Source organism: Macadamia integrifolia, unplaced genomic scaffold (assembly GCF_013358625.1).
Source record: "Macadamia integrifolia cultivar HAES 741 unplaced genomic scaffold, SCU_Mint_v3 scaffold816, whole genome shotgun sequence".
Lineage (NCBI taxonomy): Eukaryota > Viridiplantae > Streptophyta > Magnoliopsida > Proteales > Proteaceae > Macadamia > Macadamia integrifolia.
Window position 1 is genome coordinate 173,178 of NW_024870547.1, and position 72,089 is coordinate 245,266.

The 72,089-nt window shown below is 39.5% G+C and overlaps 2 protein-coding genes and 2 non-coding genes across 23 annotated transcripts; 2 read left to right on the plus strand and 2 right to left on the minus strand.

The window, feature by feature from the left end:
• Window positions 1-473: 473 nt before the first annotated feature.
• LOC122070074 lies at window positions 474-22,668 on the minus strand. Its single transcript, XM_042634168.1, has 4 exons — window positions 22,609-22,668; window positions 4,315-4,470; window positions 1,303-1,407; window positions 474-759 (listed from the first exon to the last, which is right to left on the minus strand). Exons 1-4 carry the CDS (start codon window positions 22,666-22,668, stop codon window positions 724-726), a joined length of 357 nt encoding a protein of 118 aa, XP_042490102.1. The 3' UTR covers window positions 474-723.
• Window positions 22,669-46,401: 23,733 nt separating this feature from the next.
• LOC122070075 (LRR receptor kinase BAK1-like) lies at window positions 46,402-57,113 on the plus strand. 20 transcript variants are annotated; one of them, XR_006137652.1, is made up of 6 exons: window positions 46,417-46,672; window positions 48,331-49,915; window positions 50,046-50,218; window positions 50,364-50,406; window positions 50,483-50,560; window positions 53,079-53,505. XR_006137652.1 is itself a non-coding variant. In XM_042634172.1 (5 exons), exons 1-4 carry the CDS (start codon window positions 46,413-46,415, stop codon window positions 50,543-50,545), a joined length of 510 nt encoding a protein of 169 aa, XP_042490106.1. In that variant the 5' UTR covers window positions 46,402-46,412; the 3' UTR covers window positions 50,546-50,560; window positions 56,827-57,113. The 20 variants fall into 20 exon arrangements, 8 of the variants coding, with proteins under 8 accessions (XP_042490106.1, XP_042490105.1, XP_042490111.1 ...); XR_006137653.1 differs by lacking the exon at window positions 50,483-50,560 and having other exon boundaries at window positions 46,418-46,672; window positions 48,331-48,474; window positions 48,624-49,915; XM_042634172.1 differs by lacking the exons at window positions 50,046-50,218; window positions 53,079-53,505 and adding an exon at window positions 56,827-57,113 and having other exon boundaries at window positions 46,402-46,672; window positions 48,331-48,474.
• Window positions 53,726-53,875, minus strand: LOC122070079. Its single transcript, XR_006137665.1, has one exon. It is a non-coding gene; the product is annotated as a small nucleolar RNA snoR2/U65 (small nucleolar RNA).
• A 10,771-nt stretch (window positions 57,114-67,884) lies between the features above and the next one.
• LOC122070077 lies at window positions 67,885-67,991 on the plus strand. Its single transcript, XR_006137663.1, has one exon. It is a non-coding gene; the product is annotated as a small nucleolar RNA R71 (small nucleolar RNA).
• Window positions 67,992-72,089: the final 4,098 nt, after the last annotated feature.

Sequence of the window (72,089 nt, forward strand, 5' to 3'; positions counted from 1 at the left end):
GTTTTAAGAAATACGTTTTTACCGTTTCTGTTTCCAGAAACAGCAAAAACGGAGTAAAAAACGTTTGATAAAACTGTTTCGTTTCACCTATTTTCAGAAATAGAAATAGAAATTTTTACTTATTTATTGTTCAAGAAACGACCTAGGCGAAACAAGTTGAACTTGTTTCGCCGTTTCTGGAAACGACTTGTGACCATTCTTTCATTGGTTACTATCGACTTCTAAAAACATGACTTATCAAACACCTTCAATTTCGTTTCTGTTTCTAGAAACGAAAATTTATGTTTCTGCCGTTTCTTGAAACAGAAACGGCAGAAACGCTATCAAACGGGCCCTTATTTTCTCATTTCCTGGAGTACTATGGGAGGGGTGAAGGAGAAAAGTAAATCATATTTTTTTTTTCTATTTCATATCATAATGAGAAATAGGCATACCAAACCTATTTTTCATTATATAATATATATGGATTAACAGTAACCAAACAATTATTATTTATGGCTAATAATTTTTTTTCTTATAAATGATTTCACATAACTAGACTATAAATACAAATAAAAATTATACCTAAGAGAACCAACATATCATTTTGGGAAGAGGAAAGCTTGAAATGCAGTAAGCCAGTACAATGGTGTCCTTTCAGGGAAAAGTAATAATAGACAACGGTACAATCAAGAGATAAAACTTTTGCAAAAAGCAAGTTTCGCACCAGGACTTCTTATTTTATCAAAATAACCACCACCGGCGCTGCCGCCTCCTTTTCTGCAATGTACCAAAAGAGAACACATTGAAAGTCACAAAACAAGCTTCACGGTATAATGCATCTCATATATTTATGCATGTATAAACATTCTTCCCAACTTTTTGGCAGACCTGCTCCACATCAAACCTCAAATTTAGGAAATTATTGTCAGGCAAGAGAAATCCAGGAGCTCTGTTCTGACATCTTTCAGTTCAATTTTTCAAACAAGCTAAATAACAATTTCAAGTAAAATGAGTCACAAGTAAATTTAAATGAAAATTTTAAGCCCAAAGTAATCATTTTCCACGTAAAGTGATGGGGAAAACACTACCGGCCCCTTTTGTTTTCTCAAAAGAATCAGAATCATGTGGCTGTCAACAAGTCAAAAGCTTAGCCAATGACAGGCACCCCTTACAATTTCTAATGATCAGCAGCCTTTGAGAAACAAGTTTTACACCATCGACTCCATCTTGTATTCTTTACAAATTTAACGTAAACATAATCATTAACTAAAAAAAGAAAATACCAAGTGAGGAATGCCAAACGGGGAGTGAGAAAGAAACCTTCTGTTCTTGATTTGGGGATTTTATGACAATCGGTTGTCGAAGAACACTAGTGTCAATGCTCTGGATGTATTGCTGCACCTTCTCTTCCAATAGCTCATTCAACTGAAATTCAGAATGGAGCACCAAATTTTAGAGAAAATGTTGAAGCAAGAAAACCCTATCAAAATATTTTGTTTCAACAAATGTAATCGTCTACAGAGGTGAGACGAGGAAGTGATACAAAGACATGATATCTGGATGCATCATTTATTTGCACATTCTACCCCAACGAGCAAATATCATTATGTTTAATACCATGATTATGAGAATAGGTTACAAAGTAGAGTCATACTTTTCTTTATGATAAGTTCCATGAACCACTGAATCTCAAGTAGTTTTACATTTTACGGTTACACAACAGTTCCATCCGTAGAGCATTAAAAAAAAAAAACAAGGGAAATTTACAGTGTGACCCCCTAGAGAATGCCACTATTATAAGAACACCACCTTGTAATACCAAATTAGACTCAGACCCTCTGCCTCAGTCACTTAATAGTGAGGAGTTAAAATGACTTATATACACCCTATTCACTAAAAGTCATGTTCTTACCCAAGTCCTCCTCACCCCTACCTCACCTTCATCGTGCACTTGAGGAAGCCATCGAGCGCAGAGAGACGGGAAAAGAGAGGGAGAGAGATGTACTTTGCCGAACAACGCCACCGTCGGCGGTGTTCTTCATCACTGCACAGAGGCTAATATGCTGCTGGACTATTTCATTACCAAATAAAATGCAAAACCACTACCAGTTCACCGCTATTTAATTGGACTCCCACAATCCAAACTGGGCTTGATCACTAAGAGAGAAACCAACGCTAAGGAAACTATTTCCTTCCGGTCACCATTTTCACAGCCATTAACAAATCAATAAACAACAGTGAGTAAACATGATATTTAACATGCAAAATTGAACATGAATCTGAACTCAACCACTGTGCACTGTATCTGCTCTAATCGATTGCGTGATTACCTCTTTCGCTATCTCCAGTTCCTTAAAAAAAGAAAAAAAGAAAAAATATATATATATATTCCAACACGATCGCCGTGAGTCCCTCCACGTCACCGCTGCCGCCGTGATCTCTGGTGCTCCGATCATGAAGGTATCGATTTGGGAGAAAGGTATATTAGGTCTCGATTTGGGTTCAAGGTATAGTAGCTATCGATTAGGGGATGGGGACTTTTTAGATAGGTAGTTTAGGTACTTCACATTTAGTAAGGGCATTTTGGTATTTAAAAAAAAAATATAGTAGCTGACATCAGCATATAAGGTATATTCCGTAACAGTGACTAACAACAGGGGGTCTGAGTCTAATTTGATATTATAGAGGGGGTGTTCTTATAATAGTGGCATTCTCTAGGGGGGCAGCGCTGTAAATTTAACAACAGGCAAAAGTTTCCTTCATGGTCACGGTAACCTGTTTTGCCATGTGTGGCATTGTTAGATTGAGCTCAAATTTTGTAGACATGCAGACCACTAGGTCCCCTTCCCGTATGTCAAGTTCCACAACAAAGTTTACCAAGTGGAAGAATTGGGCTTCAAAAAATCCTGGAAATGGGAAAGTTCACTTACTGTGGTTGGAGTACGGTACACATGCATAGACAAATATGAGGATGCATTGCAATATGGCTGTCAATGGCTGAATCAATTTGACATGTAACCTATCCAGACTGTCCACTGTCTATGCAACGGTTTGAAATTGCAACATGATCCTGCCATGTGCCAGAATTAGGGGTCTAGTGGAGAGATACCTCTCTACACAGGACCGTGTAAATGAAAAATTTCCTAATAATAAATCTCATGGTTCAGAAAATGAGTGACACCTCACTCCAAAAGATTATGCCTCCAAATCCATTTTTTTATTAGTTGTGAATTCAGCCTAGCATCTCTAGAGAAAACTACCATGGGTTAGGGCACACGGGAAACTATAATGGGTTTGGGAGTGGGTATAGGCCAAAGAGTCACATATGTCTGATTAAATCTTTCAGGATATCGTACCTGAGCTAATATGGTTCAGCAAACTAGGTAAGAGCGTATGGATAATCTTGTATAACAACTAAAGTTAAAACTCATATACAATTGCATGCAAGCAAGATAATCTAGATGCAGTCAGTATTTATATCCCAAAAAATGAAAACATTAAGCAACAAACTGTGCAATTATAAACTTGCAAGATGACATGAATAACTCCATACACAAAATTGCACTAAAATATATGTGAAGTTAAGGCCATGGACTTAAAAAAGGAAGTTCCATTGTTTATTGCATAAACAAGCAAGTAATAGAGCAAGTAATAGGTAAGATGATGCATAAACCATGCCACCCCAACACCACCCCCCCCCGCCGGTGCCCCAAAAATATGAAAAAAAAAATATCCTGCACACATACCCATGTGTGTGTTGATCTAAAGATGTGCTTGGATAAAATGAAGGGTATAAGTATCAACTCAGCTCCTGATACATACTAGAGGGAAACTGGATTTCACAGGCCAGTTTGACTACTATTCCAATTCCTAATTCTCCAGCTCGATTCGCACAACTAATGAAAAAAACATCAGCTAAACCTATAAAAGAGACAGGAGACCCCTTTCTGGGTCAGTTTAGAAAACCCTGATTGAAGCTCAGTCTGGCAGAGAAACACTGCAAGTATTCCACATTTTCACATTAACAAATCAACCAAATTCATTGGCATAAGAAAAGAACAATTAAATGTTATGGCACACAAACTAGAGCCAGCAAGTCTTTTTACTTTTGATAAGAACATTTGATCGACTATATAAAATAAAATTTGCATTTCTATTATTCATAATATACAGCTCAACTAAAACCTTATCATAACTAAATGGGGTCATTTACAGATCCCTGTTTCACTAGTCAACTGTCATAAAAGTAACAAAATTCCATGAACTCGAGGGGGGAAAAATTTCTTCATTAATAATATGGTCTGACCATAGGGAACTGCAAATGTCACCTACCTTATCTTGACGCCATTTTGTTTCCCATTGTGCATCCAAAAATTTTTCCGCCATTTCTCTCTGGGCATTGAGAAGGACTGTCATCTCATACAATTTCTTCGGATCTTTGAGCTCCTCTTCACTCCAAGAAGACGCATTTAATGGAAGATTAAGCTCCTGCAAAAGTCCTATAATAAGTCAGATAATTAAGAGTAAAAATAATAAAACCTTTCAGTTTTGCACATGTTCATCTGTAAGACAAACAAAGATATTTTCGAGCACTGTTTTCTCCTTAATCAGCCAAATTAGTCAATACTCGTCTAAATAGATAATTTCGATCAACTTAAGCATCCAGTTTTTGGGATCTAACACAGTAGTCTGGGTGGATCTTCAGCCATGTGTTGCCCCTTGTTTTGGAATTTTCTTATTTGAGAAATTGGATGAAAAATGTGGAGACTTTCACTCTGTAGCTTCACATGAGAGAAGTTCAGATGAGGGGTGAATACTCACCAATGTGAATAAGCCTTGTCCACAAGGGTCAGAGAAGAATTGTTGGTAGCAGTGATACAATCAGTATACAAAGATGGTTGGTGGACATTGGAGCAGAGTTAATGCTGTCTCAAACACCAATGAGAAGAAAGTGGGAGCCAATTTTCCGCAACAAGAGGAATGAAGGAGTTCGTAGACAACACTAAAAGATTGACACATGACAGTGCAATTGATGGATGTATTTTTTGCACTTTTCTGGATCAGGGCCCGAGTTCTAAAAACTGCAATCTACGCCATCTCCCAAAGCCACTGCTTTCACCCTACTTTAATAATTTGAGATATGGTTCACTTCCATGTGCTGACTGATGCATCACAGGAAAATTTCCTGGCCACATTGCGAAAGGAAATAACAAAAAGAAAATGCCTTGCCACTGCTTTCACCCTACTTTAATAATTTGAGATATGGATGGTTCACTTCCATGTGCTGACTGATGCATCTCAGGAAAATTTCCTGGCCACATTGAGAAAGGAAATAACAAAAAGAAAACCCCTTGGAGACAGTCACTTTAGAAGCAAGGATCCCAGATTCTACAGAGCTTTCTACTGCAGATAGAGGAATCGATGGAAAAATTCACAGGTTTCAATATTTAATAGGTTTTGTATATAAAAAAGTAAGAGGAAAAGAAACTAAACTAAAAAAAGGAAACACACAAGTTTCAAAGTCTGCGAGGTATAACATCTAAAACAGAGGAGAAGAATACAAACATAATATACAATGGAAAAACACTTTTATAGTACTTGTGAAAGAGTAACTCGGGAGAATCATGAGACCCTTGAATGGCGAAAAGATATGCATGGAATAGGGTTGAAAACATGGATTTCAATAGAGTTTAATGGCGAAACAAGATCATCATAGCCAACCCCATTTAATTGGGATAAGGATTAGTCGTGTCTAAGTTTAATTTGAGAGGCGCAAGAGGAGTTCCGCTCCCAGATTGAACCCTGTTGGTTTTTGGGGTTCACATCTCCAGTTCTCATACATGCAAAGTTAAAATTCTGGAATAGAAACTGCAAAACAAAGCTTTGAAAACCAGCCCAGCCCTCAATCAGTTTTAGTTGCCAAGTCACTGATTCACCACCGGTCTGCAAACTAACCAAAACCATCCTGATGCAGATAAGTCACTTAATGGGCTTATTTTATTACAAATAAGCCTTGTGTTGGGTTATGTATGTGTTGGGCCTTTGATCTCATGGGTTTTCTTTGTAATGAGCCACTTTAATGGGCCTAAAATATGGTTAAAAGTAGGAAAACGGGATTTAATTCATTAGTTTAGTTAAAGTCCTATTTTGAGTCTATTTCCTTTGTTATTTCAGTTTCCTAGTCAATTTAGATTTCTCAATTAGTTAAGGATTGGGTTAGGCCTTTCCTTTTTAGTGTTTGAGATAGTTTTGAGTCTTCTATATAAGTTTGTAAGGGGCTATAACATTGAAAACGAATTTGATTGAATGATAAAAAAAGAAAGCTTTGTGTAGGAGAACTGTGAGATGCAATGCTGTGAGAGACAGCTTGGGTGAGATGCCTAGGGGAGAGTGAGATGCTCGACCCAACCTATTTCCCTACCCTCATTCTTCCCTTCACTCTCTATTTTCTGTTTTATTCATTCTATCGGCTCCTGAATTTGATTTTTATTGAATTTACTAAAGATTCTTCCTGGGATTGGATCACTTGTGACCCAATTTTACATTATTTGGTATCAGAGCCAAATTAACCGATGGAGCCACGTGATTTTCAGAGAAAAATTAATTTAAGGGGGTCCCTTTATTGGGTAAAGGAATTGAACGTCTACTTTGATTCCTACAACCTGACAGAGACACAACGACTTCGATATGTTTGCTCCCAAATGAGTGACTATGCTCAAATCAAACGGAGAATCCGTGAAAGGAAACTTCAAACTCAAGGACGAAAGCCTAGAACTTAGGAGGAGATGAAGTATGAGTTCGTAGGTATGTACCTATCTAAGCATGAACGAAGAATGTATTTCCCTCCACCAAATTTCCAAAAGCCACCCACAATTTACAAAAGCATGAAGGAATCATCAAATAAGCCTACCATGGCTAGCATAGACGATCTCTACAAGGAAGTTATAAGATTATCAGACCGTATGACTGCTCTTGAGAAAAAGTTTGACGCCAAGTTTGGTCTCTTCCACCTTCCACCTCGAAAGGATGCTACCAAGACCAAAGAAATTTTGAAGAAGGTACAACAAGAAATAAATAATCCTCCCAAAGAGGTCTATGTTGAGGGATTCAAAGCAGAGACAATCGAGTTGACTGTAAACGACCACCAAGAATTACCCGACGAGATCAACGGTGCACCAAAGTTTGAAGAGGTTGAAGGTACATATGTAGATGACCCTGTGGATACATCATACATCCGACGATGTTGAGGTTGAGCATGTGAAGTTCGTCATCCCATTAAAATATCTTGCAAAGCGAGCTCCTCACGTTCTAGACTACATCCTTATTATCAAAGGGCTACCTGAATTTTTCTACAGCTTGAAGAGGGATGTGCACCATGTTATAATCACCCTCACACTCTATAAAATTCAAGGACAATTTTTTTAAGAGAGGGCGAGTTGATGCAGATAAGTAACTTAATGGGCTTATTTTATTGCAAAATAAGCCTTAGTTTAGGTTGTGAATGTGTTGGGCCTTTGATCCCATGGACTTTCTTTGTAATGGGCCTAAAATATGGGAAGAAAATAGGAAAACGGGATTTAATTCATTAGTTTAGTTAGAGTTCTGTTTTGAGTCTATTTCCATTATTATTTCAATTTCCTAGTCAATTTAGGTTTCCCAATTAGTTAAGAATTGGGTTAGGCCTTTCATTTTTAATGTTTGAGTCAGTTTTGAGTCTTCTATATAAGTTTGTAAGGGGCTACAACAATGAAAACGAATTTCATTGAATGAAAAAAAAGAAAGCTGTGCTGGAGAACTATGAGATGCAGTGCTGTGAGAGACAGCTTGGGTGAGATGCTCGATCCAACCTATTCCCTTCTCCCATTCTTCCCCTTGCTCACTATTTTCTGTTTTATTCATTCTATTGGTCCTTGAGTTTGATTTTTATTGAATTTACTAAAGATTCAGTTTGTAGACCTCAAGATACCCTCACTAAGATTCTTGTCATTATGCAAAGGTTTGACACGCAAATCGATAAAAGACCATCTACACCACCTCTTTAGTTTAATACCCTACGGATTGAAGATACACCTCACAGAGTGCAACGTGATCCTGTTATACCCCAGGATGTTACCCGAAAATTTTTTGACAGAGATTATGGCATCAAAATTGAGGTTCTAGAGTTCAGTGGTGAAAAAGGGACCTGAGAAATTTCTTGACTAGCTTACCAAAGTTGAGAGGATTTTTACATATAAGTCTCTTCCAGAAGAGAAAAAGTGTGAAGTCATCCTCACCAAGTTTATTGGGTATGTATGTTCACGGTGGGATGATGTACTGCATGCAAGGTTTGTCAGAAGACTTGGACTAGTTACCAATTGGGAGGTCATGAAGTAGATCCTGCCTGAAAAATTTATTCCTCTTAATTATGAAAAGGTAATGTTCCATAAATTACTTAACTTACAACAAGGGAACAAAGATGTGGATTCCTACACCCTCGACTTCCACAAACTTTCTTCAAGGTGTCGACTTTAGAAAACAGACCACCAACAGGTGATGCGATATATCAATGGGCTAAGTACTGAGATCCGACTTGAGTTGGCTAACACTGATTTCAGGTCTGTTGATGTGGCAGTGGCTCATGCCAAAACAGCTGAAGCGAAGTCCATTTATTGGAAGAGTATGCTCAAGACCTCTTCAGTTTATAGACCTCCACCACGTATGGAGGAAAAGAAGCCTAAATCTTGCAAAGTTGAAAAAAGGTCAAAGATCAACAAGAACAGTGATGGCTTGAAGAACATCAGATGCCATAGTTATGGTGAAAAGGGTCACTACTCCAACAAGTGTCCTAACAGGACTCATTCTGTGAATGTAGTAGAGAAGCAATCGACAGAGAAGATTGAAGATGAGTCTGCTTTATATCCTTATCCCCTTGATGAAGATGATATTGATGATGATGAGGAGGAGGATGTAGAAGCTCAATCTGCTAGTCTTTCATCATTTTCAGACAGACTAGTTGACAAAGCTCCTCTCTTCAGACAGAAGGGTATTATCCTGCAAGACTCCGACCCTACAGATGTTCATGCAGTTGTTGATACTGGGGCAGAAGCAAATTCTATATTTTCTGAATTTGTTCGAGCACACAACTTTCCACAAAAGCAGTTTTTCAAGAAGATTCACGTGCAAGGTTTTGGATCCACAGCTCGAGAAGAGGCCACTACAATTATTCGAGTACATCTACAGTTTGGGTCACTACAGTACCATGTGACTTGCTTGGTCACCCTATTGGCGCACTACGACATTCTTCTAGAATGACCTTAGCAGCGACACGCAGGCATTCTCTATGATGGTGCATGGAACACCATCAAGGTGAAGCAAGGTGGTCGTACTTATATGATTAGGCCACACACATTATCAGACATGCCACGTCATCGAATAACTCCTGCTGCACTGACACATCAGCCTACTCTCTCTCCTCTTGGAGTTATGCTTCCGTCATCTGCTTCAAGATATGTGCCACCTCAGCGACGAGCAACTTACAAGGGTATCTTGGGAGCACAACCTAACTTGACAGAGTCGAGTTCTTTGAAGACCGGGAGAGCTGATGCAGTTGGGCGTTGGGCTTGAGATAACATTTGATTTGATTCCTTATTCTATCCTTTTAGAGCTAGAATTAGTTGGTAGTATTTTTATTTAGATTGAATTTTTATTTTCAGTGGTCAATTAACATAGTGTCCATTTTTTAAAACTACCAATTTATGTTTTAATTCTCTTTAAATAGCCATGTAATGGAAGAAAACTGATATTGAGATTTGAAGATTTGAAATTTTGACATTGAATGTTTGCTTGGCTGCACTATGGCTGCCGATTTCCCATTATTCTCCCTTTGAATTTTTTTATCTATTTTTCCCTCTGAAATCTCTTATATTCCCTTCCCCTTCCATATCATATACTCTATTTTCCTTCTTCCTACTGCTATTACGTCACTGGGCTGCAAAAGATCTGATCGATCTCTCTCATAAGCATTCCTTTGGGCTTAAGATCTAGAGTGAAGGAAGCCCTTCCATAGGCGACTCAAGCCCTTGAGTTTCTCCACCAAACTCCTTCCCTGCAGTGAGCTTCTACTCTACAAATCATCCTGGTTGCTACAGTACCGCCCAGAACAGGTTCAGGGTCTTATTCTCAAGTTCTGGAATGCACAATCGACTGCTTATTGGCTGGAATCAGTAGAACCTGGAGTTGTGATCACACGCTTGAAGTTTCAGGCCCATCCGATACCTATTGAAGGACTTCCTCCTCCAACCGAAACCAGTCTTGGTCTCTGTTGGCTATTGTGTTCTATCATGACCTAAGGTTGAAGATGAAATATTTTCTTATTTGCAAACAAACCTCTTGCTGTTAATACAAGTAAGCCCTTGCTTCATAAAGTTATATTCTATTACTCCCCCTTCTCTTCGGTAATTCTTAAACACCCCCTCCTTCCAATTTCTATTTCAGTTTAACCCTATCATTTATTTTTCTCTCTTTTAAGTGCTCGAGTGTTTCTGAAATTACAAGATTGCAACTCATCCTTTAAATTGAGATATTTGTCATACTTGTGGGCACTAAGCGATTCGATTTCAGTCCTAGGAATCTGGATCCGGATCCCCCCCAGCTCAATTTACATCTCTATTCCCAGAATACCGGTTAAAATTCTGACATTTGAGAAACTCACAAGTTGTGGGGTAGTGACATCAGCAATTCATGTTTTACAAAGTGGAAAAAACCAAGAAATGTCTCTCTCTTTTTTTTCCCCCCCTTTTTCTTATAGTATCTGTGGTAAGGGCCATTGCTTAAAACAATGGTAAAAGGCTTAGGCTGCCAGGGCAATCCGGGTTATGGAGAGATATCTCTTTTTAGTGAATAGTGGTTGGAGTCTGGCTGACCAGATATTATTGGGTCTCTGCTTCTTGAATGTCCGAAGTAGGGTGGTTGGTTGGGGGTTGAGGTGGTCGATTGGTTATGGACTAAAATTTTTATTTTGTGGTTTTAAGAATTATGATGTATGGATTTTGATATTTCAGGATGTGCTCAAGAAACGGAAATCAAAGGATTGCAACAAGGAATACAAAATGTATATAGTAGAGTTTGTATAGGAAGATATAGTGGCTTGGATTGATTGAAAAAGGATCCATCCATGGACCCAAAGAAATAGGTTCCCTGAGCTTGAAGTGCTCTATCTCTATCTCTATCTTACAAGGTTACAAGAACAAACCTGTTTCATTTTGGTTGGCATAATTTATGAACTTTCAGGGTTGTCACAGGTAGTGGATCCAATTAATCCTAATAGTTTCTTGAGGCTTTGTTTGGTTGCAAGGGGAATGCAAATTTTTTATGTAAATTAAAATTTTTTCTTAGGAAAAATAAATTTAGATGTTTGATTGCAAAGGAAATATATTTTACATGTAAAAATATTTTCACTTATACACTAAAACTTCCCTTTTTATTTCCCCACTAAAATAGGAAGAAAAAAGAAAACCCTACTCTCACGATCTCTCTCTCACTCTCGCGACTCTCACCCCACTCATGACTCTCACCATGCAAGTAGGGTGAGGCGATCTCTCTCTCACGCAACACTCATCCTGCTCGAGTAGGGTGAGACGATCTCTCTCTCACGCAACTCTCATTCTGCTCGTGGCTTTCCTTCTCAACAAGATGCTGCGTTTGGTTTGGTTTGCTTGTAACTAAGTTGTTGGTTCTCTTCCTCAGGAGAAGAATTTGGGATCTCTAATCCTCAAGTTTGATTTCTTCTTCACTTATGTTCGTTCTCTTCTTCATTTTGTAACTAAGCTGTGTATTTTTGCAACACATTGGTACGTGAGTATTGGTTCTGCTAGTCAAGTGTTTGATGAAATGTTTCATAGAGATTTGATTTCTGTTAGTTTAAACATCAAACCCACCTTCACTGCTCTGTGATCCAAACCTTGTTCCATACCCATGCTCCATTGTTGGATTTCCTACAAATTTTTTTGCTATACAAATACAAGAAATAGGTTTTTATTTGGAAATGTCGCATACACCAACTCTCCTTGGAACGAGTGAGGGCCCTTTGAATCAGCAATGACATGCCTGCTGTGTAACAGCCTAGGAATTTAAAGCATGTAATTACAGGTCAAATGTCACCAACAATGGTGACAACTGAGAGCCGTAAATCTACAAATTAAACCAAGACCAGCCTTCTACAGGAGCCAAAACTTTGAGTCATTTTGTAACAGCTGGGCTCTATATTGGGCCACCCATTGCCACCATTGATCTATTGCAGATGGTTATAATCCCTGTTTACAATAGAGTTGCAACTTGGGCTGGGATGGGCTGGGTTGGGAACAGATGAACTACCAAACATATTATGTTTCCTCCAACTACCTCTATCAAAGAATGTTTATAAGATGGTTGGTGAACAGAGATGTCTGGCTTTCATTTTCTTTTTTAACTCACTAAAGCAGTTGAATTGAACCCAAAAGCAGGTTCAGCATTGAACCCAAAAGCCTCTCATTTCTCTCATGTCAAGTGCTCCATTGAAGCAGCATGCAGGATGAGAAAATCCTTTTGCCTCTTCTCGTAAATATATATAGCATCTTCAATTTTTTAAAATTTTACATCTATTTTACATCCAAGCAAACAACTATGGGAAATGAATTTCACTTTACTTCTATTGCAACCAAACGACTCAAAAGGGAAAAAAAATTCCTTCACTTCACTTCCCTTCGCTTTCCCATTTCCCTTGCAACCAAATGCAATCTGAGTGAATCTTGGTCAAATGTATAATATGAGAGCCTAGATTGATTACTCATTCATAAGACTCTTTAGACCAAGGATTTAAGGGGCGATATCGGTATCGGTATAGATATCAGTCTCTATCGATACCGATCCAATAATGATCTAAACCATATCGGATCAGATCGGTGAGTATCAGTCGATTTTGCCCCTGCTTTTCATAAAAAGTAATAATTTTTTACTATTTTACTCCTGAGCCGATCCTGATAATCGATCCAAATCAGTCAGGGGATAGGAATTGATCTCAACTGATACCAATCCGATATGGCTGATACCAGACCGATACTTGAAGCCATGCTTTAGACTCTTAGAGCAGTCTAGCTTTCTAGTTTCTAGAAGTTGAAGACTGACGGTCCAGGGATTGACTTCGAAAAATCAACTGGACATTTTCAAATTGCAAAACATGATAATTTCATGGAAAATTGATGCCATAATGTCTGCTAATCAATTGTTAGAATATATATATATATATGATTTTATTGGACTTAAAATTCATATTTTAATCATGTTTTCTTGGGGACGAAAGTGAATCGAACTCTATGGGGCCATAGAACACCAGAAGAGAAATGATCCTGTCCTGCACGAATTTGTTCCAGCAAGAAAGTCAAAGAAAAGAGCTCAAGTGTAGGGCGGTAAACAATGACTTGTGTTTAGCAAATCGCCGAACCACATTTAGAACCCCCTTCTCCTCAAAACCATCCAACAACCTGAGCTCATAAGCCCATTTTGGTTTAAGATATAATGAACCTAAAGGGTCTTGAGCTTTGAGGATGTCATTAAAGGTTTATTAGGGATTCTACTCCATAGAATCATATAAACAATCCTATAGTGTTTTGAATACAAGTATAATCATAAAAGAGATTAACCATATACTCATTGAGCGTGAATGGAGTCCCAAAACCAAAATCAATGATAACCTCACAAATAGTGATGAAGAACTACGCAATAGGAGTCCCTCTACTGAGATATTCTGCAACCTCTTACTCTGGGGTTTTCTCTCTCTCTATTCACGTGCTCTTGTGAGAAAGCAATGCTCCAAAATATTAAGTTGTGAAAAGTAATAGTTGCAGGGGCCATCAATTTTCTATTTATAATAGAATCCCTAAAATCTTGTTCTACTCCATAATGAAAAGGGCTAGGAGTTTCCTAATTAGAGTGGTTTTACAACTGCTTGGGCCCAATGAGTTGGTATGAATTAAGCCTAATAAAAGTCTTAACAAGCTTCCACTTGGGCTACACTGATACTGATGTCTTTCCATTGACACCAAATAATCCCAAGACTAAACACCACTCAGACAAACTTTGATTCAATCAATAATCTCTATTGTTGAATAATAGTAGGAAAAAAAAAAAAACAACAGTAGAAAATACACCTCATCATATAGCATATAACTATCTAATGTTATAAACAATAGAAAATCATTAATTTAAAATCGATCGAAAACAATATATATATATATATATATATTAGGAATTAATATCATGATTGTAATCACATGAAATATCTCATTCTTTATAGTTCCTTGCTTGATCTAAAGATCAACGTACCTTAAAAACCTCACAGGTAGTGAACTTTGATATTAATCGATTCTTAGGTAAACAATCATTTTCTTGAATTAATATCTTACTTTAGCATAAAATTGGGTGTCTACAGAATGCCCCTCTTTGGTCGAGGCCTATGCCAACAGCCGTGGGCCAAAGAAAAGAATGACCACATTTTGTCACCCAGAGCATGTATTGCCGTCATTTTACTCATTAATGACGGAGTTAAAAAATGCAACAGATAATGTCTCTAAAGTTTTAGGGTGTTAGGACTTACCTGAGTTGCCAATTGTGAAAAGGAATTTGTTGCTCTTCCCATCTTGCAAGAAAAAAGGTTAGTACTTTGATCTTTGATTTTCCTTCACATGTGCCAGTTTAAGGAATATGGTCTCCATACTGGGTCTTTCGACCCAATCTCGACTATTTGGGACCGATTGTTACAAGAGAGGAATTCACTGCTCTTATAATCTTGTAACAAGTAATAGCATTTGATTTTTTTATTCTCCTTAGCTGGGCTTCACATGTGCCAGTTCAGGGAATTTTGGTCTCCGGGCTGGTTCTTTCAAACCAATCTGGACCATATGGTCTTCTGGGTGGGTTTTTTCAAATTGGGCTGGGCCATCTGATTTTCTAGGCGGGTTCTTTTGAACTGGGCTAGGCTATCTAGTCTTGTCAATTACATGAAAGAAATTCGCTGCTCTTTCTACCCTATAAAAGACATTAACAATTGATTCTTGAATTTTGGCCTTTGATCTGGAATTTTGTTCATTGATTTGGATTTGAATTTTGATGCTTGATTTGGTGTCTTTTAATTCTAGCTTTTGATTTGAAATTTGATTTGAATTTTGATGCTTGATTTGGAATCTTTTGATTCTTCTTTGAATTTTGAGTCTTGATTTGGATTGAATTTGGACTTTTGAATCGGAATCTCAAAAAAAGTTTTTTTTTTCTTTTTTTATTTTTATTTTTATTATAAAATGGTCCCCCTCCCCTATTCATTCTTCGTTGTAACTTTTCTGGGTGAGTTTTGAGTTTCTGGAGCTCTCTGGTTTTTCTTGAAGTTTTCCTTCTTGTTCTTGGAGTTTTTCACCTTGCTCTTGAAGTTCTTGAAGATCTTCATCCTATTCTTGAGGGAGGAGTTTATTTATAGAATTTGATATTCTTATGGGCTTTTGTGTAATTTGGGAAACTTTTGGGGTTTTTTACAATTTTGGAAAGTTTTGGGGGCTTTTTACAATTTCTGAAAATACGGCTAAAAGGAAGAAGAGAAAGACTCTGGGAGAGGTCCAGCTCAAGAGTTGCAGCAGCCCTTCCCACAGGGATGAGGGCCTAACTAACTGGTATTCCGAGCAGACTCTTCACAACAGTCGGAATCACGTTTACAACTCCATATGGGGTTCATAGGTAAGTCTTTACATTGTGTTCGTTTTTTTTATTCTTTTGATTTTTTGTCTTGTTTTTCTTTTTTATTGCTTTTACTTTTTGTGGTTTTTTTTTTTTTTATGTATTCTTTATTTATTTTTTATGCATTCTTTATTTCCATTAGCATGAGGGGAAGGAACCACCTACCTTGACCTCATATGGCCACCCGAACATGGTTTAGTCATGGCATAGGTTGCTCCCTCGTAGAATGATGGAGATGATTGATGCATCCTACCTGTGTTGGCTAGCTACTATAGAGACCCGAAAGTTCAATCCAGCACTAGTGGGGCCCCTGATGGAGTAGTGGTGGCCGAGTACTCATTCTTTCCATCTTCCTATTGGCGAGATGACCATCACGACCATATGCTTTTATGCCTTGACAGGCCTTCCATTTGGGGGTAGATCCATGACCATACCTGCAGGATTTTCGACTGCCAGGGAGTTTGCAAATCTGACCGGTATCACCATTAAGGCTGGCCAGACATGCATCCACCTTGGGGAGATTAGTGCCCGATGGTGGAAAGTGGGCCTGGGGGATGTCTCAGATAGCAAGTTCCTTCTTACTGTGTTGCCGTGGGTCAGTACCTCTTCAATGACCTACGAGGGGGAGTAGATATCAACCTAGTGTACTTCTTCTGAGATCTTCGCACAGTAGATTCTTGGGATAGGGATTGGGGTGGGGCCACCTATACATATCTCCTGCGGTCCCTGAACCTGCTGTCCTATGGAGATAGGGGCCTCAAGGGGGCAGGCTACATTATCCAGGTACCTTTCCTTCTCATATCTATTTCCTTTCAATCATTTGGTCTGCACTTTCTTACTTTGATTTCTTGAAATAGCCCTAGTGTTTTGAGCACCTGGGGACCATAGCCCTTATACTGAGGGATCCTGAGACATTCTTCTTCCCCATGCCCACAAAGTGGGGAGATAACCAGGTGGTCAGGGCCTGATGCCATCCTCTGGGAACCACTACTCGTTCTCTTTTGAATGATCACTCCGAGGTATGCCATATCTGACACTGAAACACCTTTTTCCTTCTGCTTGTACTTTACTTTTCCTTGGTTTTGTAGGTTACTTGGAGCCCATTCCATGACATCATATTTTCAAACCCAGAAAGAGCCACCTTTGCTCAACAATTATCTGAGAACCGAGTCCTCTTCCAAGGTATGTGGGGCCATGCTTGGTACTTGGGAGAGAGAGTAGTACCTCAGAGGTCGGACATCGATCCATGCCCCTCTTCCGGTCTTCCTCTACCTACCATGCACTGTTCAGAAATCATCCAAATGGACAAGATGAGATGCTTGGCTAACAGAGTATGGGAGGAATCTTTTCTTGATCCGGATAGGAACTATAGAGCCTTCTTGGAGGAGGAGATAGTGTGTACCCCCCTCGGTCCTGATGGTCCAATGGTATGTTGCTCTTCCTTGAGTACTTCCTTCAAATTCTTTTCTGTTTTGGTTGTGATTGATGCTTTTTCAGGGGAGAGTATGACATGTCGACCCTTTTATTGTCTGGTCGCATGCCAGTGCTACTGATCCTTCACAAGCAAGACCCTCTATAAGCACAGGTGGGTCTCTCAGAGTTTCCAGCACCCCTTTCCGTGGCTTCCCTTCTTAGAATTATCCTAACGCGGCCAACCCCCAGTCTTCCTCATCTACTAGAGCAGAACACAGATGTCGACGCTTCCCTTGTGCTACCCATTCCTTATGATTATGTGAGTATCTGATCATCCCTTAATTAACTCTTGACTTCCTCGGGCTGATAAGCTCTTTCTCAGGTGTCTCCAGGGATGTATACTGAGATCAGGAGGATGTATTACAGCTTGTGCAAGGTGATAGAGGCTAAGGATCGGGAGATTGCATGGCAGGACGCACTGATTCAGAACCTGACCCAGAAGCTGGAGCAGGTTGGACTAGCACCTGCTAGTTCCCCGGTACTTCATGGGGATGATTCAGAGTACAGCTCAGATGATGACTATTGACCCATAGGGATTTGTTCTTGTATTTCCTGAAAACACAAACACATGTATATTTTCCTTTTTCTTTTTCCCTCCCCTTGTTTGTTTATTTTAGCATCTTATGAATGAAAACTTACTTTTGGTATAAAGAAAATCTTTTCTTCTTTTTTTTTTTTTTTGTTTGTTTGTTTGCAACGTTTAGGCATAATCAATTCCATAACTCAAGTTATAATTAGAATAATCAGGATAATGTGAGAATCCAATTACTTCCTTATTCTATTACTAAATGAATTACATGAAAAGGGGACAACTTCCATACCATAGATGGGATAGGTGAATAACAAGGTGGGGAGACAATTCTTGAGGTGGGTGAAAGCTTACTAACTCTTCTGGGTCCGTCTCCTTGAGCCTGTATTGTCGGCTGATGTACATAGGCAAATAAAAGGATGTGTGAGTCAATCCCATCAATCTGACATAGTTGTGGCTAGGGGTCTTCATCAGATTATCTTCTTGTGGCTTTCCTGGGCACCTCCATGTGATATCCTGCACAGTCCTTTCCTACAAGTATTTTTCCCAATCGGTGATAAGGTCAAATTCTAGAACTTCCCTCTTATCTCGGTAGTAAAAAATTCCGCGTGGGCCTCCTTTTAATGGCTTGGTTAACTTCAGTTTCTCGAGGTGCCAAATCTGAAAAATAGTAGGACTCCCCTGATAATGATCCAGTTTGAATTTGTGGCCATAGCTCATATCATCAAATCCCTTGAGCGTTTCTACAAGAACCGTGGGGACGATGTCACCTCCCTTCTTCAACTGTTTTACTACCTCAATCAGGACGAAAAGTACACCATGTCCAGGAGTGCGGAGAACATAATAAGCTATCATGCAAAGCAAATAAGCATTATGTGATCTTTGTTGATGAATTCCTCCCATTGGTAGGTATTAGATGAAGATCTGGGCCACCTTCAAAATGTCGATCTTCCTATACCTGATAAATTACTTCATTTCCTCTTCTTTCCATCCGAAGAAGTCCTGAGTTTCCTCTGAGCAATCTTTTTTCAAAGATGGTTGGAAAAAACTACCTTTGGGTGGGGATAGCATACAAACCCAGAATTCTTCGATAGTTGGGTAGATCTCCGCTAATCCAAACCAAAATACATGCGGATTGGCATCCAGTGTTGAGGCACCTGCCAGAGTAATTGATGATGCAGCTCCACACATCCAATCCAACCCAGAAATGACACATTCATGGATTCCAGCAATCCTTGTGCCCATATATTTATGTCTAAGGTCCATTTCCTCAAAGTCACATCCAACGAGCTCATGACTTTTCCTAAAATCGTCACAAATAAAGACATGATGACTTATCAAAGCATTACTCATTAGTTAATGACTTAAACAAGCCTTTACCACTGTTGCATCAAGCTCTTCTTTTTTTTTTTTTTTTTTTTACTAATCAAGGGTGGGGAATAAACTAGTGTCGGGTGGCCTTTTTTTTTAGGGGATAGAATTCTGGATAAGAGTTGATGGACCATAGGTGAATGACAGATACTTAACGGCCTTGCATGCCAAATGGTGATTCTTGGGGGATAAAATCCTGGAGAAGAAGTGATAGACCAATGGGTGGATGACAGATACCTAATGACCTTCATGCCAAATGGTGATTCTTGGGGGACACAAAATATGACGATCTTTTAAGATACTTTGATTATTAATCAAGGAACCGATTTATTACCTTTAGATGGTTGAGACCATACTTGCACATGTCAAGTTGCCTACGTATCCTTTGAAAGGAATCATGTTTGACATAGTTCAGGCTATTCACCTTTTAGACATAATATTTCTTGAGTTGAACCATGTTGACTAGTCTGGGTATTTCTTTACCGTTGTGGTCTATGAGTTTCATAGCTTTGCCTGGTAGAATTCCTTTGACAGTGAATGGGCCGCTCCAGTTGGGCCTGAACTTTCCCCTAGGATCATGAATTGGGGCTCTTTGTTCTCGAAGAACAAGTTCACCCACCTCTATGTGACGGGGCTTCACATTCTTGTTAAAGAAGGCCCTGGCCATTCTCAGTTGATATTTCTTCAGATTATCCATAGCTTTTATGTGCCTTTCATCAAGAAAATTAAGCTCATCATGTCTGGACTTCACCCATTCTCGTTCAGGTAGCTGACAATCAAGGAGTACCATTAAGGACGGTACCAGGATTTCCATGGGTAGAACCACCTCAACTCCATATACCAAAGAAAAATGTGTTGCCCCTGTCAAGGATCATACAGAAGTCCGGTATGCCCATAAGGTAAGGGGTAACTTATCAGCCCAATCCTTGTGTGTTTTTACCATTTTCTACAGAATGACTTTGATATTCTTAGTTAGTTGCTTCTACTACCCCACTGGTCTACGGCCTGTAAGTGGTAGAGCGATGCCTTCTAATACCGAACTTTGTACAGATTTTGTCGATATTGCCCCAGAAGTGGGATCCCTGATCTGATATCAATTCTTGAGGTACTTCATATCGCGCAATGATATTTTCTTGGATGAATTTGGTTACCTTAGCAAATGTGAGGACCGCATAAAACTAAGCTTCTACCCACTTGGTGAAATAATCAATGGCTACCAAGATGAACTTGTGGCCATTGGATGCTTTAGGGTTGACCTTTCCAATGATATCAATGCCCCAAGTGGAGAATGGCCAAGGTGAACTGAGCGAATGCAACTCTATTGGTGGTACATTTATGATGTTAGCAAATATCTGACACTTGTGGCATTTTCTGACAGAGTCCACGCAATCTACTTCCATTGTGTTTCAGTAATATCCTAGCCTAAGGATCTTCTTAGATAAAATCTTGGCATTCATGTGGGGTCCACAAAGACCTTAATGAATTTCTTCCATGATAGTTGTAGCTTGTTCCTCATCTACACACAACAATTGTATTCCGTCATAGGATCTCTTGTATAACAAATCCTCTTAGAGAATAAACTGGGTGGTATATCTTCTCATAAACATCTTCTCTCTGTTAGTTGCTTCAACTGAGTACTTCCTTTCTCTGATGAAATCCACTATGTGAGTGAACCAAGATTGAACATCCACAGTGAGAGAGTTCACAGAATTCTGATAAATGAGCCTGCTTCTTTGTTCTACTAAGAATGGTTGGACTCTAGCCATAGGGTTGCACTCTACCATAAAGCCAAGGTTGCAAGGGCATAAGCAAACCTATGTTGTCCCTCTGGAAGTATTCGAACGAAATATTTTCAAAGTGTACAATCACCTCTTTCAGATGTTCTTGATATGGCTTTAGCTTTTCATTTCTAGTTTTCCACTTTCCCTATGTTTGACAGATGACAATGGATGAATCACCATAAACCTTGATCCTTTTCACCCCAATGGTTAAAGTAGTTTCGAGCCCCAATGCATAAGCTTTATATTCGACAATATTATTAGTACAGGGGAAGTCAAGGTGAAATGATGAAGGCAAATAAAGGTCGTCAAGAGTGATAAGCAATATTCCTGCACCACATCTCTTCTGATTAACTGCTCCATCAAAGAATAACTGCCATTCAGTAACTGTATCTTCTTCCTCTACCATTACGATTCCTTCATCAAAAAAGGCATCATCCAAGGATCTTCCATCTTCTGTGGGGTGAGTAGTCAAATGATCAGCTATGGCCTGCCCCTTGATAGATTTCTGAGTAACATAGGTGATGCCAAACTCTGATCGCAAAAGTAACCAACGGGCCATCCTTCCTGTTAAGGCCGGTTTCTCGAAGAGATATTTGATGGGATCCATCCTTGAGATCAAGTGCACTAGATAGGAAACCATGTAGTGTCGCAACCTTTTAGTTGCCCAAATCAACGCAACACAAGTTCTTTCCAAAGATGTGTACTAGGTCTCATAATCTAGAAACTTCTTGTTAAGGTAATATATGGCATGCTCTGTGTCACGCCCCGGTCACACAGAGCCTAGCCAGTTACCGAGTTAACTCTGGTTAACTCACAAACCTATCAGGATCAACAATGCAGTAACTGCAATACAACATACATCTACTAAACTAAGATAAGACCTGTATTTTCAGTAGAAGATCTGTTCATAATAATACCAGTAATTGTTTCTCAAATACTTGATACACAAATTGACTTATAATAGTTATATACATTTGGACCCGAAGGAATTCATTTTAATCCGATTATCTGAACAATATTACTAGGTCATAGGCTATGTGCTACTCACAACCACATTATGCATATGCCCCAGGTACGAGCCACGAACCCCATCCCGCGATACACCCAAAGGGTTGTCGGAGAAGGCCCACCATTGGTACCAGAATTTAAAATGCAAGCTGACTCCTAGTAAAATTTAAATGACAAAAAGTAAATGGGTGACTCCACCCAAAATAAAAAATAGTATGATCGGCACTCTAAATATACCACTAGGGTTACCGACTTTCCTAGCGATCAGCCATGTGTACTTCTAACCACTGCAGGAGTTCGACAACTGCAAACCGATACTTCCCCCCAATAGTAACCCAACACGTAAACCCATATTGGGAAGGGTTATAGTACAAAGGGGTATATAAATCCTAGCTGCATGTTTCTACATGAGAATAGTACAATTACACAATGGCACCACATCCCATTCCACGAGCCACCATGCACTCGTTTTCAAGCCGACTACGGCAACTAAAATCTAGCATGCATATCATGTCCAAATGAGATTCCTCCATCACATACATCAAGACATAATGAATATTCAATCATAACACAAAGCATAGCATTTTATGTAAATGCGCATTCAAATGCGTGATATGGCATATGTAATGTCTAGTCTACACACAAGTGACATGATGACATGACTAAACTAACATATGTTAAATGATGCATAACATTCTAAAATTAAATCAGAGTCCACTCTCCACTTACTTGTATATGTACACGGTGCTTGTAGTTGGCACATAAGAGATCCGATGTGTGGGTATGCATGTAATGAGTGTAACCTATCATAAATATAATGGTTTATCATTTCATTATTTTGGGGTCAAAATCATCATGTTTGAATACTAAAATTGGGTTTCGAATCATAAATGGGGGTTGCCCATCCAATTTGGACTCATTTTGGGCATTCTGGAAAGACAGGTGGGCATGAGTCAAAGACAAGCTGGCTTCATAGCCCACTAGTTTCATGCCCGCCAGTTAAATTAGAGCTCGAAAATTGAGTTCTGGGAAATCAGGTGGGCCAAAGACCTAAAGACAGGTGGGCCTGGAACACACCCCAGTCTTGAAACGAAATTCTCCCATCTTCTACCCCATCTTCTCTTCGGTTTGGGAAACTTGTTTGGGGTCGATCCAGCGACTCAAATCACTTATCTAAGGTCCAATCATGTATCCCCAACCTAAATCTAAGATCAAATCAAAAGAAAGATGGAGATTCTTACCTCTTTCTTAAGAACACCAATGAAACCCCAAATTTCACTTATATTGCTCAAGAACTTCTAAATACTCTAGATCTTCACCAACACTCCTTCCAAATCCTTCAAAATCATTGTACACACCTTCCATTAGTCCTTAGATTTGATTATCTATGTAAGATTAGCAAGATCCAAGTGGGTTCTTTCCCAAAAATCAAAAAGAGGATTTGAGAAAGGGGTTTTCCCAAGAATCCTTGGAATGTGTACAATACCTACCTCAAATCGAAGATCCCAGTGAGCTGATTATTAATCCGGGCTCAAAATACCAAGATCTAGCTCTGATGAACCTCTACGGTCGATTTCCTTTCTTCTTTCTTCTTTCTTCTTCTTCCTCCTTTTCCTTTCTTCTTTCATTCTTTCTCTCTCTTCTTTACTCTCCCACCGACCAATTACCATTAATGAGAGAAAAGACAATAAATGTCTCCTCTTTTATATATGGGCCCCCAAAAATATCTTCTACTCATAGGTGAGTGCATCTCAGGTGGGCATTCTCAGGTGGATATTCTAGGGTGGGTATTCTCAAGTGGATATACTCAAGTGGGTATATCTCAGGTGTGTATATCTCAGGTGGGTATATCTCAGGTGAATATATCTCAGGTTGGTATATCTCAAATGAGTATATCTCAAGTGGGTATATCATTCTAGTCATCCCATTGCTAGTGTTCCACTTGGACTTCAATGGGGACAAAGTCATACTCATAATTAAATTGCATAGGCACCCAAAATTACTAGCATGTACCCTTACTTCTTGTACATGGCCTCACGGTGCGTGCAAGTGCAAGGCTTAGGTGCACATATTACACATGGTACTCGCTCGGTCTTGTTGGGCCAACCTGAGTTCAAGGCCACTCTTGCTACCATGTTCCATATGGTAGTTACGTCAATTTGCTCTGATTCAGCCCCTATATGATCAACCAAGTCAATACAGGTAATTAGACTAGGTTTAGAAAGTAGGGTATCACATTACGCCCCCTTTTTAAAAATTTCATCCCCGAAATTGTAGTACTTGGTTGTCCGAAAAGATGAGGATATAAGGTTTGAATATCATCCTCTTTCTCCTAAGATACCTCTTCGATCGGGTGGTTGGCACACCAAATCTTCACAAAAGCGATAGAGCGATTGCGGAGAGTTTTCACCTTCCTGTCTAAGATCTCAGCCAAATGTTCTTCATATGTCATATCAGCTTCTAAGTATTCCGGTTCCATAGGTAGCACGGGGGATGGATCATGAATGTACCGCTTCAATATGGATACATGAAAGACATTGTGAGCACTATTGAGGGAAGGTGGTAATGCCAACATGTATCCTACTGCCCTAACTCACTTCAAAATCTCAAATGGTCCAATATATCTAGGACTTAACTTGCCTTTCTTGTGAAATTTACGCAGACCTTTGGTTGGAGATATTTTGAGGAACACTTTCTCTCCCTCTTGGAATTCCATTTCCTTCCTATAGCTATCTGCATAGCTCTTTTGATGAGACTGGGCTACTTTAATTCTTTCTCTAATGACATCAACTTTATCACATGTCATCTGAATCATCTCCGATCCAAGTATTCGATGTTCACCTACTTCGTCTCATTATAGAGGAGTTCTGCACTTTCTACCATACAATGCTTCATATGGAGCCATCCCAATTGTAGCTTGGTAGCTGTTGTTGTAAGCAAACTCCATAAGAGGTATATATTCCCCCCAACTGCCACTCATTTCCATAGCACAGGCTTAGAGCATGTCTTTTAATATCTGTATGATCCGCTCAGACTGTCCTTCTATCTGTGGATGGAAGGCCGTACTCAGGTTCAATTGTGATCCCAAGGCTTGCTCGAAGCTTTTTCAGAATGTAGAGGTAAACCTTAGGTCTCTGTCTAATACAATGCTTACTGGTACACCATGCAAGTGTACCACATTATCCATGTAAAGCTATGTTAGCTTATCCATTGTGTAATTAGTCTTGATCAGAATAAATTGAGCTATCTTAGTAAGCCTGTCAACTACTACCCAAATTGCATCCATTCCCTTGGGTGTACGTGGTAGTCCGGTGACGACGTCCATTGTAATGTTATCCCACTTCTATTTCAGTACTGGGAGTGGTTGAAGAGTGCCAAAAGGTCGGTGCTATTCAGATTTGACTTTCTGACATGTAAGGTAAGTCGACACATACAAAGCTATTGTGGACTTCATTGCTGGCCACCAGTAGTGTAGTTTTAGGTCCTTGTACATCTTCGTACTTCCAGGGTGAAGAGAGTACTCAAAACTATGTACTTTTTTTACTATTTTGTCTCGTATTACCTCATCACAGAGTACACATAATCTGCCCCGAAACAACAGTGGCCCATCACTGGCTAATGTAAAGCTAGGGTCATTTATTGTTTGCTCTTGAATCTTCTCTCTAATCCATTGCAACTCAGGATCCAAGGGTTGTTTCATTAGGATTTCTTCCTTGATGGATGAGTGTACCTATAGAGCTACCAATGACATAGTCAACTGTTGAACATCATCTGACTAGTGCTCTAAGGTCGCTCCCTCATACAAGAGGATTTCATCTATTAACATTGCCTCCAATATGAGCTCTGGACTGGCAGCTAGATAGGAAAGTGACATAGTTTGAGCTTTTCGGCTTAATGCAACTGCCACTACATTGGCCTTCCCTGGGTGATACTGAATATCACAATCATAATCTTTCATAAGCTCAAGCCATCTCCTTTGTCTCATATTCAAGTGTTTTTTGGTGAAAAAAGTACTTAAGACTTTTGGGGTTACTGTATATTTCGCACTTTTCACCATACAAGTAGTGACGCCAAATCTTTAAGGCAAAAATGACTATTGCTAGCTCCAATTCAAGAGTAGGGTAGTTCTTTTCATAGTCCTTCAATTGTCTGGACTTGCCGTGTTGCATAAGTACATAGCCCAATCTGACTTTGGAAGCATCAGTATACATTGTCATTCCACCTATGCCTTTAGGAATAGTCAACACTGGTGCTGCCACTAGTCGCTTCTTCAGCTCTGGAAAACTTTCTTCACACTCCTTTGACCAATCAAACTTTATACTCTTCTTAGTCAACTTGGTCATTGGTGCTGAAATCCGAGAAAAGTTCTCAATGAAGCATCTATAGTAACCTGCCAAACCTAAGAACTTCTAATTTCTATTACACTCTTGGGTACCTCCTAGTCTACTACGGCTTTTACCTTGTCCGGATCCACTTCGATTCTATTTTCAGACACCACGTGTCCTAGGAATCCAACATGTCTGAGCCAAAATTCACACTTACTGAATTTCACATACAACTGTTACTCTCTCAGTCTCTATAGTACCATCCTCAAGTGTTTTGCATAGTCTTCTTCTAACTTCGAGTAGATCAAGATATCATCAATGAAAACAATGACCCACTTGTCAAGAACATCGTGAAATACTCAGTTCATCAAATACATGAAAGTTGCTAGTGCATTGGTCAACTCGAAAGACAACACTAAGAACTCATAATGACCGTACCAAGTTCTAAAGGCTGTCTTTGGTATATCACAACTCTTGATCTTGAGTTGATAATACCTGGATCTGAGGTCAATCTTTGAAAATATCTTAGCGCCTTGTAGCTAATCAAATAGATCATCTATGCATGGCAATGGCTACCGGTTCTTGATGGTTAACTTGTTCAATTCCTGGTAATCAATGCACATACGTAGGCTCCCATCTTTCTTCTTAACAAACAACACTGAAGCACCCCAATGTGATACACTTGGGCATATGAATCCCTTCTTCAATAGATATTGCAACTGTACTTATAATTCTTTAATTCTGCTGGTGCAATTCTGTATGGAGCCTTGGACATCGAAGCAGCTCTAGGAATCAAATCTATAGCAAATTCCAACTCCCTATCAGGTGGTAGTTGAGTAAGATCATCTGGAAAGACATCTAAGAATTCTTTAACTACCTCTACTTCTTCTAGAGGTGTGACCTTTGCATTTAAATCAATCACCGATGCTAGGTACCCTTGACACCGATTTTCCAACAACTTCACCACTTGCAGAGCAGAGATGAGGACCTTTTTAATCTGCTTTATCATATCCGCCTGGTATATCAGTTCCTTCCCTTCATTTTTGATCACCTTGATCTGTTTTTCAGCACACATCACGCTTGCTCGATGTGTTGATAACCAATCCATGCCTAGTATAGCATCAAAATTTTGCATGTTGAACATGATGAGTTGGGCATTTAACTGCTTTCCACTAATCTCAATGGTGCATAGCCCATATGCTTCCTTCAACTGTAAAATTTTTTCTGTATGTGTACTAACTATCATCTTATGCTCTAATATCTTAGGTGTCGTATCAAGTTTCTTAGCAAATCTTTTTTATGTAAATGAATGCAAAGCCCCTGAATCAAATAAGACATGTGCTGGTATATCTGATACAGGTAGGACACCTAATACAATAATGCACATAAGTAAGGTATGTCATCAATATTTACCAGAAGGCAGTTCTCAAATTAAATCGTACCTGCTACCACTTCTGTGCTAGCTTCAGCTTTCTCAGCTGACAAAACATACATCCTTCCTTGTGGTTGACTCCCTTGAGTCAAAGCAGGTCTATACCCAGAAGGTTGGTTGGCTCGTAAAACTGGTCGGGCTTGGTAATCTTTAGCAAAATGCCTATATGAATGGCAATTAAAACAACGGTTTTGCAAAGCTTGAACCGGAGCAGAAGCTCTCTGAGCCTAACCCGTAGTAAGTGGAGGGTGAGGTGGCCTAATAGCTGTGGGCATTGTACTAGTATTTGGGTAAAAAGATGTAGTACCCGGCCCACCAGCGGGTCGAGGAGGATAACCCCATTGCCTATAGGGCTACCTGTATGAAGGATCAAATCCGTATGATCCACGAAAATTCTTACTCAGGCCACCAGAATCCGCATAAGGGTTCGCTCTCTTCCACACACCAGGTGTAAGGGATGATTCACTTTTTAGCTTGTCTTCAATGGTTTTAGCCTTCTGTACAATCAAGGCATAGTCGGTGAGATCTAATGCCTCAAGTATCATGCCAATGGATACCTTCAATCCTTTCAGAAACTTCTTGCCCTTTTCTTCAACCGATTTCATGTGAGGGGGTGCAAAATAGAATAGGACCTCAAACTGTTGCTGATAATCAAGGACATACTTGCTTCTTTGAGTCAAAGCCGAGAGCTCCGCTTCCTTGTGGTCTTTAAAACTCCGAGGGTAGTAATTTGCTAAGAACAACTCCTTGAATTGTTCCCATGTGGGTTCTGGGTGTGTGAAAAATAATACAGCTTTTGAGGCTTGCCACCAGAAGTTGGCCTCATTCTTAAACTATAACCCCGCACAGATAATCTTTTGAGCATCAGTGCTCTCAATCACTTCAAATATATTTTCAATCTCTTGAATCCATCGGTCTGGTTCCAAAGGGTCACTTCCCACCTTAGTGAATGTAGGTGGTAGGTTCCTTTTGAATGACTCCACCACTTTTGTGGTATGGCCCACTGGCTGAAAATATGGTACATATGCTAGATGGTACAGGTAAGGAGGTGGCATCATGTATGGAGGTGTACCCTGAGGTAGTATGGGTGGTGTACCTCCAACTTGGTTCTGAGAGTTGATGCCAGGTGGTGTACCTCCAATCTGTGCCCCAACACCAGGCCCTCCAGTTGGACCTTATGGGATATCTACCTGGGGCAATTGACTAGGTAGTGTAGCATACCATTGCTATTTCATAGTAGTCATAAATGCTTGCTATTATTGGAGAATCTGATTCGATTGTTGAATCAAGTTCTCAACATCACCAGAGGTAAGTACCAGTGGAGGATCAGGAAGTGTAGCCATGGGTGGATTCTCATGAGCCACACTCTGATCAATTGTCTCTTAAGGTTGTGGGTTAGATGCTTGACCCGTAGGTTGAGGCCACCTATTGATTGGTGGCCTACCAATAGGACGAGGACCCCGAGGTGCACCTCGAGCGACACCCACGGATTTAGTGTGTACCATCGCTAGTGTACTTGATTTGCATAAAAATTTTGTATAAGTTACTATTACAACTCATTACATAATTTTTTGAAGTCTAGCACATAACCTTGTGCGCTTCCATCCCAAAAAAATCGATGAAAAGTGCACATAATAATTCAAACTCTAAATTTGTATCTCATTAAATGTGTTGGCCCAAATCTCCCCTATAAACTTGTAATTCTTAAAAAATGACCTTCAAACCCACCAATATAGGACATGTAGGATGCACAGGTGGCATCAGGCAACCACTGCCAAAACCGACAGGCTAAAGACCGGTGGTGGGTATGGCTAGCTGAACCCCATCGGTTTCATGCCCGTTGGAGTTACCCGAGACCTGCGTTTTAAAGGGTTTAAACCCCTATTTCTTGCCCATTCTCTCTCCTTTCTCCTTCACTCCAACTCAGGTGATTCTTAGGCGATTCCATATGACTCAGCTCTCCGAATTGACACAATGATCCATTCAAGTTGTATTCTCCCTCCTATAATCATTAAGGTAAGTTCACAAACCCTCTTTTTCTCTTTAAAATCTGGGTTTCTCTCTTTTTTATTAGAAAATCTTCAATGTGGTTGAAACTTTGGTTTTTCCTTCTATTTCCTCCATGGAAAACCATTTACATGCTAATGTAGAGCTTAGATTATGGTTTCCAAGTACTTTGATCCGTAGAATGGAACTTTGGAGCAATTTTCCCCTTTTTTATGCCCTAACCATCAATTTTGGGGCTCTACTGTTCATTTCTTTCCTCTATGCCAATCTAGTATTCCTATTATAAATTTCTTTGTTTCCATTGCAATATTGGGCTTCTATTGTGTTCTCTAATCATTCCATTGCATACTTTGCCCCAATTTGGATGGCATGGTTGTTCTTAACCCTTATATAAGCTTGCCCAAAAGAGAGGGCAACAACATTAAGAAATTTTATACCTAGCCATTCTTGAATTCATTGTTTACATTTGAATCATAATTCCTCAAACATATTAGAATTATCAATAATTGTTTCCATTGAAGTGTATACCTTTCACTTGGCTAGGTTCCCAAATTTGAAATTTCCTACATGCTTGGTAAACTTATTTGAAATCCTTCCATCTCTTATTTTGAACCTAATAGTGATATGATATCTCTAGTTTAATCTAGTACTGTACCTCGTGTTCTCTTGAAAGGATCTACTAATATTCTATATTCTTAGACTTGTTCATGCATTAAGGCTACATCTCATTGGGGTCACTGTATACCTCAATCACCATATGCATCATCTCATTAACCACTTTGCATCACTTGTGTTTACTTAGTGATTTCCATCACCTTAACCCTTCTTATCTATGTATTGAATCACTTGGCCGGTTTAGGTATCTGGGTTTGATAACCTGTAATATGCTATCTTAGATCACATTTCCTAAAACTTTCTGCCATATGCTTCTATAGCACATTACATTCATTTTTTTTATTTCACTTCTACTATCAGTCTCAACTTGGTACTCCTTATACTTTAACTTCTCATTTTACATCATGTGCTTATCTCTTTTCTTTGCATTTTCAGGATGCCACCACGAAAAGGCAAGGAACCTATTAATCCATCAAGGAAGAGGAAAGCTACCAAAGCCAAGAAGAAAGAGGTGGGGTCTAGTTCTTCAGCCCTATCTCCAACTAGAGAATGGGAGGATCCTGAAGATCCATCCGACTATGATGATATGGTCTTCTATAGTTTGAGAGCTGCATCCTGGTGGGGTACCTTCCGCTCACTACCTGTGATATTGGAGAAACAGGTGGTTGTGGAGCATTTCTCCCCTATTCACCTCTTAGAGAGATTTTTCACTCTTGGTTGGGAATCTATCCTCAACATCGACTGACCATGCTACAGGGGCTTGGTGAGGAAGTTCTATTACAACGTTGAGGCTATAGAGGAGGAGGAGGAGTTTGCCATAATCGGTATAGTGAAGGGTGTGGAGATCATTCTGACTATGGATCAATTGGCAGAGATTATGGGCATCTCCTTAGAGGGCATCCACTACTACAGTCCTCCTAGGACCAAAGGCATAGGCCCACTGATGAGCCAGGACATGTAGGAGCACATCTATGAGGTGATCAGTAACTCACGTGCGAGACCTGCATCCGAGTTAGCCTTTTCCCTTGCGGGCAAGGTATTTGCCAGATTGGTGCAGTTCAATCTAGCTTCTAGGAGTGGTCATAGGAATTAGGTGGGTTTCATGCCAACCTACCTAGCTACCTGCTTGTTGTATGCCTTTGAGGGCAATGTACCTAGGCTGTGCCTTCCCTACTTCAAGTTGAGGTCTATGCACCACCATGCCATGCATCCAGAGAATGCAAACCTACCCTATGGCAGAGCTCTCGCTCGAGTCTTCGAGCATTTTGTAGTTGACCTTTCTAAAGAGGTGGGAAAGGTCCCAAGTGACAAGTGCACTGAAAGGAACTTGAGGCAGATGAACTTGCATGGCTTGATGGTAGAGCCCCAGGTAGCTGAGGAGCAGGGGGAGGATGTGCCCATGGATGAGGATGAGTATGATAGAGATGACGGGGATTATTTCTCATAGTACCTGATCATGAGGATATCAGAGAGGAGGAGGTTTTAGAGGAGGTGCCATTGGATACTAGGGCGAAATATCCAGCTTTTCCTGGAGCTGGGGGTTCTAGATCAGCCAGAGCTAGTGGCCCAGATATCCCTAGTGCTTTTGGCACACAGGCCTCAGCTCCCCCACCTATCAGAGAGGCATCTATCCTACAGGACCTACTATCAGAGTTGAGGACCTTGAGGGAAGGTCAGGCTGAGCTTAGAGTTCAGCTTGGAGAGAGTGCGGCCAAGTAGCAAGAGCTTCTCAGGAGAGTGGATGAGAACACCAATAGAGAGCTCCAGATGTGGAGGCATTTTGGAGAGATGGAGTCCAGGTTTCAATGACTAATATGGGATATGTACTACTCTTCTAGGGTGATCTCTACGGATGTCCGACACGTACAGAGGAGAGTGGTGTGCCTCCATGATTGATTCATTCATTGGGATACGTGTCTCGACATCGACTCTAAGGTTCACTTAAGAAAGCCTTGATGTCTCTAGCAATGACTCTAAATAATGTTTTAGGCTAGTGGCCTATTACCCTCTTCTAACCTTTTACTTGTCATTCTTACTTGACATTTTAGCTTTATTTGACAGTCTTAACTATTTTGGGTTTCATAGTTGACTTTCCTGCTTTACTTACGTGATCGAACAAGTATAGGTTTAAGTAATGATAGCTTCTGCCATTCATTTTGTAATTTATTTCATTTGTGTACTTAAAAGTTTGAATTGTGATTTTGATAAAAATTGTAAATTTTTGAATGGTTTGCTTATATTAAACTGCTTGGTTTGATGGTGGCCGTGTCGGTCACCATATGTTAGTATCATATTATTTTTATTGTCGATCAGGTTTCATGTTGAAAATTTTTTGTTTTCCCATTTTATGCTGTTATACTGTCGAAATTTTATTAAAATTTTCACTAACAAGTGAATTTAATTATGATAATTTCAAAACTAGTTAACCAGGGTTCATTCTATCAATGCATGCATGCCATGAAATGCAAGAGTTGTAAATTTTACATTTAATTAAGTCTTTTTAACTTTTCATAAGGTTTTTATCTTCACCCACCCCAGACCTATCAAAGTTTCTATGAGGTCTAAGCAGTATGCTGTAGGTAGGTAGAGCATCGCGCTCTGATACCACTATTGTCACCCCTGCTCTCATAGAATCGAGCCAGTGACCGAGTAAACTCTGGTTAACTCAAAAACCTACCAGGATCAATAATGCAGTAACTGCAATACAACATACATCTACTAAACTAAGATAAAACTTGTATTTTTAATGGAAGACCTATTCATAATAATACTTATAATTGTTTCCTAAATACTTGATCCCAAATTGAGTATCACAAAAATATAACAATTTAAGCATCAAGTAATTAAAAGGGAGTACATTCGAAAGAGTAGGAAAGAATCACTCAGGAGTCACTACTGCCAAGTAGCACAATCCTCACACGTGCAATCGACACCGTGCTCGAACTCATCAGGGATCCACCAGTCCTCAGAAGAAAACTCCATAGTGGGGCTTGACTCCTAATCTCTAGGTGCGTAACCTACAAAATCACCTAAAAAAAGTTATGCACGTGGGATGAGCTCACTAGCCTAGTAAGTGGAAAGGAAAACCACACAAGCAGTCACAACACATATACACCTATACATATGCAATTCATTTTAATTCTATTAGCCGAACAACATTACTAGGTCATAGGCATGTGATACTCACAACCACAGTGCGGGTATACCTCAGGTACAAGCTGCGAACCCCATCCCGCTATATGCCCATAGGGTTATCGAAGAAGGCCCACTGTTGGTATCAAAATTTAAAATGTAAGCCAACACGCGATAAATTTAAATGACAGAAAGTAAATGGGTGACTCCACCCAAAATAAAAGCAGCACGATTGGCCCTCTAAATATACCACCGGGGTTTCCAACTATCCTAGCGATCAGTCGTGCGTACTTCTAACCACTGCAGGAGTTCAACAACTGTAACCCGATGCTTCCCCCCCAATAGTTACCTAACACGTAAACCCCTATTGGGAAGGGTCGTAGCATAAAGGGCTATATAAATCCTAGCCGCATGCTTCTATATGAGCATAGTACGATTATACGATGACACCGCATCTCATTCCACGAGCCACCATGCACTCGTTTCCAAGCCAACTATGGCATCTAAAATCTAGCATGCATATCATGTCCAAATGAGATTCCTCCATCACATACATTAAGACATAATGAATAATCAATCATAATACAAAGCATAGTATATTATGTAAATGCAGATTCAAATGTGTGATATGGCATATGTGATGTCTAGTCTACACACAAGTGACATGATGACATGATTAGACTAATATATGTTAAATTATGCATAACATTCTAAAATTAAATCAGAGTCCACTCCCCACTTACTTGTATATGTACACGGTGCTTGTACCTGGCACATAAGAGATCCGATGTGTGGGTACGCATATAATGAGTGTAACCTATCATAAACATAATGGTTTATCGTTTCACTATTTTGGGGTCAAAATCATCATGTTTGAACACTAAAATTGGGTTTAAAATCATAAATAGCGGTTACCCATCCAATTTGGACCCATTCTGGGCATTCTGGAAAGATGGGTGGGCATGAGTCAAACACAGGTGAGCTTCGTAGCCCACCGATTTCATGCCTGCCGGTTGCGCCAGAGCTCAGAAATTGAGTTCTAGAAACTCAGGTGGGCCAGAGTCCCAAAGACAGGTGGGCCTAGAACACCCCCAGTCTTGAAATGAAATTCTCCCATCTTCTCCCCCATCTTCTCTTCGGCTTGGAGAACTTGTTTGGGATTGCTCCGGTGACTCAAATCACTCATCTAAGGTCCAATCATATATTCTCAATCTAGATCTAAGATCAAATCAAAAGAAAGGAGATTCCTACCTCTTTCTTAAGAACACCAATGAAGTCCCAAATTTTACTTCTTTTGCTCAAGAACTTCCAAATACTCTAGATCTTCACCAACACTCCTTCCAAATCTTTCCAAATCATTGTACACACCTTCCATTAGTCCTTAGATTTGATTATCCATGTAAGATTAGTAAGATCCAAGTGGGTTCTCTCCAAAAAATCAAAAAGAGGGTTTAAGAAAGGGGTTCTCCCAAGAATCATTGGAATGTGTACAATACCTACCTCAAATCGTAGATCCTAGTGAGCTGATCATTAATCCTAGCTCAAAATACCAAGACCCAGCTCCAGTGAAGCTTTACGGTCGATTTTCTTTCTTCTTTCTTCTTCTTCCTCCTTTTCCTTCTTCTTTCTTTCTCTCTTTTCTTTACTCTCCCACCGACCAATTACCATTAATGAGGGAAAAGAAAATAAATGTCTCCTCTTTTATATCTAGGCCCCCAAAAATATCTTCTAGTCATAGGTGGGTACATCTTAGGTGGGCATTCTCAGGTGGGTATTCTCAGGTGGGATGTCTCAGGTGGGTATTTTCAGGTGGGTATAACTCAGTTGAGTATATCTCAGGTGGGTATATCTCAAGTAAGTATCTCTCAAGTGGGTATATCTCAAGTGAGTATATCATTCTAGTCAGCCCATTGCTAGTGTTCCACTTAGACTTCAATGGGGACAAACTCATACTTATGATTAAATTGAATAGGCACCCAAAATTACTAGCACATACCCTTACTTCTTGTACATGGCCTCATGGTACATGCAATTGCAAGGCTTGGGTGCACATATTACACTTGGTACCCACTCGGTCTTATCGGGCCAACCCGAGTTCAAGGTCATTCTTGCTACCATGTTCCATATGGTATTTGCGTCAGTTCACTCGGGTTCAGCCCCTATATGATCAACCAAGTCAATACGGGTAATTAGACTGGGTTTAGAAAGTAGGGTATCACACTCTGCCCCCTTTTTTGTCTCCTTCTATGCTAACAAAGAGCCCATAGAGTATTCTCCCACAGACAGATACAACAGAAGCGGTTCTCCTTCCATCAGCGGTGTCAATACTGGTGGGTTGGTTTATGGGGTATCCCTTGATCTTGTCAAAATCTTGTTGGCATTGGTCATTCCGTTAGCTTATCCTTCTTCAATAGCTTGAAAATTAGTTCACAGATTGTAGTCAACTGAGCTACGAATCTGCTAATATATTGGATATGACCCAAAAATCCTCATATTTGCTTCTCAATCCGAGGGTGGGCATTTCCTCAATTGCCTTGATCTTGAAAGGGTCGACTTCAATGCCTCTTTCACTCACCAAGAAGCCTAACAACTTTTCCATCATTGCCCCGAATACACACTTCTGAGGGTTCAACTTCATATGATACTTCTTGATTCTTTCAAAGAATTACCTCAGTGCAAGAATATATCCCTGCCGATCTTTTGAATTTACTATCATATCATCCACATAGACTTCCACATCTTTTTTCATCATGTCATGCAATATGGCTGTGGCTACTCTTTGATAAGTTACCCTGGCATTCTTCAGTCCAAAAGGCATCACCTTGAAACAAACAATAGGTTCCCCATTGAGTGGTGAAGGCTGTCTTCTCACAATCCTCTGGGTGCATGCTTATTTGGTTGTATCCTGATAATCCATCCATAAATGATAATAAAGCATTCCTTGTCGTATTATCCACCAATACATCAATGTGAGGTAATGGGAAGTCATCTTTAGGGCTCACTTTGTTAAGATATTAGAAGTCCATGCACATCCGTACCTTCCCATCTTTCTTTAGTATTGGTACAATATTGGCCAACCAATGGGGGTACTTGACCACCTGTAGGAACCTCACATTCCATTGCTTCACAACTGCTTCTCTGAACTTCTCACTCCATTCTGACCGCATTCTTCGGAGCTTCTATTTTACTGACTTTGCCCTAGGGTAAGTCGACAATCAATGCTACACAATACTGGCGCCGATACCAGGCATATCCTCATAAGACCAAGCAAAGACCTCGGTGAACTCCTTCAGAAGACTAATCATCTATTCTGCTTCTTTGTCGTCAAGGGTAGTGCCAATTTTTACCTCTAGAAGGCATTGGTCGGTTCCTAGATTAATAACCCGAGTATCCTCACAGATGGGTTGGGTTTTCTTTGATTTGCATTTTTTTATTAATTCTTGATATTTATTAATATCATCATTGGAAAAAGAAGGCAAGTTATACTTGGAATCAGAAATTTTATTCATGAAAGAAGGAGTAACAGACTCGACATACAAGGACTTTAGACTCTTCTCAAGAGGGGAGACCAGCACGAAATCATAAATAACAGATTTGACTACAGACTCGATAACTGGCTTGATGCTTTCACCAGGGGCAGGATGGTTGACTCAAAAACATGAACAAACTTGAATTTTTCTCCAATGCTTGTCTAGTTCAGGAGTGGTTCAATAGCTTGATGGATGAGGAGGTGTGGCAAAGGGCCTTCTTCTCATTCTAAGAAAGTTACTGCTACTTCTTCAGTGGCACAACAGTTCTCCTAGATGGGTGCCTGCTTCTTCACGAATACTACTTGGTCAATCTCGTGCTCTCGAAAGCCGAACTTTCTGAGGGATGAAGATTGGTGGAGACTGCTCAATCCCTTTTCTATGAAGTCCATCTTTTTGAGCCTATTGAGGGAAACCATCCCATTGCCTCAGTCACATCTTTGACCACCTTCACGAGCCTTCCTGTTGCAATTGGTTCAGGCACAGTACATACAAACCATCATCCTCCATGCTCTCCTTTGTTTTGTATACATGCTTCTTCCTCCAAAAGGATAGGGCTTGAGCTCATGCAACTCTCGGGTTCTTAGCTCTTGTAGGAGGGAGAAAATGAAGCCTTTCACATCAAGGGAAAGTAGTAGACTCCAGGTGAGTCTTATCTTCTTTTCCCACTCCCTTTTCAGGAGGACTCAAGGACTTGGCAATTCTTTAGATTGGATTAGTGTTGTGGGGTTGCTAGAGGTGAACCCATCTTCAATCATTGCAACTTCTGCTATCCCAGTAATACAACTATCTTGGTCACTTTCCTTAACCAGCTTTTGTTGTTGTTCCACTTCATGAGTCACCCAATCGAACTCGTCTTGGAAGAACACTTCAAGTCATTGTTGCATCTTGGCTGCAGTTTCATCAAACCATGGCTCCACATTTCCACAAAAGGGAAAATCCTCTCCTTTTATAAAATACCCATTGAGAGTAGGGTAGTAAGAGACAGAGATCTTCCTAGTCATCCTCAGCACTTTCTACCCCTTGGTAGCCAGAGGAGTGTACCCGAGACCATTCTTTCCTTTGCTCACCGCCAAACTAGGCTGCTTTGGAACTCCTTGATGATATTTTCCTAGTCCCATGCCAGGAAAATATTGCATATTCTTCATCATATGATTCACTGACGGACTCCAGATGAATTCATACTTAGCTAGGATTTCCTCTTTTGGAGCTCCTTTGGCAATGGCTACGCAAGTCGTGTCTATTTTAAAACCACTTAGTTGGACTTCCTAGTCTTGTTCTTCCCTATTTTCAATGTTAGCCAAAGTTTTAACCACTTCAGGATCTCCAGCCACTATGACCACCTTTCCCTCATGAATGAACTTCATTTTTTGGTGAAGCCAAGAGGATACTGCCTTTATGGGATGCAGCCAAGGCCTTCCCAAGAGCATGTTAAAAGCTGCCGGTATATCAATGACTTGGAAATCAACATCAAACTTCACCGGGTGAATATTTACAGCAAGGGTGATGATGCCAAGAATCTTCCTCTTAGTATTGTCATATGCCCTTATGGTTTGGGTGGTCAGCCTAATTTCCTCCAAGTTTATGCCAATACTCTTTGCTGATCTCAATGGTAACACATTCAAAGCGGACCCGTTGTCAATAAGAACTTTGTGAACCACTTTGTCAAGGAATTTAACTGTAATGTGGAGAGCCCAATTGTGTTGGGTTTCCTTAGGAAGGTCAGAATCCGAGAACATCAAGGACTACACTGCATATGTTTCTCCTACTATATGTGCGAAGTGTGTCAAATTTATCTCGATCGGCACTTGTACATTAGCGAGAGACTTCAAGATTGCTCACAATACAAAGGGGATACCATTAACATCCCCAAATGGAGATATTTTCCTGGGACTTCTTGAGTTGAGCCAAGACTGCGTTCTTGGGCTCTTTCTTCATGCTGCTAGTTCCGGCCTCACTGGCCCTTGGCTATTCTACTGCTAGACCCTTGCCCTTGTAGTCTTTCCCACTTATAGTTTCCATCACGTTGATTGGTTTCTTCACAATAATCTCCATAGGATAACTATCTTCATCATCACTATTGATTAGGGTGATTATCCCTACCATAGTGTCATCCTCTTTTTTGATTCCCCCTCCCTACTTGGAGTGGGAAGTTGAGGCCCTCCACAAATATCCATAGCCTAGGCTCACAGTTTTGTGACTGCATTAGAAAGTTGTTGGAATGCATCATCTACTACATTTGCGATTGTGTCATCTGGTCCTATTTCCTCGAGATCATCCAATTGCTCCTGGTAGTAGAGATCACTGATGGTTACTTCCCCAAACATATTGTCAATTTCTTTTATCCTTTCTTGTATCTTTAATGCAATGGAGTATACATCACACAACTTTTGTTCTGACTCGACTAGGGAATCTGGTTCATCCAAATAAACTTGTAATGGCTCTCTAGATCCTTCATCACTGTCTGAGTATGAAGTGGAATCATCTCCTTCTATGCAAAGGGAAGGGTAAATGCCACATGTTGGATCAGCTATCAAATCATCACCACCAATAGCATAAACTGGGAAATATGTCGGATGTTCTAGCGAATAGTATTCTGACTCATCATCATTATCAATGTATCCAGGCCCTAGGTAGTCATCCCAGTCTAGATACTTATCATCTTCCTGAGACTCAGAGTCATCTCCATCATTCTCATCCTCGTCCTCGTCGTCGTTGTCATCATCCTCTTCTTCACTGATTTTACTCCCATTTGATTCTTCATCAGATTCCTCATGACCATCAAATTCTTCGACATCCAAACACTCATAGTATTCAGAGCATACGGACTAGAAGATTTCCATTGGGTTGGTCTTATCATTACTGGCTTAAAGTTGGACTAGTCCCGACTCATCATCCTCAGTGTCACTTCCTATGTGGATTAAGGAAGTGTATTCTTTGATTTGCTCCCCTATGGCCAAGGTGGCTACCACTCTGAGAAGATCAATTGTAATCTCTTCAATTACTTCTGGATTGGCTTTTAAAGATACAACAGGATGAATTAAAGAAGTAGGATTACTTTCCTGTTCCTCTCCTAGAGCATTCACCGATCCTGTTGATGAGGCCATCCTCAGGAATTCTGGTGGTGTAAGGATATCCTTCCATTCGTACCCATCCATCCATCCTTCTCTTGGGTTATACACCGAACCTTGAGAATGGGATTGGTATGAGGAAGATGAGGGATAAGAAGTGGGACGGTATGAAGATGATGTAATGTGGGAAGTAGGATATGAAGATTGGGGTGATAGGATGAGGAGGTTCCTTCACTTTGATGGTGGGGGGAAAGCTAATGATCTTGCGGAGGCTGATAATATGGTAGAGGTTGATAGTATGGTGGGTTGGATTCTTTTGATGAGGAAGGATGAACAGGGGGCATCCGATCTTCTGACTCTTCCTCTAATGATTCTCTTCTTCTGGGGTTTCTTATGACTCTAGCCCTTTGACTCATGACTCTCCTGTAAGCACGGGCATTCATATGATTCTTCCGAGCTACAGGTAAAATGAGTTGAGTAGGGTCACTCTCTGTGTCTTCTTCCTCTAGATTATTCACATGATCAGGGAGTGGATTGGTGTTGATATTAGGAGATTGCTTGATGTTGACCTCAATGGTCCTGTTGTCCACCAAGTCCTGAATTGCATGCTGTAAACCCAAACATCTTTTAGTGTTGTGCCCCTTTTGAGTGTGGTAAGCACAATATTCATGATCCCTATACCAAGCTGGAGGAGGGTTGTTGATCACTCTTAGTGCCACTATCCCTAGCAATCCCTGTTTCTTTAACTTCTCATATGCCGCAATCACAGGCATTCCCAAATCAAAAAATTGCCTTCTCGAACGAGAGGTCTTTTGGGAGGGTGCATCCACTTGTATTATGAAGGATTGTGAAGAAGTGGCCGATAAGCCTGACTGTTGAACTACACTCACCATATTAGTTTCTAGACTCTTTCCACGTCTGACTCTGGTGTTCTTACTTGCATCTTGGGAGGATCCTTGATAATAATGGGCCTCTCTCAGAATTCTATTCTCCACCCATGTTCCGGTGGCTATCAAGGCATCAAAATTTTAGAGATGTTGATAGTAAAGAACATCATAATAAGGCTTTGACAAGTTCCCTATTAACATCTCCACCTGCTCTGCTTCTGAAGGCCTATCTGCCATCTTGGCGGCCTGGTCTCTGAATCTCATCAAGAAGGCGATGAATCCTTCTTTAGGCTACTGCCTCAACGTCTCAAGCTCCTAATGTTTCACATCCATCTTAGTATTGTAGGAGTACTACTTGGTGAAGGCTTTCACTACCGTTGCCTAATTTTGAGTTTTTGATGATTCCAACTATGTGAGCCACCTTAGTGCTAGCCTTGATAGGGTTAACATGAAGGCTTGCCCCATCAGGTTATCTGCAAGTTACCACGACTTGGCGATGCTCAGGAAGACTTTGAGATGAGCTTTGGGGTCTCCTGACCCATCAAAACTGTCGGTTTGTCACTTGAATTTCTCAGGAATCCTTGCCCCAAAAAAGAAACTCATTTCATCTGACACTACTACTTGGCTTTCCGAACCCTTCCCTACTCAGAACATATTCTCCAACTTTACCAGTTGTTCCCTGACTTTCTTTTCTCTGTCTGTTTCTGGAGGCTTTATCTGGACATGTGCTACAAACTCCTCTTCCTCATCTTCTAATACTACCCTGGGAGGAGGGACCTTGGAATAGGCCCCTCGTTGACCATTGGGACGGGTCATGCTTTCCTTATTCTTTTTCCCACTAGGTGTCCTTCCTCCTGATTTTCTCGAGACTTCTCGGGACTTGACATGACTCTGACGGGATTGCCCTTGAGTCACATATCTGGAATTTTTCCTTAAGGAGGGGGGACACCTTTTATCCGAAACCCACTTAGGAAAGTAATTTTTTACGACGAAAATATAATATAGGAATATTCCTTTTCAAGACCGTAAACAAGTTCTATAGTTAGCTTGTGGCGCTCCTAGCTTCTTCATCCGTTTTTTACATGATGCGAGCATGCGGTGGATGCAATAGGACAGATAAGGCTTCCTTGACAGGATCTATAAACGCAAGGTACGTAATCCTTTTGATATACCTGTAGGTACTAAATCAACGGGGTGACTTCTTTACCCATTACTCATGACTAAACATGAGGTTAAGCAATTGGCTACGGGGTAGTGGAACTGTGAGTGATTGTGTGCAAAAGTGTAATGTAGGGTAACCATCATTTGATCTTAGAATGTCATAAAGTGCATGGACCTCCCCAAGGGTGTTGGCACAATTATGGACATCCTCTCTGTTTGATGATGCATTCGATCTTAGAATGTTATAAAGTGTGTGAACCTCCCCGAGGGTGCTGGCACAAATACAACATCCTCGCTCTTTCTCTTTCATGTGAGGGGAGGGGTTCGTGTTGTGTTTGCTTTTCTTGTGGGCCCTGCACTGCCATATCGTCGCTTGGAGATACGTGGAAACCTATTTCGTAAGAGTGTAAAATTCATCATTTGAGACGGGGGTTTGATGATGGTCCAATACGGGGATTGGGATCATACCCGGGGGTGGGCCCCATTCCTGAGAAAAGGGCCCGAAATTTAGTCTGGTCTAGAGATTTAAGGTAAGTGTCAGGTTACGGAATTGGGAAGTTGTTAGGCACCCAATCTACCCGGTTTAACCAATCTTTCTATTAAATGCTTAAGAACGAACATTTTCTATGATTATTCTTATTCCACATGCATGGCTAAGTTATCACACATATATACATTAACTGAATTTAAACTACTATAGGTTAGACATAAATGGGTGGAGAGGGTTTTTGTCCAATGGTAAAGAGGGGAGTTTTTGGGAGAGAGAATTACTAGTAAAAAAAAGGGATTTTTTGGTTTTTAAGTGGGTGAAGAGGGGATTTCTTCAACCAAAGTGCTTGATGTATGGTCAATTTAGGTAGGTAGTGCGGGCGACGTCATGGATGTGCGACGGATAATGCACGGGTAATAGCCAAAGGGACGCGGGCACGGGTAGCGAGCATATGAATGCAAGGGCAGTAGCCAGTGCACGCAAGTATGCAGAATGGCCTACTGGCCAACGTGCGCACGTAGGTGTGTGGGCTGACCTACTGGCCAATGTGTGCACACGCGCATGAGCTGGCCTGCTGGCCAACGCACATGTGGTAGCGTAGGTGCAGGCAGGGTTGGTAAGGCCGCGAGCCTATGCCCATGGGGCGCAGGCCAATGGGTAGGGGCATTGTGCAGTAGGTACGCAGGCCAATGCCCACGGGGGCACTGGTCTATGCCCGTGGGGGCACAGGGCAGTAGGCCAATGGGCAAGGGCTTTGTGCTTAATGGGTGCGGGAATGGCATGGCCGCGGGCAGCAAGTACGCACACAGGCTGGCCCATTGGCCAACTCGTGCAGTGCGTGCGATTATGGGTTTTTCTGGTAACGGTTACAGGAGATCCATCGATCTGATTTTGGCATATCATATATCGTCTAAATCATATTTCTGAGCACTATTCATCTGTATAGTCATCTTGACCAAATTTCTTCGTATATAAAAAGCCAAAATTGGATCCCTTCTCTCCCACGCGGGGATTTCTAGGGTTTCAGGTCCGGGAGTGTTTTTGGGTTATCAGGGTAGGTAAGGGATGAACTTTAGGGTGTTTGAGGTAGGTAGGGAATTTTTCTATGTTTCCAGCAGGACTGTCCATGTGCGCGACATATGTGGGAGAAAGTGTATTTTTTCAGAGATGATTGCAGGAGATCCGTCGGTCCGATTTTGACGTGTCATATATTGTAAGAATAGTATTTCCAAGCACTATCCATCTGTACAGTCATCTTGACCAGATTCCTTCATATATAAAATGTCAAAATTAGACCTTCCTCTCTCCCGCGTAGGAATTTCTAAGGTTTTGGGTAGAGGAATGTTTCCATCAGCATCTCTATTGGTCGAAAGTTGGAAGTCGTGTCCAAGATCCATATTTCATCATAGCCAAAGGAGGGTGACAAAGTTGGGTGTCTACAAGGACCTATAGGGCTTATAGGGGATTATAAAGTGACTCTATTAGGGTATAAATTAACTTGAAGTCTATTTTAATATATATATATATATATATAATTTTGATTTTGAAGAATTCCAATCAACTATGAGAGAACCAATTCAGCACCTGAAAAAGTGGAAACTGATTCAGATTGTCCAGGTGAGTGGGTGCCCCTCTATCTTACTTCTTTTGGTGTGTTTATTATTGTTGTTCATGCATTACTTGTTGTGTTTGTGTATATGCATTTATTGTCTTCATTTGCATCTACTTTCATGCTTATGGTATGATAGAATTGATGGTGATGGAAATGTGGAAGGTAAGGCAAGTGAGATGGGTCACGAGTAGGTGCCCATGTATGCATGTGTGGTTTGGATGATTTGTTGCACATCATTTAGTATGCTGGCTAGGTATCACAACCCCAAGTTCTACACCCCTTGTCTGTAGGGGGTTAGGTATGGACTAATCCCAACATATGTGGCTGCCTGATCGGCAGTGCACTTTGAGATGAGATGTGTGATATTGGTTGTGGGTTTAGACATGATATGACATACTGTATGCCTGGTGGATATTATTATACGGGGTTACCATCTAGGGGTAGCCGGGGGAGCGAGGCTCTGATCGGGATGGCTGGCTCCTGCCTACAACGAGCTTATATTCCTGAGGGCCCAACGTATAGGGTAAGAAATGCCACCTACGCTGCATAGCACTATACCCATAGGTGATGAGACTTAGTAATGGACTAGGGAATTTGAATAGTTAAATAAATGGACTCATGAGCATTATTCTTATGTGTGGAGCATGCATTGCATATGGATGTGCGTGTTTGTTCTACCCGCCCCTCACTAAGCATTACTAGTGCTCACCTCCAATTTTTTTTCCTTTGATCTATAGATGAGGAGAGCAGTCACCTACAAGCTACTAGTACTGAGCATGATGCTATGGTTATGGATCAGTTGGCATGTACTCCAGATTTTGTTGATTTTAGTCATGGACCTGATTGCGAGTGCGATGATTGTGTTTATGGTGAGCAGTTTTCTTGAGATATGATATTATGATTCATTTTTGTGTATATATGAGGATGAATGTGGAGACCAGTTTTTGATGGTTTGACAAGTGGAAGGATTCTTTTTGTGTACATATATTTTGTTACTTGGATTATTGGAATATAATGGATTACTATAAATAAATTTTGAAAGTTTGTACATATAATATCAGGTACCACATAGATGCACTAGGTGAGTATTATCCTTACTTGATTTAATATTATCCGTTGCAAATTCTTTTGATTCTGATTATGTATATCTTTTGGATGTGGTATTGTGGACTCTCCTAGAGTAGGATCCTGGGGTAAGCAGGCTGACAAAATGTGGTAAGGTATCCAGTGTCGGCATGCCTATGCCATATGAAGGGCAGGGTGTGAGAGGATCAGACCATATCGGACGAAGATTCATTAGATTAGATGCGACATATGATTGACATTTTGTTAATATCTAAGAGTATGTCCAATGGAACATCTAGCCAAAAAATAAAAAAGGGTCCAATGGGATACAACCTAATGGAAAAAATCTAAGATTATAATTTAAAACTTGGGATTCGGTCAATTAAGGCTTTACCTATCTGAATCGGCTGAGACCTTATCGTACAAATTTATCCTTTTTTTTTAGGGGGGGGGGATAAAAATCAGCTTTACTTATTTTTTTACTTATTGTACAAATTTGATTACACGACTAAAACCATTAAAATAAACCGAATTGCCATATGATTTGGAAAATAAGCCCCACCAACAAGAGATTTGCATTATTTAAGTTTTAGATAAAGGAAGTTGATCTTTAACTCGATTTCTACGTCAATGGATCAGGTATGGTTTGCCATCCAAAATTATGCAAAAACCTGGTTTTTTATGAGTTTGGACTGATTTCAATTTTCTACCTGTTTGGTTTTGGTTTTGGTATGGGTTTTGACCGATTTTGGTTTGGTTTTGGTTTTGGTTTTGTTCGGATTTAATACGATTCGACCTGGTTTTGGGATCATAATATCCCAAGCCAAAACTAGTTCAATAACACTTCGGTTTGATTTGGTCCAAGCTATTTCTGGTTCGATCTGATCGATTCTATAGGTTCTGGTTAGGTATTGAACCCCTGTAGGACAACATCCTACCCTTTCCCTTCCCTCAAAAACGTTTTTTCATTTTGAATTTCCCACCCGTGAACACTCTACTCTTAATTTAATTTTGTGTTAAGAAAACCCTACCCACAGTTATTCCCTTCTTTTCTCTCCAGATAACCATCTGTCCTCTTTACCCATCTCTTTCCCGGATTTCGCTTTCCTATGACGCAACACAATGTCCGACGTGCATCCAACGCCTAAAAATACCTTGGGCTGTGTGCAACCACTTTGGGTTCCGTACCAAGGCGTTTTTTACCATTGGATGTGGGCCGGACACTGTGTTACACCGCAAAGGAGCTCAGTCCTCTCTTTCCCTACCTTCTTTTCCAACAATCGAAACCCTTTTTTTCCCCCAAAACCTCTGATCCTTTTTCTTGGGAACCAAAGCCAAGGCCGTGACGTGCAACCCATCTTCCTCCACCTTTGCTCGACCAAGAGAGCCAAGCCCACTAAGTTTCAAACCACTTGCATGGATATGGAGCTTTCTTCATCTCTGGGTCACGATTCTTTGTTGAAATCATGGTAATGATTTTTTCAATATGTCAAATTGAATGGTCAGTCTTGGATCGATTTGTATCTTCTGGACAGCCGTGATTGGTGAAGCAATTTCCTTAATTGAAATTGATATTTGCTATCTTACGAAGCCATTTTCTTTGGGATTTATGTTTTTTGTTGGGCATGGCTTTATGCCACTTTGATTGAAATTTTCAATTTTCGGATAAACCCAATATCTTAATCTTAACTACAGCAAAAAAATTGCTTGAGTTTCATTTAACCACACCAATTGTAAATAAACCTCAAGGAATCCTAACGTGAGTATCTTCTGACGCTTGTGGTTATAGATTATACTTATTCCTATTTCTAATAGCTACCTAAACATGCAAAGAAGCCAGTTGTTACCTATTTGTTTGAGTCTTTCATTTATAACTTAGAGGTTCCAAGTTCTGAAACTAATCTCATTTTCAATTTCTGTTAGAGATACCTAAATCTGATCTGTTTCTGATTGGATTGACTTCAAATATATCTATACCATACCCTATATGAGTCCAATCCATTTAGATCCCTAACCTGCTCAGCCAAATTCTCACACTCAAATGCAAAATTGGGTCTATTGCTCAAGTTTCAAGATTCTAACAACTTTGTGGTAAACAATCAAGTTACAGCATATTATCTCTTTTGCTCTGCATTTTCTTCATTGCTGGTTGTAAACTTGTCATCTGTTGGAAGTGGTCATATCTTTAACAAATCATATTTAAGTGTCGAATATTCATTTTCAACTTAAAAATATGCAGGATTTCTTTAACTATTCATGCATTTGTTCAGTGAAATTTGCTGGATTCGTTTTTCTGTTTAAAGGATTATTGCTTGTTCTACATGCCTTATCAAAGATTTTTTTTTTTCTCACTCAAGTTTCCGGCTTTGGGAATCTCTCGTAAACAAATCTTCTTGAGATTAAGTTTCTGAAGCTTTAAATGGAAGTTCCCAAACTACCCTGAAACACACCTCCCAACCCATTGATCTCCTTGAGAGTAGCTCCTTTACCTTGAAGACGATTCTAGATGGGACATAGAGTTTTCTAAGCCTGAAAGCTCTTGAAACAAAATGGAATGGATCCTGGGAGGTCATTCTGACACGGAGTGAGAGTTTTTAGCATTGCACAACCTTGGATGAAGCAGGCCACGCAAGTTGGAGGAGCTAAGGCTGATGAAGACTACTCTGATGCTCCAGATATTGCAATTGATGCTAGTCCAATTTCTGCAATTGAAAATGAATGATGGTGAAATTCTAGAAATGCCTACATGTAGAGTATTGGCCTGTGGGTGATCGGTAAAGCTTCCATTTGCTCTATGGCTTGAGGCTGCAACTGTTTGTATATGTCTTTATTTTGTAGGTTTAGCCCCTGACTTGTTATGTGAAACATGAATGTCTATTAGTTCAGGGGGTTCAAGATATGTGCTTTCATTACAATTTTGCTACTTCACATCATTCATATGATTGTAAGTCAGTACTTCCACAATATGTATCCTGATGTATACTTCGTGAATGTTTTATTAACAAAAGCTGTTATTTGCTTGGAAATGTGGAGATAGTTGCTAATGCTTTTTCCACTTAGAGTTCTTTACTGTAATAATACTCCAAACTTCTAAGATGCTTATAGAATTGAAGTTTGTTAATGACAGGAAGCTTGATAGGAATAACATCAGTGGAACTATTCCCAGTGACTTTGGGAATCTGAAAATTTTGGTTAGCTTCGATCTCTATTTGAATGACTTCTCTGGTTCCATTCTTGACAGCTTGGGGAAGCTGACAAAGCTGCGGTTCCTGTATGTATCTTTCATCCTATTTCTTCAGCTAATGAATTAATAGTTTGTGTTTGCTAGTCCTCTCTTTTTTGTGTTGGCTTCAGTGTTAACTAAGGGTTAGTTTATTTATTTATTTATTTTTTTTTTTTTTTCTGGTATTTGGATACAAGGCTTGCCTAGGAACTGTTAAAAGATGATGTTTTGATAAATGACATTATGGATGTAACTGATCATTTTGATCCAAAGCTATCAAGAGAAACCAAAACATGATGGAGTCAGTTTTTTAGATTATGGAGCAAGGATGGTGTAGTATAAAATGCAAAATATGGGAAAAAATGCACTGATTTACATGGTCAAGCAAGGTAAGTGCTCTCTTGGACTAAGATCTCCAGTGTATTTACTAGGTTCTTTTAGATTCCGAAAAGTAGGACAGAGATAAGATATTTTGATTATAGTCCTTTGGGACTTGCTTACTGTGCAATCTTATGGACTAAGATCTCAAGAAAATTGAGCAGCTCCCTATTATGTTCCAATGTAGAGGTATGTGGATTGTACTCTTCACTTTGTATTAATTTATCTTTTTTGGAAATGTATGGATTTGGAAGCACTTCTGTATAGATTGCCAAATAGTCATCAGCACAGCTACTAAAGTTTTTATTTCTTACTTATCATATGGTTGACTCTGAATTTGAAAATAGAAGTCATTTCCTTGAAAAGTCAAATTCCACTGCTTACCTAGATAGTCTTAATTATAGTTGTTAGACCTAAAGAAAGCCTAGAGAAGTAAGAGAATTAGAGAACTCACTACATTCTTCTTGCTCAGTCCATTTGGCTCCGTTCATTTCAACAAAAAAATTATAAAATTGGAACCAAAATAAGTTTTTTGGAATCATAAAGAGTCAGATATTCTTTGACTCGAGTACAATAGTGAAAAATGTGGAAAACAACTTGCAAATCAATCATGCCTTTTCTATCCATGGAAGTCACCAACCCATTATATTGCTGGATTTGTTCCCTCAATATCCCATGCCTTTAGGATTGATTGTTTGTGTCAAGATCACCTAGTGGACACTCATCAAATTTTTGAACTAACTAAAGTAAAATAGCAATTGAAAATAAAAAACAGAATTAATTGTTTGATTTTCAATCATTAGAATTTTATTTATGAAATAACTTTGAGCTTGACTACTTGTGCCCTTTGGAATGATTCAAAGCTGAGACACAAACCACGTTAAAAGTTGCCATGAATGCTTATATTTTAATTCCATGTTGAGATACAACTATTGACTCTTCTATCTTTAATACTAATTGTACTCTAGAAATTGATCTCCTCAGTTGTAGGGCAAGCCAAGTCAAAGTGATGGATCAAGAGGAAAATTTGTTACACAACATTACCTTGATCATGAATACAATTCTAGGGTCGTTTGAGTCCTAAGCTGTAACTAAATTCACACAAAAAAATGTAGGTTGTTCATAATCTATTATTATTCTTTCTTGGTTCTTGATCGCTTTATTATTCTTTTTCTTTCTTTATTAGTAATCCTAATGTTTATTCTATATGTATATGATAATCCAATACAACGGCATCTCAGGAAATGACCAAGTGGTTGAAACCTACTCCATGGCTATAGGGAATCCTTATGTTCATGCTATGGAAATGACCAAGTGGTTTCCATAGGGATGGCTGATGCTGGGATCAAGTACATTCCAAGCAACACATTTCTCGTACCACAGTCAAATGCTTGATACTGCAGCAATGCTTGGGGTTGTTCCCTCTAGATATTATGTCTTATTTAAAATTTATTTATCTTTTTAGAGATTTTTTATTACTATTATAATTTAGTGATCGTTATTTTCAATTATAATTTTTTTTAAATAATAATCCATTGTTCTCTATATATGTGTGATAGGTATCCGATACTCTTAATGGTCAAAATGAGTCAGCACTACAAGGTAAAGTGATATACAACTAACAATTTTTTTACTAGTATTTATAATTCGATTATCAAATAATATTTTTTTATTACAGGAAGTAACTCGGAAACTCAAATATAGAGCTTGGGAGCCTTGGATTCAAACAAGGAGGACTTAAAATTAGTCGAGTCTTGTAACGCCCCGACCCTATTAATCTTGCACAATATTGTACTCTTTGGCCCATGGGCCTCAAGGTTTTAAAAAGCATTGTGTAATGTTAAGGAGGTTAGAGGTTGTCAACTAGCTCAGTAATCTCTCCTTAGGTGATGTGAAACTAAAATTTACACACCCTCACCGATCTCCCAAACCCCTTGATACTTGTAGTATTCTTGGTGGAGACACCTCAACGATCTTCCAGGCATGTTTAGTACTTGTCGTATTCTTGGGTGTGTCACAACTTTACCCATTTCATCACAGTGTCACCGTTGTGGCCCCATATGTTGTCGGGGTCTGCTCTGATACCATTTGTAATGTCTTGGCTTCATTAATCTTGCACAATATTGTCCTATTTGTCCATGGGCCTCAAAACTTTAAAACGAGATATGCAATGTTAAGGAGGCTAGAGGTTATCAATTAGCCCAGTAATCTCTCCCTAGGCAATGTGGGGTTAAAGTTTGCATACCCTTACTGATCTCCCAAACCCCTGATACTTGCTGTATTCTTAGTGGGGACACTTCATCAATCTTCCAGGCAGGTCTGGTACTTGTCGTATTCTTCTTGGGTGTCACAAATCTGATATTTTTTGTTTAGCATACAATTTGAATTATTAATAGAGTGTAATTTTTAAGATAAGATTGTTGAATTAGTTATTTTGAATACAGTTGATTAGGATGATGATCATGATTTTTTTTTAATCTAAGTTATTTGGATGATAAGTAGAATTCATGTATTTGTATATATTTTTTATATATAAGTTATTATGTATTATGTAAATTCAAGAAACAGATACATTTGGATAAACATATAAAAAAGAAAAAAATTAATATTATATACTATCACCACTTAAAAATCCTGTATCTATATCTTCATAATAAAATATTCGCAATTAAAATTCATAGCTATAGATTTTGTTAAACAATATTCGACATTACAAAAGCATAGCTACAAATTGTGGTGAAAATTTACGTATCTAAAATCCATAGTTATAGATTTTACTGCATAAAAAATTACATCACTATAAAAGCGCAATTACAAATTTTGGAGTGAAAAATTCCGCAACTAAAATCTGTAGTTATAGATTTTGCTGTGCAAAAAAAATGTCACTACAAAAGCGCGACAGTTAAAATCTGCAGTTACAGATTTGCTGTGGAAAAAAAAAGGTATTTAAAAATCCATAGCAATAGATTTACAGTGGAAACATTCGTAGCTATAAATTTTCTGTGAAAAAAAAATTGCAGCTAAAAATCCACAACAATAGATTTGTTGCAGAAACATCCGCAATTAAATATCCACAGCTATAAAGTATCTTGTCTCTGCGGTGTAAAATCCGTAGCTACAAACTTAGCGACAACACTTGTAGCTACAAATAGAAAACCGTAGGTAATCTACAGCAATAGGCTATTGTTGCGGATTTTTTTACCTTTTACTGTAGAAAAAACTGTAGTTATCGGCCTCCTTTGTTGTAGTGTATATGGAAAATGAACAATAGAACTAAAGAGACCAAGGTCGAACTTTCATTAAAGAGTAATCCTTCTGCTAAATATTTTTATATTTCTTTTTAGAAAATTTTGTTAGAATACAAGATTAGAGAGATGCTAAGATCTCCATGCATCGTGTCGGAAAATGACAATTTAGAGGAGTGGTTAATGATCTTTGTCTAAATCCACATAGGAATCTCCCCAATTCTGGGGAAGCTTCTATTGATAAACATGAACTTGCCCATCTTAATGGGCTTCATGCAGCTAGAAACCAAAAGAGACTAAGGTCAAACTTTCATTCAAGCTAAGGGATGCAGCCCATGTTTAAATTTCATAAGACGAGCATCCTAGTCCAACAGCTAACTCTCTACTATGAATAACTTGGTTGATGGTTTCCCAATGAAGGGTCCATTGTCATGATAATGGAATAAAACTCTTAAGATTTCAGAGAAACCAAAAGAACATCAATAGCAGGAATTTAGTTTTGATTAACCAAATTGTATACTTCACAAACTTGGTATACATTCAAAGTCATTAGCCATGAATCGACAAAACATTGTAGAAGTTTCAATTCCTATATTGCCTTTTATTTAGATCTACCACATACTTTTATCACAAACATGCAAATGCAAAGAAAAACATACCACTAGCAGCTTCGCACTCTCCTTTCAATCCTACAATTGGAACTTGAAACTAGGAGAATGTATAAATAAAGATGGGCGTGGAAATAACGGCTTCTCCATCTTAAGAGAGGAAAATCACAGACTAAACTATACATATATAAAAAGATAACTAAGAAGAAATTGAAGCGTAGAACGAAAAGAATTGATTTAACAACACTTAAATTCACGAAACTTGTAGGATTATAGAGCCCTATATATTTATAGTAATTTTTTTTTATCAAAACCATGCTTGGTCCTCAAGGATTATCTTTTGCATTTCTTAATTCATGATTTTTTTTTTCCCTTTGGTTTTAAGATAATAATGACATTTTTTTGTTTTGGGGATTGGCAGTTTAATGCATTCTTGAATACCATATTTTCATCACCACCAACGGTGGGGTTGATTGTTGCTGTGTTCCTTGACAACACATTGAAAGTGGAGAAGTGAAAGAAGAATAGAGAGATGCTTTTTTGGTTGAAGTTCAGAACATTTAGAGGTGATAACAGAAATGAGGAATTCTACACTTTGCCATGCAATCTCAACAGGTTTTTTCCTCCCACCTAGCAACCACCCCTATCACTAAGCAACCTAGTCTTGTGAAGCTCCAATTGAAAGCTCTCATCGTAGTTGAGAATGACCAGCTTTTTTGAGGATTTCTCTACGACCTTTGCATCTTTTGTAATTTTGCCACACCATCATTGAATGGCCTCAAGCATTGTAAAGCATTTGACCTAGGCTTTGTAGGATCTGATATAATAAGAAAAAAGTTTTGGTCTTTCTTCTTGGATTGAAATTCCAACAATGGCACTAATGAAACTAACACAAGGTCCTGCACAAGCTCTGGACTTGGGTAGAAGTTCATTTGGGTTTTGTAACATTATTTTAAATTTATCATTACAAATCAATAAGAAAAGGAAAAATAAGAAGGAAAACACAAAGAAGCCTCAGAAAAAAATATATTTAATTAAAAATTTGTAACTCGAAAATCGATCTAAAAAATTTGTAATCGCAGAAATTGGCTGTGGATGAATGGGAAATAGTTAGATCCACAGGTTCCTATCAGCATACGAAATTCAATATTGGTCCGATCATAGCATCACTAGTCATTGTACTTTTATGATTCACTACCGTTGACGTGACATCGGACATCTTCAAAGAGGAAAAAAAGATAGGAATAAGAAGAGGATGAAGAGAAAAACCAGAGAAAGACTTGTTACGCCCGTACCTTAACCCGGTCTGAACTTTTGTGATAGATCTCGGACCAGAGATACGGAGCACCATTGGGTTCTTGCTCACGACAGCTCATTGCAAGAAGGAAAGGGATGACCCCACTTGCTTTTGCATTTCATGTCAGTCCAACTGGAGAGGATTCAAGCCTTCCGACCCCAAGTGGTAAGTGACCCAACACCTCTCTATCCGAGCACTGACACATACCAAATTGTCGGAAGACCATGCCCATTGCATAGGGTAACACCATATGGAATGACAAAGATGGGGTAGCAAGTAGTCACGGCACATCACTGCCTTGACCACCTGAAACAAGGCCACCGGAAACACCTGGGCTGAATCTAGTGGCCCTGCATCCAATGGCTTAACAAGCTGTTACACCTGCACCCTAACCTGGTCTAATTTGAACTTTTGTGATAGATCTCGGATCAAAGATACAAAGAACCAATGAGTTTTGGCTCATGGCAGCTCATTGCAAGAAGGTAAAGAATGACCCCACTTGCTTGTGCATTTCATGCCAGTCCAATTGGAAAGGATTCAAGCCTTCCGAATCTAAGCGGTAAGTGACTCGACACCTCCCTACCCGAGTCTTGGCACATATCAAAATTGTATAAAGACCATGCACACAGGATAGGGAAAACCCCTATGGAATGACCAAGTGGGGACAACAACCATTCAATGCAGAACACTGCCTGAACCATCGGAAACAAGGCCACCAAAAGCACATGGGCTGAATACAAATGGTTTTCAATCCCTATAAGTCCCACCACCCGCATCATGAATAGCACCAGATGACCCCACACACTCTCTCACACCCTTCCCATGACTTGTACACTACATGAGTCTAAGGAGGTGGGCCCACGTGCCCCAAATCATGGATTAACCTACTTGGACTGGACAAGGACCAACCAAACAGGCCCTAAACATTTCACTTTTATAAAAATGAGAAGTGAGTCATTTCTCACTTGTCCAAAAATGTGGAAGGGAGAGAAAGAAAGAGAAGGAAGGAGAAGGAGGAGGGGAGCTTGGTTGAGCTCCTAGATTCGCATCCCGTTGTCGGAATCTTGCCAGAGGTAGGTACTACTTCTTCTACTACTCTCTTTCCTCATGTTGATCTTGTACATCTAAGCATAGGAGTGAACCACCGGGTTTGTAGGGTGAGCTTTGACCCCAGCACCTCCTGGAGCTTGGGTGAGTGTTCATTTCACTCTCCCATGTGATTGCTAAGCTCAAGCCAAGCCGGTGGGCTCCGACAACACTATGACAAAAAATGAACGTAGGGTTTCGATCTTTCGCTTGTCGTATCTCCCAAATGGATCGTTGGAATTGGGATTTATTTAGCTTAAAATGAAGGTAGGAGTACCCTCTATAAACTCCGAGGGGCAAATTCCCATGATCAAACCCGAGCCGAAAAGCCCCAAATCCTTAGGCTCATCTGGGAACCCATCAAAAACAGCCTGGGTAGAATCTAGTGTTATATTTCCAGTGGAGTCCACGATCTTAGGAAGCCTCTGCCAAGGCCACCGGAAACACCATTGATATTTTCGATGGATTTTTGCCTGATTTCGGTGCATATTTCCGGTGACTTGTTCTACACTGTCAAAATTTGAGAGTACTTACACCCTTTGGGGGTAACCCCTATGGGTCCCATCTGATGTTCCTGATACATATTGATGCCCGATTACTCTTGTACCTAGGATAGGGACAAGCACGTACAATGAGACCGATCATGAGTTGATACCCAGTTGATACACTAGCAAACCCGATCCAAACCAAGTTAAACCAAGGTGAGTGATGGTTGACTTTTATTTTGCAGAGTGTTTACTATTTCAGAAATTAGTCACATGTGTTAGAAATCATGAATGCTCTTTAATTGTTAATTGCATAGGTGAATATGATAACATGTTTATTTATTGAATTGTTGTGCTTATAGGATTGGAAATTATGATATGTGATGTATGTTGAGATGTGTGACGGGATCCGGTGTGGCCAGGGTGGTTTCAGTACCTTGATTGTCATGTGTATGTTGCATTCATGCATTGAGTATGTGCATTAGATTTAGATATAGTCATGGATTACACTTTATGGCCGATGGTTATTCCGGCATTGTGTACTCTGGGACTATACTTGGAAATGGGTACGTTTTGTGGCCGATGGTGATTCTGGTATTGCGTAGCCTATACTCAATTGCTTGTATGCTAGATAGGTATATAGTCGTGAATTAAACTTTGTGGCTAATTGTGATTTCGGTATTGTGTATCCGGGACTACACTTTGAAATGGATGATTCTAGTATCGTATTCCATACTAACTGTATCATTATGCAAGGCATGTAGGATATTTGTGGTTAGGTGATATTTCCTATGTTATGTCCCCTTGCCAATAGGGGGTAAGGTGTTGGATAACCTAGTAGTGGTATGTTTGATGAACCTTTTCGGAATGCCACACCCGCAGTACAATGTGATTGTTGCCGGAGGCAAGAACTAGTCCAACATAGCCTATGGTGATTCTAGTGCTGTGATTGTCAGGAGGTGATTATAAGGGGTTTACTGGGTGACTAATGGTCGCATTCCGGGACTAGCAAGCTACTTATCGCGACTAAGATTTGTATCACTGGTGACTGATGTGCGAGTTCCGAGACCAGGGATACAACCTAATGTGTCGTAGTAGCATTACCAGACTTGGTTGTATGCTAGGTGGATAAATAATCAAATGAATTGCATCATTCACAATATGTACTATGTGTTTACTTTATGCACTCATGTCATCATGGATAATATGTATGTGTGTTTTGGGTGTGCATGAACCCCACCCCTCACTAAGCTAGTTGGAGCTCACCCCTTGTATATATTGATTTTTAGATGATGATGTAGGTACCGTGGTGCTGCTGGGTTGTGACTCTACTTCCTTTGGCCCCGAGTACGGAGTGACAGATTGGTGGATGCCTGAGGCTGAAAAGCACGACCAGGACTGTGCCTATGACACCTGTACCTATTCGGCACCTTGTGAGGCTTGGTTGGCCTTTTTGATATTTTGATACCGAACTAATTAATGGTATTCTTATTGGACTTAATATATGTAAGTCAAGGATATATGTTATCATTAGACGTTATACCATTTAAACTATATTCCTCTATTTTATACTCTGATTCCGCTGCAATTGTTCTGGTGGTTCGATGTTGTGTGGTTGTGAATGTTAAGGTATTGCTATCAGAGATCCTAGTAGAGGTGTAAGACGGGTAAGCATCTTACTCACACCATTGGTATCCCATTACGGGGATTGGGGTGTGACAACTTAGTATCAGAGCATAATGCTCTACCTTAACTCACAACCTACTCGAACCTTGATTTCTTGGGGATTAGGATTTAACTAAAAATCTCAAGACAACAAATAATTGAAATTTCACAATTAGGAAACATGTTTAGGTGTAAAAGCCATTCATTATATAAGGAACTGAGTATATAAGCTTACACCAAATTTTCTCAAATAAAATGACTAAAAGCAGGAAAATCCTAAACTAGCCTTAATCGCTAGGAATTTAAAATTTGACATAAGTAAATAATAGAAATAAAAGTGCATAGTAAAATCCTAGAACATCACAACTAAAAGTAAAGGCAGCTGTGCCGGAAAACATAAAACAGGGAAATCTTAAAACTACTATGGTACCATAGACCACTACACCTGCTGCTCCTAGTCCTGGCCTTGGTTCTAGTTCTGAGCCTGAGGCCCGAGCTCTGTCAAGGGAATCCCAAGGTAGAGGACCATGTCCTTCATCTGCCTCTCCATAGTGGAAACTCGACTATCAAGGAGACAATAACTCTTATCCAAGCTCTCTAGATGGTTTGTCCATCATCCTCATGATATTTTTCATGGAATCCAAATAAGCCATCACATTATTCAACCAGTAAGGCCTCGAGCCCCTAGAGCCCTGGAGGAAGAAGCCACTGTAGTCCCATAGTCTTTGGGGGTGGTGGTGGAAATACCCATGGAGCAGGTATGCCATGCTGGATAGGTGGATCAACACCCTCCTGACCCTCTTGATTTTCCTCTTGATTCTCCTCCTGGTCATCTACATTACCCCCTCCCTGTTGGTCCTCTACATCCATGGTCTGTAGCCCTTCTTCCTCCTTATTATCTGTCACCTCATCCATGTTGGGGATCATCTTCTTCAAGGACTCTTAGTTGAAGTCAATGATATCAACCCCAAGTCTTTCCTCATCCTCCAACTCCACCCCAAAGTGGCTAAACACTATAGTCAGTAACTTGCCGTAGCAAAGATTCTCGGCCTTGTGGTCTTCAGCCTTCACTTCCATGGTCCACATTAGTAGGTAGGGAAGATAGAGTGGCACTCCCATATAAAAACAATAGGTGACAAAGGCCTGCAATACCAATGCCTCATCATAGTGCCCACTCATGGGAAGGACATTCAGCTGAATCATTCTGCAAACCACCTTGGGGGTAGCACGGTAGTTAATAGTGTGGTGCCACCCGAAGCCCTCCTTCGTGAGAATGTTTTCCATCTCTTGCTGAATGTCAAAATTTTGAAACTTATAGGACGGAGTCCTAGGTGGATAGTAGGCCAACACCCCCTTATTGAAGATCCTCAGAATCATGGCCAGCTCCACCATGTTGAAGGAGATATCAACCCCCTTCACCCTTGAGGTAATCATCATGTCCTCGGTGCCACAGTTCTCACACCAAAGGTTGTAGTGAAATACCTCGTACCACCCATAGCATCGAATCGTTGGTGAATACGAAATCATTGAAAGTCCCTCACATGCACGTATTTTTTGGGATCAACATTCTTGTATTCGAAGGATTCCCAGCGGTCTTGCTCAACCAGGGAAAGAAACCAATAGCGATCATATTGCTCCTCCATGGGGAGATCCTGTTGTTGTTGAGCGGTGGCACGGCGGGGAAGGTTTTACGTCCTGACATAATCACAAAAGACTGGTACCTAAGGTTTTGGAAATTTAAAACATAGGTTAGAGAAGAAGAAGAAACCAAAAACCTTGAAAACTAGGTTGAAAGGGATGAGAAACTCACCGTGAGTGTGTAGGTGGCAACAATCGATCACAAAAACATGTGCAAAAGGCAGGGGATGGTTGAGGTAAGCTTCCTTGGCCATTTCCTCTCCTTCTCCAAAGGGAACAATAGGGTTTTGTGAGAAGAGAAGGGCTCACGGCCCTATTTATCTCATGTTTTGGGCCACCAGAAACACTGGAGTAGGATCTGGTGGGCTGTTTCCAATGAATAAAAATTTTGAAACCAACCACTATTTTGGTCACCAGAAATATGTCTGATATTTCCAGTGAAATCCCACTGTTTCGTGTGACTTTTGGCTCTGTTTCTAGTGAACAGTACAGTATGGAAATTTAAATTGATTTCTAATTCCTTAATTATTTATTCCTTCCTATTATGCATGTGCTTGAATTGTGATGTCATGTGGGCCCCTCCTATGCATGTTTAACCTAACATGCTACTTGTACATGTGTTTGTGGCTAATTAGATTTCCCCAACAAGAATCATATTGCACACGAACCCCAATCCCGTTCACCTCCTGCTTCCCCTAACCAAAATTGAGGTAGACCACCCAATGTACTAAGGGCCCTACCTGTCCTCATGACCCAAGATGTTGCCTCCATAATGGGGAACATGATACAAGGGATGGAAGAACGACAAGTCCAATTTATGGACGGGATCGATGCCCAGATCCAAACAGCCATAGGAGCCCAAAATGCACCACCTGCACCCCTTACTCCACCATTGCCAGCCCCAATACTTGCTAGCTCGGCCACCCCTCAAACATCCGATGGGGTATAAGGGCAAGTGTAAGGGAAAGTGCATGGGCAAGTGCATGCTCAAGTCCAAGGGCAAGCTCAAGTACACGTCGAAGGGTGGACCGACCTAACGAAGATGATGGAAAAGTTCCAAAGGCTTAGATCCCATACTTCTCTAATGTGGGCCAAGATCAATTGTAGCCATCAAGATGGATTGGGGCTATGGAGAAGGTTTTTAGGTTGATGGGTTGCATCGACAAGCAAAAGATACCGTGTGCGGGCTATTAACTACAGAACGAGCTAGATGCTTGGTGGAGAGCTACTGATCCCATCTTGAGGGTAGCCAACTGTTTGAGATTTTAAAATGTAACCACAAGTGTACAGATCAGTGTAGCTGTGGGTCGAACATAAGAAGAGCAGCCACTTTATTTTTTCGCTTCTTTTAATAATACAAAAGTGAACTGATTAATGATTGTGATATAATTTTAATTACCGTCTTAAACATATGTATCTAAAATAACGTCATAACCATTCGTCATCTAAGAATTTAAACACGCAAGCCACGTAATTAAAATTAAATAAATAAATAGCTGAAAACAAACACCCCACGTAATTAAAAAGCAATGAAAGAAAAAAATGGTGAAATAAAAATAAAGTAAAAGAAAGTGGATAAAGCTAGAGAGAGACTCATAAGTAGGTTTCTCTACTTAGCCCGAGGGATGCATCATAATATGAGCTTCCCTACTTGACCAGAGAGTTACTCTTACAAGGGTTACTCTACTTGGCTTTAGGGAAAGGGAGACAATTAAAATAAAAACAATAAAATGATGGTTCTATGGCTAGGAGGGGCAAAGCCAACACATACACTAGCCATGAACCTTGGGGAAAAGGGATAGCAATAATGTAACAACTGAAATTAAAATCCTAAATTAAGAAAGAAAGGGTAGTTAGAAGAGGGAATGAGAGGGAGGAGAGAAGACTACTGAAGGAGCCTACTTACTTGAACTTCAACCCTTATACTGAAAACTTGATCGATTTGAGATACTACCAGTACTAAAAACCAGATCTGGAATAAACCAAATTTGAAATTTCTAGTATTAGAGAAAACAAATCTGAAGAAAAAAATTGAATTTGAAAGATATGCTTTATAGCTTGTTCTTGTGACCTAGAAGTAAGCCTAGAAGTAAGCCTAGAACTAGAACTTGAAAATTATAACTTCAATTGTTTAAATAATAAAAATAAGAGACTGAATCAAAAACAAAAGTGCTTGTATTAATTGAATAAAAAGAACTTACAAAAGTGTTTAAAGCACAAACCTAGAACTAGAGCTAGAGAAAGAGAAAACTAGAGAAAGAGATAGAGCAACTAAGAAAAAAACCCTAGAAGAAGAATGAAGGGCCTCCTCCCCTTGTGTTAATTCTACTATATAGAGAATGGGTGAGGGAAGCTAACGATTTTAGCTTCTAAAAAAATATATTTCTTTTTTATCTTGTTGATGAGGTGGAGAGAGCAGAGAGAAAACGTGTGGAGAGAGATCTCCCACGATTTTTCTTACCTTTTTTTTCCTATTTTTTCTCTCTTTTTCTATTTTTCTCTCTCTTCTTGCGCAAGAGAAACCCCCTTTGCCCGATTTTTCTTGCTTGGATTTGGATAATATTCTATTCTAATGAGAAATTCCATCCATGTTCTTGTCTTTTTTTTTTCTTCTTCTTTCTTATTTTTTCTCTTTATTTTCTCCCTCTTCTTCAAATTTGCGTACAACCATCTTGGCCGACCTCCTTTAAGTGATGAGTAGGAGAGAGAAAATCTTCTAAAAAAAACCTCAACAAAATGGCAGCTAAGAGGCTCAAATTTGAGACCTCCTAATAAGCAAGGGATTTTGCACACCACAACTCACCAACTACTCTAGGTAGTTGTTGTTACCAAAAACGAATCTTCAATCACTTAAGGATGTGGTCCACCGATCCTTGTTGGCATTCAGAATATTCTTTACACCCTTGGGACAACTGCAGATGGGCTGGTTCTGCATCTCGATTTAGTTCTGATCCATTATTCTTTTTCTGGCCTCAAAAGAATAATCACTTGTATGGTTGACCAAACGAATGTGTACTTGCAATTGAACACATTCATCTTGCTTAAAATTTCATCCTCTTCACAACCATGAAAAGAAATAGGACCTCTTTATATGTAAAATTGGAGATATAACGCTCGATAGTCCTTAAGGCCTTGAAAATATAAAACCTGCGAAAAGAGAGTAAAACCTAAGGTAACTCCATTCTAAATATGTAAAATGCATGTTTTACTATACTAGATGTCACACATAAATGTGCTTATTAGAATTCCCCCACATTTAGACTTTGCTAGTCCTCGAGTAAAACAAAAAAAAAAGAATAAAAATAAAAAACCTAACTCACTTTCGTAGGAATCACGGTTGCACTTAGCATGTGTAACAAGCCTTTAAACCCCTAGGCCACCCCCTAGTAGACAAGTTGTGTCTCGTGGGTATTTGCAGTGAACATACACCCAAAATTTAGAATAAATAAATCCTAATCTTGGCTAAAGGTAAGGGCCATACGGATCCGAAGCAAAGATAATTCCTCTTACAAGGGACCCCCACACTTTAACTTTTATTACCCTTTATCAATTCCAGGCACTAGTATATTTCTTAATTTGGAACTCACTTCGTCTCTTCCAAAACATCCTTATCTTAAGGCAAAATCACTTGTGAAGAAATAGGGAACCAATAACTAAGGCGTTGGAGTGTTTTTTACCAAACATGTTACCTAGCATTAATGACATTTGCACATTTTTTTTCTCCTTTTTTCACTTAATAAACTCTATTCTACTCCACTACTTTTGGCCTGAATGACATGGTGGAGAAAACATCAGACACCCAAGTTACTATGTAGCTTCACTTTTTGCATATGCTCACAAAAACATTGATGCTAGAGTTCTTTCAGAAGCTTCCTCCCTAGGAATTTTGATCAAGACACCACGCTTTCTGAGGCGCAATGCTTTGTCTAGTTCCAAGGGAATCAACTCTTGTTCTTCTTTATACCGCATTTCTCACTTCATTTAAAATTGTGTATTTGTCAACTCATGCCAAATAAAAAAGAATGTCTCAACTCCAAATCAAAAGTACAAGGAACCCACAGACTTACATCTGGTTCAACACTATAAAACAAGGGTCTCTTATTTTTCAAATGAAAGTCCCATCTCAAGACGCAGGTTTGTTTCTTTCTTCTCAATAGGGTTTTTATACATTCAAAATGGGTACCTTAATCAAAACTTTTATTTTCATACATCAAGCAACCGAATGGTATGATCATTAGCCAAAAGCCAAAGTAGGATTTCATCCTTAACAAGCTCAAAAATAAAAAGAAAAGCAAACAAAACAAAGTGAAAAAAGTAGAAACTGGTTTCCCTCCCCCACACTTAAGTCATGCAATGTCCTCAATGCATGAAAAGAATTAAAAGTGAAGATAATGCAAGGGGATCATACCTGATTAAAAGTTAGTCATCAATGTAAAGAGGTTCATGGAGATCCATGACCTCTTCACTATCAGTAGTAAGAAACTTGAGGAACGGTTTCAAACATTGACCATTAACCTTCGAAATTACCCTTGTTCCTAGATTCAGAATCTCTACAGCCCTATGGGGATATACATTATGGAAAATAAACGGCCCATCCCATCGGAATCTAAGCTTACCAGGGAAAAGATGCAATCGAGAGTTGTACAATAAGACCTTATCACCAATTGTAAAAGATTTACGCAGAATGTGATTATTATGGAAAGCTTTAGTATTTTCTTTATAAATCCTAGAATTTTTATAGGCATTATTCCTAAGTTCCTCCAACTCAGATAGTTGGAGCCTACGATGAATTCCCGCATCAGATAAATCAAAGTTAAGCTTCTTGATATCCCAAAAGGCCTTACGCTCTAACTCAACTGGTAAGTGACAAGCTTTCCCATACACCAAATGGTAGGGAGACTAACCAAGGTTGATCTTGAATGCAGTCCGATGGGCCCACAAGGCATCAATGAGCCTAAGGGACCAATCCTTACGATTAGGATTAACAGTTTTCACCAAGATTCGTCTGATCTGCCTATTAAACACCTCCACTTGACCACTAGTTTGGGGGTGATAAGGGGTAGATAACTTATGGGTGATCCCATACTTTTTCATTAAGGCCTGAAAAGGCCGATTACAAAAATGAGTACCCCAATCACTAATTATTGCACATGGTGTACCAAAGCGGAAAAAAATATTCTCTTTGAGAAACTGGACCACCACTTTATGGTCATTAGATTTACAAAGTATGACCTCTATCCATTTAGAAACATAATCAATAGCCAAAAGTATGTACAAATTCACAAAGGAATTAGAGAATGGTCCCATAAAATCGATGCCCCACACATCAAAGATCTCAACTACCAAAATAGGATTAAGGGGCATCATGTTCCTCTTATTGATACGGCCAAAAGACTGGTAGGCGGGACAAGCCTTGTAAAAATCAAAGCATCTCTAAAAAAAGTGGGCCAATAAAATCCGCTTTGGAGAACCTTTGCGGCAGTCTTCTTAGGTCCAAAGTGTCCATCACATGCATAATCATGGCAAAAAGAGAGAATAGAATGTTGCTCATAATTAGGAACACATCGTCGAATAATCTAATCCGGACATATCTTAAACAAATAAGGATCATCCCAAAAAAAGTGTTTAACTTGGGAATGAAACCTATACTTATCTTGGGTGGACCAGTGATCCGCAGTCACACCTGAAAATAAGAAGTTGACAATGTCAGCAAACCATGGTTCACTGGACATTGCAAATAATTGTTCATCTGAAAAGTTTCGTTGACTGGAGAATCGACAGTCAAGGAATTAGGAAGCCGGGATAAATGGTCTGCAACTAGGTTTTCAACTCGTTTCTTATCCCTAATTTCTAAATCAAACTCTTGCAAAAGTAAAACCCACCTAATGAGATGGGCTTTGGCATCCTTATTATGAACTAGGTATCTAAGAGCAGAATGATCAGTATACACCACCACATGTGAACCAACTAAGTAAGACTGAAACCTTTCTAAGGCAAACATAACAGCTAAAAATTCTTTTTCAGTGGTTGTATAATTGATTTGTGCATCATTTAAGGACCTACTAGCATAGTAAATGATAGTGGGTAACTTATTAATCCTTTGACCCAATACCATTCCTATGGTAAAATCTGAAGCATCAAACATCAATTCAAAAGGTTCAATCCAAACCGGTGATTGAAAAATGGGTGCATTGGTCAACTCCTTCTTAAGTTGTTTGAAGGATTCTTAGATATGCACCTTTTCAAAAATAGGGAAAGATGATAAAGACATTCAGAATATGAATTCCCATGAATTAAAAAATCATCCATAAATACTTCTAAGAATTTTTTGACCATGTTAGAAAAGATGCTCATCATATATCATTGGAACATAGCAAGGGCATTGTAAAGTCCAAAGGGCATACGCTTGTAAGAAAATGTTCCATATGGGTATGTAAAAGTGGTCTTATGTTGGTCCTCTAAAGTAATTGGGATCTGGTTATAGCCAGAATATCTATCAAGAAAACAATAGTATTAATGTCCAGCTAACCTCTCTGACATCTGATCAATGAATGGCAATAGGAAGTGGTCCTTCCAGGTTGCCACATTAAGTTTCCTGTAGTCTATACACACTCTCCACCCTGATTGGACACGGGTTGGATTTAGTTTATTATTGGCATTGGGAACTACAGTCACTCCAGACTTCTTAGGCACTAAGTGAACTGAGCTTATCCATTGGCTGTCAGAAATAGGATAAATTATTCCATGATCCAAGCACTTTAGGATCTTTTTCTTAATGGCTTCCATCATCATTGGGTTAGCTCTTCTTTGAGGTTCCGTGGATGATTTGGAATCCTCCAAAAGATGTATATGATGTTGCACAATAGAAGGGTTTATACCCTTGATATCAACCATAGTCCAACCTAGGGCTTCCTTATTATCTTTTAACACTTTAAGTAACTTCTCTTCCTAACTAGAAGTCAAATTCGAAGAAATTATTACAGGAAGAGTCTGGTCAGGCCCTAAGAAAGCATACCTCAAAATTATATGGCAACTCCTTTAAGATCTAGCTTAGGCGGCTCAACTATAGAAGGTTTGGGAATGGAATTGGAAAGGGGTCCTAAGGGCTCCACAAGTGTGTGAAGACTCAAGACTTTAGAAAAAAAAAATTCACTATCATCATCCAACTCATCCATACACTCTTGGAATTCTGAATCAAAATCAATATCAAAGTTGGTAATTAAATCATCAGAAAAATTCAGAAAATCCTCAAACATATTGATCTCTTCTTCCATTTGTGGTTGCTTACCTATCCTAAATATGTTAAACTCAATAGTTTGGTTGCCAAAAGATAACCTTAGGAAACCATTTCAACTGTTGATTAATGCATTACTGGTTACCAAGAATGGTCTTCCTAGAATTATTGGGATCGCATCCTTGGTTGAGAAGGGCTTGGTATCTAACACAATGAAATCAATAGGAAAAATAAATTCTCCCACCTTTTGTAAGACATCCTCAACTATCCCTTTAGGAATCTTAATAGACCTATCTGCCAACTGAAGAGTAGTTCTAGTGGCTTTCAATTCTTCCAATCTTAGTTGCTTGTACACATGGTAAGGTAAAAGATTCACACTTGTGCCAAAGGTCAAGTAAGGCATGCTCAATGTAGGTGTTGCCTATGACACAAGATATAGTAGGGCTCCCTGAATCCTTATACTTGGCTGCTATAGGCTAAGTAATAATGGAACTGATGTTACCTGTCAAGAACGCTTTTTGGGCACACTAGTGATTCATTTGTGAGTAGACAAATCTTTCAGTAGCTTTGCATAGGCGGGGATCTGGGATATGGCATCCAAAAGAGGGATGTTCACTTCTACCTTTTTGAAGATTTCTAAAATTTTATCCATGGAAGCAGTCTTCTTTTTGTTTACCAAGCGATTAGGAAATGGGACAGGAGGAACATAAGGACTATTAAGGATTTGCCTATTTTTAGAAGAATCATTTTTGGTTTTCTAACCAAATCATCTTTAATTTCAAAAGAATCTTTAGGGTGATCAGAAAAACTGGGAACAAGGGGCACACTTGTGTCCTCAATTGAAGGAGAGTTAACAAGAGTAATAGATAGGGAAGATTGAGGAACGCTCTGTTGGTACTCTTTACCACTCCTAAGGGCATAAATAATATTACATTGGTTAGAGGGCCCTTATTGGGTCTGACCTTGTACTATATTCAGTGGTGCATTAGTTGGTGCTAGTGTACTAACAGGCTGATGATGCCCAGGGTTAGGCTCTGGTTAACTGGGTAAAGTTCATTTCTCCCTCTCACACATAATTGATATAACTTGGGTGAGTTCTCTCGTAAGATTTTGATGGCTTGTCATGAGGAGGGCCATATTTTTTTTCAAGTCACTTATTCTACTTGCCTCCTCAGTGTTGGTAAACCCAGGGAGTTGCTGATAAGATGATAGGAGAGGGGCCCTAGGAAAACTAGCCTGAGGACCTGCATTTGACCTAGGAAAAGTATTTTAGGAAAAAGATTATTGTGAAAAGGGAGGCCTTTGGGGTCCAGGTTGACCTTGATTATGAAAATTGGAAGGCCCTACTTGGTTGCCCTGATTCCAAGAGAAATTTGGGTGATTTCTCCATCCTGGATTGTAGGTGTTACTATATGAATTATTCCGGTATAAGGCATTAACACTATCATTAGAAGTGCCCCCAGAGGTGTTGGGGCATTCTTCTATGACATGTCCAGGGGACTGGCACCAAGCATAAATCTTAACCAAATTGACTGATGATGGCTCTCTAGGAACAATAGCCTCAATCTCCTTGATTAGGCTATCCAAATGGGCTTCCTTGGCTACTATCCCATCCACAAAATATCATTTTCCTCCTATGGTTCTTTCACTCTCTTGGGTAGATTCCCACTCACTGGTTTTGTTAGCTGAGTCAAGTAAGAATTCCCATGCATTTCCTTCATCTGTAAATGATGTGAATCCCTCAGGGCACATAGACTCTATCATTTGTTTAGTTGGGTAATCAATACCCTCCTAAATTATTTAACATAAATGCCATAAGTCTAGGCCATGGTGAGGGCATTCTTGGAGTAGATCCTTGAATCTCTCCATAAGTTTGAAAAAGGACTCACTAGGCTTTTGCCTAAATTAAAGGATATCACTTCTAAGCCTTATTGGTCTTATGAGTTGGGAAAAACTTCTTAAGGAAGACAACTGTGAACTGTTCCCATGAGGTTATGGAATTTGTGGGTAACCCATACAACCACTTCTTAGCTTGGTCTTTTAATGCAAAAGTGATAAACCTAAGCTTAACAGCATCATTAGAAAGCAATTGGATCTTAATTAGAACACATACCTCCTCAAATTCCCTTAGAAATAGGTATGCATCCTCAGAGGTCAACCTATGGAAGTGGGGCAACATAGTGATGTATTGAAATTTGAATTCAAAATTATTGTCCTGGGCTTGTGGTAGAATTATGTAGGAAGGTTGGGCTATTCTAGCAGGGTAGAACCTATCTTTCAGAGATTTAGGTGAACAGTTTAGATGTTGGTTTCCCATATTGAAAGGTTTTAAAGAGAGCTTGGATCTCTTCTTTCTAATATATTCTTAGTATTACGTACCCACTTAACACTCATGCAACAGAAAACTACCCACAACTAGAGTAAGACAAGCACAAAAGAATGATAGCAAAACTTTTTTTTTTATGATTTTTTTGATTTTTTTTTTGATTTTTTGATTTTTTGATTTTTTGTTTTTTTGATTTTTTGATTTTTTGCTTTTTGGGAGCTTACCGACAGAGATCTGGGGTTGCTCAGGTCAATTCCTGAGGTACTGCTACAGGCGAAACCTGTCATTATCATACTGTGAAGCATGGCGACCTCCACGGATACAACTATTATTACAAGTTGTTCTTCTCAAGAATTTAATAAAAGAAAAATAAAAATAAAACAAAGCAAACAAAGCACTCCGATTTACTAAAAGAAAGTGAAAAATAACATGGAACTGTCTCTCTGGCAATGGCACCAAAATTTTTTTTGAGATTTTAAAATGTAACCGCAAGCGTACTGATCAGTGTAGCTACTGGTCGAATATAGGAAGAGCAACCACTTTATTTTTTTGCTTCTTTTAATAATTCGAAAGTGAACCGATTAATGATTGTGATCTAATTTTAATTACTATCCTAAACATATGTATCTAAAATAATGTACTAACCATTCGTCATCTAAGAATTTAAACACGCAAGCAGCACAATTAAAATTAAATGAATAAATAGCTGAAAATAAACACCCCACGCAATTAAAAAGCAATGAAGGAAAAAAATGTTGAAATAAAAATAAAGTAAAAGAAAGGGGATAAAGCTAGAGAGAGATTCACAAGTAGGTTTCTCTACTTAGCCCGAGGGATGCATCATAATATGAACTTCCCTACTTGACCAAAGAGTCACTCTTACAAGGGTTACTCTACTTGGCTTTAGGGAAAGGGAGACAATTAAAATAAAAATAATAAAATGATGGTTCTATGGCTAGGAGTGGCAAAGCCAACACATACAGTAGCCATGAACCTTGGGGGAATGGAATAGAAATAATGTAACAACTGAAATTAAAATCCTAAATTAAGAAAGAAAGGGTAGTCACAAAAGGGAATGAGAGGGAGGAGAGAAGACTACTGAAGGAGCCTACTTACTTGAACTTCAACCCTTGAACTACAAACTTGATCGATTTGAGATACTACCAGTACTAAAAACCAGATCTTGAATAAACCAAATCTGAAATTTCTAGTACTAGAAAAAATAAATCTGAAGAAAAAAATTGAACTTGAAAGACATACTTCATAGCTTGTTCTTGTCACCTAGAACTTAGCCTAGAACTAAAACTTGAAAATTACAACTTCAATTGTTTAAACAATAAAAATAAAAGACTAAATCAAAAATAAAAGTTCTTGCATTAATTGAATAAAAATAACTTACAAAAATGTTTAAAGCATAAACCTCTAACTAGAGCTAGAGAAAGAGAAAACTAGAGAAAGAGATAGAGTAACTAATAAAAAACCCTAGAAGAAGAATGAAGTGCCTCCTTCCCTTGTGATAATTCTATTATATAGAGAATGGGTGAGGGAAGCTAAAGATTTTAGCTTCTAAAAAAAATATTTTTTTTATCTTGTTGATGAGGTGGAGGAGAGAGAAGAGAGAAAACGTGTGGAGAGAGATCTCCCATGATTTTCTTTGCCTTTTTTTCCTATTTTTTCTCCCTTTTTCTATTTTTCTCTCTCTTCTTGCGCAAGAAACCCCCTTTGGCCAATTTTTCTTGCTTGGATTTGGACAATATTCTATTTTAATGGAAAATTCCATCTATGCCCTTGTCTTGTTTTTTTCTTCTTTCCTATTTTTTCTCTTTATTTTCTCTCTCTCTTCTTCAAACTTGTGTACAACCATCTTGGCCAACCTCCTTTAAGTGATGAGTAGGAGAGAGAAAATCTTCTAAAAAAAGTCTCAACAAAATGACAACTAAGAGGTTCGAACTTGAGACCTCCTAATAAGCAAGGGATTTTGCACACCACAACTCACCAACTACTCTAGGTAGTTGTTGTTACCAAAAGCGAATCTTCAATCACTTAAGGATGTGGTCCACCGATCCTTGTTGGCATTTGAAATATTCCTTATACCCTTGGGACAACTACAGATGGGTTGGTTCTGCATCTCAGTTCAGTTTTGATCCATTATTCTTTTTATGGCCCGAAAAGAATTATCACTTGTATGGTTGACCAAACGAATGTGTACTGCAATTGAACACATCCATCTTGCTTAGAATTTCATCCTCTTCGCAACGATAAAAAGGAATAGGACCTCTTTATGTGTAAAATTGGAGATATAATGCCCAATAGTCCTTGAAAATACAAAACTTGCAAAAAGAGGGTAAAACCCAAGGTAGCTCCATTCTAAATATGTAAAATGCATATTTTACTACACTAGATTTCACACATAAATGTGCTCATCACCAACCTAACCCACACTTAGGAAGACTTCAGGAGACGTTCTATGGGAATTACTTCCCCAAGATCTTCAGAGACATGAGAGAAAGTGAGTTTTAACCCTTGGTACAAGGGTCCCATTCTGTACTCGAATATCAACAACAATTTGAGGAGCTATTCTACTTTGCTCTGGAACATATCCAAAGTGATCAGGCTAAATCCAAGAAATTTGAAAAGGGGTTGAGGCCAAGTATTAGTTCAACAATTGTTGGGTTGAAATTATAGACTTATGCTGAGGTGGTCCAAGTGGCCAAGTCCATTGAGGACTGGCATAAAAATAACTTCATAGCATAATAGGGAATGGGAAAGAGACCTATGGGATCGGTTGATTCTAAGGGAGCAAGCAAGCTCTTCAGAGGCCCTTATATCAACCCAACTCCAGTTTAGTTTAAAAGGTCAAATGTGAGCCAGGTCTCCTAATCTTCTCAATCTAGTGGTGGATCTCAGTCTGTGGGTTCTAACCCCCGATGCTTCCATTGTGACCAACCCGGTCACTTAGCCAGGTGTGAGGATAGTGGCCAGAGAAAGACCTTTCCTTTTGGGGGGGGGGAGGACTTACATTCAACCCTCTCTCCTCTCTTTCTCTTTCTTGGGGAGGGGTTTGTCATGTGTGCTTGCCTACGGGCCCCGTACCGTCGTACCGCCGCTCGAAGATACATGGAGGCTTATTTCGTAGGAGTGTAAAGGTCATCATTGAGACAAGGGTTTGATGATAGTCCAATATGGAGGACTTGGATCATACAAAATGGTTTAGAGTTGTCACCTAGGATTATGGGCCTAGGCCCAGGGGTGGTCTGGTCCAAAGATTTAGGGTATGTGTTAGGTTATAGAATTGGGAAGGTGTTAGGCACCCAATCTACACGGTTCAACCAGTCTTCCTACTACTAGATGCTTAAGAATGAATATTTTCCACAATTATTTCTATTCTGCATGCATGGCTAAGTTATCACACATATATACATTAACTAAATTTAAATGATTATGTACACTATAACAAGTTCAATATAAAGTCTACATTATGCTAATTTGGGTGATAAATTATACCTGAGCTTGACCCCTGTTTCAGGTCAAGAGGGGTGGGACCCCGATTAGTGCCGGCACAAACTGTCTTTTGGATTCTCCTGACTCAGGGGAAGATGGTCTTGACCTCCAACTTCCTTTCTCGAGAGATGTTGATTGTGGTAATGTTCGAACAGAGTTCTAACTAGGAATTGTTACTTTTAGATTTTGACCACGGTATC

Coding starts and splice junctions, on each gene's coding strand:
- LOC122070074 (XM_042634168.1), bottom strand. CDS start 22,668: ATGCATACCCACACATCGGATCTCTTATGTGCCAACTACAAGCACCGT. Junction 4,471..22,608: donor AGCACCGTGTACATATACAA/GTAAGTGGAGAG, acceptor GGACTTTTGCAG/GAGCTTAATCTTCCATTAAA. Junction 760..1,302: donor CCCCAAATCAAGAACAGAAG/GTTTCTTTCTCA, acceptor GGTACATTGCAG/AAAAGGAGGCGGCAGCGCCG.
- LOC122070075 (XM_042634169.1), top strand. CDS start 46,413: ATGTGGGCCGGACACTGTGTTACACCGCAAAGGAGCTCAGTCCTCTCT. Junction 46,673..48,330: donor GATTCTTTGTTGAAATCATG/GTAATGATTTTT, acceptor TGTTAATGACAG/GAAGCTTGATAGGAATAACA. Junction 48,475..50,363: donor CTGACAAAGCTGCGGTTCCT/GTATGTATCTTT, acceptor TATGTGTGATAG/GTATCCGATACTCTTAATGG.